Consider the following 54,710-nt stretch of genomic DNA (forward strand, 5'->3'; position numbering starts at 1 on the left):
GACTTTACTTTCAAGTAAAAAGTTCTTCTACTTTTATAGGTCTGACAGGGGCATCTTTTAATTTCATGGCTAGTCACCCTCTGCAGTGATATTGGAGCCCAAGAAAATAAAATAAAAATCTGTGACTGCTTCCATTTCTTCCCTATTTTCCAGGAAATGATGGGACCAGATGCCATGATCTTGGTTTTTTAATGCTGACTTTCAAGCCAACTTTTGCACTCTTTCATTAAAAAAAGAGTGCAAAAGTTGGCTTGAAATTCAACATCAAAAAGACTAAGACCACAAACACCTTCATAGATCATAGCCTTGTTGTGTTGAACAGGTTTGCACCGCTCAATGAAGCTATGAGCTATGCCATGGATAGCCATCCAAGACAGATAGGCCATAGTGGAGTCCTGATAAAACATGGTCGACTGGAGGAAAAAAAAAAAGGCAACTTATTCTAGGATCCTTGCCAAAAGCAGTATGGACAGTATCAAATTTACCTGTTAACAACCCTCACTTAAAACATCCTGTTCTGAAGGAAGTTTTTCAAACTGAACAAATTATATAGTCAATTTAATGACTAGTAAACTCCAGTAGTCTATATAGAAAGTAACTAACTACACTTGATATGTTGCAAGGATTAGATTGGTAACTGCACACAGGCATTTTAGGCAGTTTTCAGCCATTCCCACTGAAAATAATGTTCCAAAAATACAGAAGAATCCAATTCTGAATTTTTGCCATGCAAATGTTGGGCTTCTGTTCCTTCCTTATGTTGTAACAGATCAAGTCAGAGACCTTTCTTCATGTGAGTAGTACATCTTGAAAAGATATACTCTAACAGTAACAATCACACAGCAGGTACAGAGCTCTTTATTTTGATGCATTTTTCTGTCAAGAAATTAGCACAGTTGTCCTCTAGTTACATCATTCTCATGCTGCATGCAAGGCACGCCATTTATCTAAAGGACCCCTGTTAGGTATGTATTTAACTCCACAGCCATCAGGGATGAGGCGCTTCTCAGACACCATGTCCTCAAACATATCAGCATTGAATTTGGTGAAGCCCCATTTCTTAGAAATATGGATCTGGAAAAGGGAGAGAGAGAGAATAAATGAGAATGGCCAGGAATCCAGCAGCCTATATCATTTGTCTTCAAAGAGCTAAGAGTCACGAATGCCTACATTCTGATTCCATCTAGAGGCAGTTACCATAACATATGAACAAGGCAGGGAAGGGAGAACATGTCTCTTGGATTGCTTCCCAACCCCTTCATCAGCAGTGGACATAGGAGGCTTCTATATTTTTTTTCTCTGTGCTGAACTATATTTGTGTTTCCCACATACTTCATCTGCATGCTAGTGTATATGTGTACTGGGAAACAGTCAGCTCTGGATCATGTGAGCAGAAGGGAGAAAAGAGGAATTACACTGGATCAATTGGCAGCCTCTGCTGGTTTGGGAATTCTGGGCATTGAGAGTCCACACATCTTAAATTTGCTGAGGGTGAGAAACATTACCATTCTCCCACATAGATTCCCTGGGGACATTACTTTTCTCTGCACTCCCAAACCAGATTTAGGCCATGTTTGTACTTTTCCCCTAATTTCTGCCCCCCCGCCCCGTTTATTCCTATTGTATTCACTATTCAAATGTATCCTGCTGACAAATAAGAATCCTAAGCCTAGTAGGTGATCTATTTCCAGCACTCAATGGATTTGGAAAGAATAAAAAGAAACTCTTATGGAATTGACAAATCTATTTTGATTATGGTGAGACATAAATGTAACAAATCAGAGATAAGAATAGCAACGCAATGACATGGTCTCCCAAGCAAAATGAGATATTTAACATATTTACAAAACCTACCTTCTGACGTCCAGGAAATTTGAATTTGGCTCTGCGCAGCGCTTCAATAACATGCTCCTTGTTTTGCACCTTGGTGCGGATGGACATGATGACTTGGCCAATGTGCACACGGGCCACAGTGCCCTGAGGCTTGCCAAAAGCACCACGCATTCCAGTCTGGAGCCTAATAAGAAGCCAAAGCATAATTTGCAAGTTGTACATAGAACTGATGCTGGTGCCATCAGCGAACTACCAATCAAGCTCTTTTAGCATAATTTCTCAACACTGAAGTCAACCACTCACATTCTGCTTGTTACTATACTTGACTAATATATGTTCCCAAGGTCCCTTAAGGTGCTCTGTACAACAAACAGAGCACGTACACAACCAAGAGAATTGCTGTGTGCAGACAGTGCACACCAGCCACTGATAGCAACAGTGGTTGGTCGGCTTAATTGACTGCAGGTTCATTCTCATGCTTTCCCACATACCAGACACACCAAAACTGGTTCTGTAACACATTTTTTACCTGTCAGCTCCAGCACATGATAACATTTTGTTGATGCGGATGACATGGAAGGGGTGCAGGCGCACACGGATGTGAAAACCGTCCTTGCCACAACTCTTCACCATGTATTTGTTGGCACAGATACGAGCAGCTTCTAGAGCTAAAGGTAAACACAAGGTATAAATATGGCAGATTTCAAATTAGTAGCATTCAAGCAGATAGGTTGTACTATCTGCTACTTACCTTCTGATGACAATTGCTCATATTCATCTGACACCATGTGCCCACAGAGTGGGAACTCATCAACCTTAGCCTTTTTCCTGCCCAGATCAAATATCCTGATCTTGGGATCTGAAAAAAAAAAGGGGGGGAATAAACATTCTTATACATGGTCATATTGAAATAAATGAGCATCAATTTCTGATATTCTTTATCAATTGTGAAATTATTGATTAAGAATCAACATTTTGATGAGGCAACTGGATCCTCTTAGCCAGAAAAGGATCAGAATCAGTATTACATGGCTCTCCAAAATTACAGCTATGCACATTATTAAATAGATTTTTAAATAACATTTAAACCCAAGAAATGTTAACATCCTACTTACCAGGAACACCCCTGCAGAAGCGGGACTTAGGATAAGGCTTATTCTTGCAGTATCGATAACTAGAGAAAAATAAAAGTTGTGAGAGGGAAATTATAGTTCCTTGATTTAAATAAATTGGTATTACTCTCTTTTGGTGAAATGTTAAGTTGAGAGAGTATTATTTAGTAAGGTGGTCTTAACAATTTCCAATTGGTCAATCTGTTACTGAAATGGAGCAGCGGGGAAGATCAAGAAACTGGCTTTAGAGGTAAACCATATCATATCATCCTTCTAGTACAAAGCCATTTATTAATCTGAAGAAAAATGGCAGAGATGTATAGCAGAGAATTGCTTCCTGCAGCACATACTTGCATTTTTATATTAATTAAAATGGAACAGAACACTCCAGCCCTCTTGGCAATTTGTTCACTTGCCACTGGAAAGTTTATGCTTTATTTCCAGGTGAATTCTTTTTGCCTGTACTTACTCTGTGATGACTTACAATTTAAAGCTGCCCTGCATCATGAACCAAAAGACTAGAAATGTAAAATAATGGACAATCCTGAATTTTGCTATCCAGGACCATCTATTGATACTTTTACATGTCACACTGAATGCTAGAGGGAAACTGTTCATTAATCAATGTTTCTAGTCCTGACAGATGGATAAAACTCGTGGACTTAGCCTTCTCTCAAATGTCATTCAAATATCATTCTATGTTCCTCATTTCACTCCTGCAAGCCTGACAGCTTATTTTGTAGTGTCTGCTCAATTAGATTTCAAGTCAACCACCCTTGGGGGGAGGGGGGAGCAATCCAATTTTAGAACTCCTTTCTCTAAACACCCTCCCATCAGAAAACATCAAGAATGCTGCTTGGTGTAAGCTTTTAACTCGTATGAAAGCATGTCCAAACCCAGTATGTTACAAACAGCTATAAATCAGATCTGCCATTTAAATGATCTCACCTGTTAAACCCATGTTACATATACACATTGCAAAGATAGATTAGACTGTTGCTAAATGTTCGCTCATAAATTCTATGAAGGCAATGCACACAAACACACACACACATATAATTTACATAAATGCCAAGTACTGTTAACATATTAGAATCAGGGATAAGCATTAGAAATAACTATTTCCTTCATATCTTGTTCACAACTAACTACCACTAGGGAGAGATGCAGGGCTTATTATGGACTTTGCATTACAAGCACAGGAAATATTTTTCCAAACCATGGTTACTAATATTATTTAAGCATCCCATGTTGGCTGCAAAAGGATTTTTGTTGCCATTAGTGATTGTCCCGATCACTGCAACCCATATACAGCAGTTATACTAAACTCTCAAAAAAAGTCCAAAAGGAATTTGCTGTTTAAAGGACGACCCAAACAACTGCTGCAGTTTCCTCTAAAACCTGTGTCTCTTAAAAAAGTTTTTTGTTCTCAGAGCTATTTTCCACTTTTAAAATCTACGGAGGAACCCCCCCCGCCCCCCAGAGGGATATATATTGTTTTTGTTCATATGGTGCATATTTGTCAGTACTTATCATATTATAAAATAAAACTGATGCATTTGTAGAATATTTATTGGATCGTGTAAAAAATTGCAAAGTTAAACCTTTCAGATATTATCATTTTTATGAAAAAAAACCTAATTAAAAAAAAATACGAAAATAGTGACACTATTTTTTTTTTTAACCAGCGCAAGTGTGTTCAATATCTGGCAAACAGTTTTGATTTTACCATCCTGAATGGTTGTTGGGGGACCACCCCCCCGGAGTCCTCCGACCACACTTTAAGAAACAGTGTTTTACGAGCCAAGCCTCCCTCCCTCCCTCCTTCCTCCGGAAGAAGCCCATCGCCTCTTCCCAACGAAAAGCCAGCCACGCTCCCTTTGCTCAATCCTGGGGGGGGGTGAAGCGCTTCACCAACTCACCAACGTGCTGGTCGGCGGCCCATGACTGCGGCTCTGAAAGAGAAAGAGGTACAGTATTTCAGTCCCGGCGCTCAAAACGAGACCCGGTCTGAGGCCTAGTTGGTTTCCCCATCCCTGAACCGCGTTACCCGCCATCACACGCGTACATACCTCGCCGAGCGGAAAGAAAGTGGGGCAGCGCCTGCGCACCACTTATAAATGTCACCGCTCTAGGATGTCTCTTAGGGCCATAGAGAAGTCCCCCCCCCCCCCACCAAGGGATCCTGTTGCTGGGAGGGGAGTCCATAAGAGGGCACACCATAGAGAAATGGGATAGACCAACCCCGAATGCTTCTCAAATGGGGGTTGTGTGTGTTATGCTGTTGGGAAGGGGGAGGAGGAGGAATTATGAAGGTGACAACACAATAGGCGTTTCGTTTGATACAGTCGGGATATTTATGTTGTTTTATTCCATGATTTTGAACTTTGATCATAGGAGCGTTAGAAAGAAGGGAACGAGTTCGTTTAAAATCTCATAATATTTCAATAAGATTGAATTTTGGATTTGAGTGCAGGACACCGCTCGACAGGCATTCTATTTCTCCCACAACATTCGAGTGAATGGTTAGTTCCCAAAGTCTCGTTTTAAGTTATTTTTCAGTGCCTCAGTCAGACTATAGTAGGAAGATATAAACTGGGGTTAAATCCTGTAATACGGGATTTCAAGATTGTGTAAATTGGCTTTTAGAAATAATTTGGGTGCGAACAGTTTTATTGTATTGGAATTTTCAGAAACAATTCAAGCTGTTGAGGCTTTTACACGGTCGTGACTAACCCATCTCTCCACTTAACTACAAAAAGACATAACTTCTAGGCATGTTTGCATAAAACCAACGCAACAGTAATAATTTTGCATCCATTGGACATGAGAAACACATTGTATTACAGCAGTTTTATCTCGCCATATTCAAATTATTCCAAGCGATTTCCAATAACAACATATAACGTCAGTGCAATATTCCGGAATACTCTTAATATGAATGAAAAATTCAATTCGTAATTAAAGCTATGGAGGGAAAAATTTTCCTATCTCTATGGTTGCAAAAACCATAGAGTCTCTCCCCCTCCCACATATGGCGCATGAGCTTCGCGCGATCACGCGCGCGCGAATACGGAGACGCGCACGGGATTTTGTCCTAAGTCTCGCGATACCAGGGTCTTGTTATCCACTCCATGCTCGTCTTTCTGAAGGAGACTGAAGGATGGCCGTTTCGGTGGTTTTCAGCACAACTAGGCAGCTTTGGAGACCGACTCTGCTGGTTCCTCGATCGGTGAGAGGGTTATTATATACGGTTTTAACCTCGAGTTTACGGGATGCGAAATGAAATAAGGATACTTTGGTTTGTTCAGGGGGAAATGGGGGAATTTGCTGCGATTTTTCTGATTGGTTGGAGTGAGCCTGGTAGGCGGCGCAAACGGAGAAAGAGGCTTTTGCATTGGTTGGACGTCTTGATAGGGGCGTTTCCCAAATAGGCGATATAGGTGGAGTGGGTGGGATTATTGCTCTTGGATTGGAAAAGTGAAATAAAACAGCTATTTTGCAAAATTGGATGATAAAAATCACACGACGAAGACAACGTATGCACTTCAAGCTTACTGGTTTGCAAGAAACGGATTCAGATTTTTTTTTTCCCGGGTGGAAAAAAATGGTCTTAAATAAAGGAGGTGCTTCTTGAAAAGAGGTTCTGGAACTACAGTAGTGGCCAAAATTGTGGAAACCTTTTGAGAAAAGTGTATTTTTGAGGTTTGATTGCTAATAACACTTTTTTTTTTTGAGTTTCAAGATAATCATATTCCAGTGCTGGAATGGCCAGGGAATAGCCCAGACCTTAACCCAGTTGAAAATCTATGGAGCTGACTAAAGAAACTTGTTAGTCAGAAGCGACCCAGCAATAAAACTCAGTTAATAGAAGCAATCCTTCAATCTTGGTTTCACATTATAACAGCTGCAGAACTAAAAGACTTGGTTCACTCCATGGGAAGCCGTTGTTAAGGCCGTAATTCATGCTAAACCCAACTAAGTATTAACTGACATGGTGATAATTTTTGTATCTCTTGTTTTTTCTATGGTGATCATTTTTGTATATCTCATTTTTTCTATGTGCTTCACTTTTCTTCTTTGTACTGTAACTGCTATTCTAACAGCAAATCCTTCATAAAAGTTATTGCATTACATTCTTGATTAAATTATCTTTCCATTGATATATAATTTTATGGTGGTACTCCATGAAAAAGTGGTGTTATTAGCTAATTTTAGAAAATACACTTTTCCCAAAAGGTTTCCACAATTTTGGCCACTACTGTAGCCAAAAATTTGTAGCCAAAAAAATCCTGTTTGAGAACAGAATTTAACTGCAATTTACCCACAATTTCTTCATTTTTTTCATTTAATTTAATTTAAATGAAAAAAGCAATTTGTTATTGTTAAACACTGGATAGTTGTAGGGAAGGCCTTATGGATTTATTAGAGATAGGTGAAATTGATTCTGGCTATTTTTGCACACAGCTGCTCAAAGTCATTGGGAACTCACTGCTTTTTTTAAATGATACGTTGCTGTAAAACATCCGAACAGTAGCCTACTATTTTATTTTTCATGTTGGAAGCAATGATCTGTTTAATAATCTCATCTAATTAATTTCTCTTTGCTTTGGTTTTGAAAACCTAGAAACAAGTGAGTGGGGAGAAGGGGGAAATTGTAGCTGTTATTGACAAGCATTTTTATACCTTGAGTGCCATCACACAGAATTTAGAATATATTTACCTGTATTTGTATACATTTTGCTGAAGTTTTTCCACATAAACTTTTCTTCTATTCTGTCATACAAAACACAGGATATCCACCCCTTTTCCTACTTCCTGCCTTTTCTGATTGTATAGCAAAAATGTAAAGAAGAGTGTAGAAAATTAGCCCCAAGTGTTTCTCACCATTTGCTCTGTTACATGTGACTGTTGGGTGTAATTACATCCTTAACTTACAACATTTAGTTCATTTAGTGACTTCAAAGTTACAACAGCACTGAAAAATGACTTATGACCATTTTTCACCCTTACAACCATTACAACATAGTCACCTGATTAAACTTCAGGCGCTGGGCGATGCTTGCAGTGTCCCTGGGTCATGTGATTACGTTTTGCAACCTTCTGACAAGTAAAGTCAGTGGGGAAGCCAGGTTCATTTAACAACCGGGTTACTAACTTAATAACTGCAGTCATTCATTGCAGTGATTCACTTTTAACAAAAGAAAAGTTGTAAAATGGGACAAAATTCACTTAACTGTCTTGCTTAGTAAAAAAAAAAAAAAATGGGCTCGATTGTAGTTGTAAATTGAGGACTATCAGTACTCAGCAGGGCTTTTAAAAACCACTAGTTTGCTAGCAATGTTGTTGCAATAGGGAAAGAGAATTCTCTGCAGGCATGGCTGCTCATTTTTTTTTAATTTGATTTATATGCCGCCCTTCTCTGGAGACTCAGGGCAGCTTACAATGCGTTCATTTCACTTCTCACTAATATCAGTGGGGAGAGGTTTCAGCAACAGGCTTAGGGCCAATGTTAAATTATTCCTGTTATAGGAAGCTTGTGGGTAAATCCTATTAATGGAATTATATTCAAGTTTAGAATTGCATCCTTAACGTTTTTGTGCATTTTTATCATTTAATTTGAATTTGAACAAAGTATGTGTGGATTGTTCTGGTTGTCCCAATTTGATTTTCTGTAAATCGCTGATGTGAATATATCCCGATCTTGTTTCCCTCTTAAGAATCACAGACTTCTAGATTCTCAAATGTGTTCTCTTACCTGTCCTGTTATTTCCCTCTGTCTTACAGGTGCAGGCTATAACAGATGGCAATCGCAGAAATATTGCCTCAGTATGTATAATTTATGCATCTTTACTGTAGAAAGATTTTGTTGTGAAAAACCATACTCTGTTCCATATTACAGCATTCCCCAACTTGATGCTGCATATGTTGGTACAAGTTCCATAGCAATTGTTTTAGATGGTCAGGTTGGGATCTGTGTAAATATCATGCTGCATTGGACCATAAGGAATGGGGTTTTCAATATTGAATGTAAATTATCTTTCTCTTCATTCAAAATTAAAGCAATATATATTCAATATATTTAGACATTTTCTGTATCGTTCCAATTTTAGTATATGTGCTGCCGAAGCAAGCACAATATATTTAGACATTTTCAGAACTGTTAGGCATTAGGAATATGTATAATAGGGACCTTTTCCAAATTGCCCAGTCATGTATTTTGATAGCTAATTTAATTAGCAAGAGCAAATAACAATACTGTAAAAGATCAGAGCATGCGATTGCAATAGATTTAAGCCATTGGAAAATGTTTTCCCAATCTTTCATTTTTTAAAAGATGCTTGTTTCATTCTTTTTTCACTTAATCTTTCAATCTTTCATGGTCCCTTTTGTCTTTGAATGAAACTTGGGCATCTCTGCAATCCTGAGTGATATTGCTTCCTGAAGTAAAACCCTGCAGTTTGTTATGGTTTATTTTAGGACATAAAAGTTGTAAATGCTTTGTCTGAATTCAGTATTTTATAAATATATTTTATAATTTCTTTACCTTAGGAGGAGAGAGAGTGTTTTGGAAAAATAATGTAAAAACAGTAGTAACAAAATTATTCACAGATGTTATGATGCTTAATTTTATATTTTCTAAGATTAAAACAGGCATTTTTCTTTTCTCTTTTCCACTGTGCCCTGTTCCTGTCACATCATCTACAGCAACAGAGTATTGTAAGTAATTTTCCTACCTCATTGTTGCATGGAAAAATTAAAGAGCCGGCCAAGGGCTGAAGGCTGTCTCCTGTAGTTTCTGAATATCTAAGAGAATTGTAAATCCCTATTCTGGAAAATCCTGGGCAAAAGATGGTTAATTTTATATTTTTTATTAAAAATATTGTTGCAGGTTCAGAACTGAGGGCAGAGGTCCATTGTCAAAAATCTTTTCCTTTCAGCGACCAGCCAGATCATCCCCAGAATTTCTGAAAAAGCTTTTCTATGCAGTTACTCCCAGGAATCCAAATATAACACAAGAGATTGGGTCTGATTCCTTTTCAAAGCCCAAACCTACCTGCCTCAGACTTTGTCTCCCAAGGATGCCCTATTCTGTCCAGAGTATCAGATAGTGCACAGGCTTCTTTGTCCCATTGAATTGTCCCCCCATCCGCCTTGCAATGGACAGCCACAGGAAAGACTTTCATGATTCTCCCCCCCACCCCCGCCCCCTTTTTTTATGGATTGATGATGTTCAATCATGCAGACTATTTGAGAAGACTATGGACGATAGGATTGTTTGAAATCATCCCTTCTCTCTCTCCTTTTTTTTTTTTTTGTGTGTGTGTAGCCTCCCCCAGCCAAGTATGGAGGTCGCCATACTGTGACCATGATCCCAGGAGATGGGATTGGGCCAGAGCTCATGCTTCATGTCAGAGAATTGTTCCGGTATGGTTTCTTTCTTTTCCACCTTTCTAGAGCTATACCTAAAACAAAGGCAGCCTAACTCTCATCACTCACCCTGGTAATGCTGGAGGTTTCCATTTTCCTTGGACTGTTTGTCCCAGATCTCTCTTTTTCTCTGCCCCAGGCATGCCTATGTACCCGTGGATTTTGAGGAAGTTCTAGTGAGCTCAGAGGCATCCGAAAGTGACATACAAAATGCTCTTATGGCTATCCGCCGTAACCGTGTGGCTCTCAAAGGTAATGATGGTCCTTTGTCCCACATAGATAATCTTGGAGTTGGAAGGGCTAAAACAAAAAATGGACCTTTGACATTATCTGTGCTAATGAAAAAGGCTGGAAAGAGCCAATGTTATATGAACATATGAGCACAGAGATAGAATTGTATTGCTGAGATATGAGAAGTTAATGGAGTTTGGAATGGAGGTGGATTCAGTAATGCCCTGAATCTTACAGTGAGAATAAAGAATCACTGTGGTCTTCAAACCTAATTGGAAGGGTTTTTAAAATGTTTCTTAAAAGGTATAAACAACAAAAAGTGATTCTATAAATACATTTCTTGGAGTACCTTTCTTGGTCACTTTTTGTTTTGCTGCTCAGAAAGCCAGAGCCTTTTATTCATTTTCTTTTCCTGACCTTTATAGGAAACATCGAGACAAACCATAACCTGCCACCTTCCCACAAATCCCGGAACAACATACTGCGGTAAGATAAAGGCTCAACTTAAAATGGCAGGCAGAGCTTTGGAACTATTTAAGCCAGACCTGCACAAATGTTATCTTTGAGGCAAACAGACAGACAGCCATATCTGTTGCTCCAACAGCAACACAAGTCTGTTTGACTGAGGTCTTAATATTAAGAGAACTAGAGGTGGTGGTCCATGTTTGGGAAACACTTTTGCCGATAGGATGTTCAGCTTGTGGTTCAAAGCTGATCAGTTAGATCAGGGGTCTGCAACCTTAAACACTCAAAGAGCCATTTGAACCCATTTCCCACAGAAAACACCAAGAGCCACAAAACCGTTCCCGTGCCTGACTATTTCTTGAGTGGCCACAAGCATATGTAGTTGAATTAAACGTTCTGTTTTCTTCTGAAACTTTTCTTTTCTTGGATTTATCCATGGTTGGCCTACCGGGGGTTGAAAAGCTCAATAAATCGCGTGCTGGCAGGTGTCGCACATTGGTGGTTGTGACGTATATTTTGAGTGACGGAGCCGCAGTAGAGGGGTGAAAGAGCCACATGCGGCTCCAGAGCCGTAGGTTGCTGACTCCTGAGCTAGATTCAAGAAGAGGGATATTGCCTGTTTCTTTGTGGGCTGCATTTCTCCTGGTGCTTTCTTAAGCAGCTGAGAAGCAGTGACTCTCCACTGTGTGAGCTTGCCTTTTCTGTATCTCCACAGTACTAATTTGGATCTCTTTGCTAATGTGATTCATTGCAAGAGCCTTCGAGGTGTGGCAACCAGGCACCATGATATCGACATCCTCATTGTCCGGGAGAACACAGAGGGGGAATACAGCAGCCTAGAACATGAGGTGCTTTTATTCAGGAAACTTATGATGTTCTTTTCTCTTTCCACATTCGCTGCTAGCCTCAACCCCATTTGCATGGCGGGGGGGGGGGGGAGAATCTCTGTCCTACAGGTGTACAGTTGTTTGCTTTGCTGCACTGAGGAAGGTAAGGGAATGGTGATAGCGCTGTATGGAAGACTATAGAACTAAGTGTCTTTACAATGTTGGAGCATCAAAGGTCATGGCCTGCCAAGTCAGAAACTTGTGGACTGAGAGTCCTCTTCATTTAGGAGCTGTCCGTTGGCAGCCCAGAGACTATCCTACTATGTATCTTTTTTTACCTTTAAGGCAAGACAAGGTACTTGCAAAGATTGTATAGGTACAAGGGAAATCACAAGCCAAGAACTGACTTCCTGTATGAAATGGTTCTCTTAAGTCAGGATTTCAGTTTTCTTGCCCTGTAGACACCAGGCCCTGGTGGAACCCAGGAGCACTGATCATGTCCTTTCCACAGAGTGTCTCTGGCGTGGTGGAGAGCCTCAAGATCATCACAAAAACAAAATCGCTGCGCATTGCTGAATATGCTTTCAGGTTGGCACACGAAGCTGGTCGCAAGAAAGTGACAGCTGTCCACAAGGCCAATATTATGTAAGTTGGAAGATAAAAGACTGAGTTCACGTATCACAGCAGTCCTTAATTGGGTGAACTATGATTTGTCGAATAAACCATAGTGGGCTGACTTTATATAACCTACCACAAAAGTTGTGGCTTAGTATGAAGTGCGAATTGTATGTAGAATATTCTGTAGCCTAATAGTAACCAAGCTCTGGGGCAAGTGCTGTCAGATATAGTACCTGTATTTTTCCCATATAGATCCTTTTCAGGTTTAGGATAGTTATTTTCTTGTGCTGTGGGGTGGAGACAGGCCTTTTCTCTGTTTTCTCTTGCTCCACAAATATTCTTAACTCTTCTTCTGAAGCTCTCATTGCCTCTCTTATTTTTGCTGGAGACCCACCATTTGCTGTGGCTCACTTGTTCCTCTTTTCCTCCCCTAAAGGAAACTGGGTGACGGTCTGTTCCTGCAGTGTTGCAAAGAGGTGGCATCTGGCTACCCAAATATCACCTTTGAGAGCATGATTGTTGACAACACCACCATGCAGGTACCGTCATGTTGGTTTAGTTTTAAGTCCAGCTGCGGCTGTAGGAAAGCTGCTTTACACCAAGTAAGGCCCTTGGGCCATGTTGTCCATTAGATTAATATAAGTAACAGGAGCTTTCCGGGCTTCCAGACAGAGTCTGCTTTGAAGTTCACGGGACTGAATTTAGCAATCTCTAATCTTATTTCTTGATTAGGGTTTGTGCTTTTTTTATATGGTGGACAGAAATGATTTTAATTGGAGGTCTTTATGCATACTTTCAGTTTAGATGCAGAGGAATCACCCTGTGTCTCCTTAGAATGGATAAGAGAGAAAAAAAGCATGTTATGAATACTGGGATAACTCACTGCTTTTTTTGAATCTCCAGCTGGTTTCCCGCCCACAGCAGTTTGACGTCATGGTTATGCCTAACCTCTATGGCAATATTGTCAACAATGTCTGCGCTGGATTGGTTGGCGGTCCAGGCCTGGTCCCAGGAGCCAATTATGGTCGTGACTATGCAGTTTTTGAAACGGTAATGTGCGTGAGATGGCTACGTTTTTGAGAGGGATGGATCTCCAAATCACAACTCGGTCATGATAAACAGTAAGGAAACACGGGCAGATATCTTTCCATCCACTATTGCAATATTTCCCAACTATTGGATGCATAACATTGGTGAAATGCAGGAGGAGCCTAAGTGGGATACAGGCTCATCGACATGGTTCAAGCACCTCCTGGTTGGTCAGGCTTGAGGAACTTTCAGCAGTTCCATCTGGAGGTGACAGAGCTTTGCAAGGATCAAAATGCTTTTTTTTTTAGTAGTTTGGTCCTTTGCTGGTTGATGCTGTAAAGAGGAAAAGAACAATAGAATAGTTTTCTTCCTACTGCGGCTGTTAAGAGAATATCACGATCCTCAATCCTTCTCTTTCTTACAATTAAGCGCCCTCTAGGTTTCGCTCACATTTGACTTTGCAAGCTGCTGCCAGAAGCAAGATGTCCACTCTCCCTTTTCTCTCACTTCTCACTGCTGCTTATAAAGCTGTGATGGGGAACCTGTGGCACGCAGTGTCCTCTCTGATGGCATGCGAGCCGTTGCCCCAGTTCAGCTCTGCTGCGCATGTGTCTCCTGCCAGCCAGCTGGTTTTTGAGTCTCTGCCGCACATACGCAGGGGGCGTGTGGGGGGGGCAGTGTGTGCATGCCCAGGGGGGCTCAGGCGTGCGCATGCTCATTCACACGCGCTTTGGACACTCGGTCCGGAAAAGGTTAGTCATCACTCTTATAAAGCAGTAAATGTCTTACAGAGAACAGCTATGCTCTGTTGACTGCCTTTCACCTCAGCTTCTTGCCTTGCCTTTCAGTTAATAATGTCATGACTAGTTTGCGTTTTGAAACCCTAGCAGCAGAACTTATTCCAATTGCTATTGACACAATACTTTTGAATTCTGAAAATTGGCAGTAAATCAGAGTTGGTAATGATTAGTTAAACCATTTGAGTTCCAATTCTTTATCTGTTCAGAACCCAAGTTAACCTGACAGAATGCCTTAAATATGTCTTCCTTGAAAAAAAGTGGTCTGCTTTATTTCTGTCATGGCAGGACCCAGGTTCTTTGATAGATACTTCTCGACTTATAGCCATTTGTTTAGCAATCCTCCAGAGTTAACAATGGTGCTGGAAAAAAAATGACTTGCGCTTATGATTGTTGCAGCATCCCCAGTTGTGATCATTTTTGTGCGCTTGACAGCTGGCATGAATTTATAATGTTGCAGCAATCTGAGGTCATGTAATTGGCAGCCAGCCAGCTTCTGACAAGTGAAGTCAATTGTAGAAGCGGGATTTGCCGTATTTTTCACTCCATAAGACGCTCCTGACCATAAGACGCACCTAGGTTTAGAGGAGGAAAACAAGAAAAAAAAAATCTGCCTCTGCCTCCCAGCTTCATCCGGTATTCATCTGGCTAGTGTCCTTGCAGCAAACAGCCTGGTCAGCTTCAGCATGTTATCACAGCCCCAGTACATGACTCGTCAGGTTGCACCCACCACTGGTCAGCTGAGCAACGGCTGGATCCCGGCTTCCCGTAGCCCTGCTGGCCAACCAGAAACGCTGCCATTGCTGCCTCCTCCATGTCTGCTGCCTCCGCCAGGGAACACTGGAGCCTTCACTGCCAAGCAGCTGATCGGCGGTTGGATTGGCCTCCCGGAATACTGCCGATCAGCTGTTCCAGGTGGCAGGGATCACTGCTGTCATTTGCCGCTGCTCTCACCTATATTCGCTCCATTAAGAGATACAGACATTTCCACCCACTTTTGGGAGAAAAAAAAGTGTGTCTTATGGAGGGAAAAATACAGTAATTAATGATGATTCATTTAACAACTGCAGCAAAAAAATTTTTTGTAAAATCATGCACAATTTCTTCAATCATCTTGATTAGCAACAGAAATTCTTGGTCCTAATTGTGGTTATAAATCAAGAACTACCTCTACAATTATTGTGGGACGTAGCACACAAAAGGTTGAGGATGTCTTGGGGATATTACCGAAATCATCCCTTGGCCTTTCCTTTTCTCCTTTTCCCATTTCTCCATAGGCCACACGCAATACCGGCAAAAGTATTGCAGGCAAGAACATTGCGAACCCCACAGCAATGCTCCTCGCCAGCTGTATGATGCTGGATCACCTTAGGTAGGTGGCCTGAGGGTTAAATGAAGGATCAGACTATACTGATGGGTTCCTAAAAGGGAAAGGTGGGATTGAAATGAATAAATAATCCCTGCCATCATATTGGGGATGGGAGAAGAGAGGCTGGTTTGGGTTGCTGTTCTTAATAAAGATCTGTCATCCATTACAGGTTGCACAGCTACGCGTCTGTGATCCGCAAGGCAGTCCTAACCGCCATGGATGATGCGGAAGTAAGTTGCTCTTATTCTGATCTGGACAGTCCTTGATCAAGATATTGGGAAGTAACAAGTTTTTTTAAAAAAAAAGAAGATCTAGTCACTTGGACTTTAGGGACCAGTAGTGTCCTTAGAATCTCTTGAAAAAGTAGGAATGAGTTTCTTGATACTGGATAGAATCTATTTGGGTCTATTGCCATAATAAGCATTATATTACACAACATGCTGGAGGGAGTAGAAGCAAGATGTTTTCCTATTCCAGAATGGAATAAAGTTGCTCTTAATATTTGCCTAGGGAGAAATTCACAGAAGAGCTCAAGTAAAATAGATGTGTTGTAGATGAAAGCCAGTTTGGTGTAGTGGGTGACCTTGGGCCAATCACTCTCTCCCAGCCCTAAGAAGCAGGCAATGCCTACCCACTTCTGAAATCTTGCCAGGAAAACTGCAGGGACTTGTTCACACAGTTGCCAGAACTTAACACTGACTTGGAGGTGAGCACACATGTACACACACAAAGATGAAAGATGAACCATTTTTCTGAATAGTATTCAGAAATAGTATTCTAGTATTATAGAGCCATCTTTTTTGTGATCTTCTCCAAGAATAGAGTATAAAGTGTCCTCAAAAGCCTTTGATCTGCAACAACGGAAAGACTTGCAACTGGTTCTTCTCTAATAACGGAATTTTGACATTGGAGAGGAATAAAAAAATTCCAGAAAAAGCCATGGGATACACAGGATGTCCCAGTCTCTCTTTCTTGACTTCCTCTGCAAAGTTATGGGGCTGTACATCAAACATCCCAGCTGTCAATGATGTAATTCATACTGATCGCATTGGGTACAGCAAAAAGTCAAAAGAAGAAGAGGATCTTATCAAGTTTAATTTTAAGTAATATCCTCACTTATGCCAGCCCTGCTCAGGAATTGTAGTTGCAAAAGGCCAGATGTTCAGCACTGGTCTTCAACCAATAGTGGGACGTCTATTGCTACAATGCAGTTGAGAGTGAGGCTGGCTTAGTACAGTTCTGTATTTTCTTCTCTTTAGACCCACACGCCAGATATTGGGGGCCAGGGTACCACCTCAGCAGCCGTTCAATCAATCATGAAGCAGATCATCAAGCCTAGGTCTCACCTGGCACAGGTAAGAGAATAGAAGAAAGAAGTTCCTAGATTGGGGATAGAGCTGGTTGCAGTGAATTAATTGCATGTTTGGGCTACAGGGCATGCCAGACACATGAAGACAGCTGCATTTATTTTTAGTAGGAAATAGATGTACAGGCAGTCCTTGACTTATGACCATTTGTTTAACAAACCCAAGTTACGAGGGTGCTCAAAAAAGGTATTTCTGATTCGTCCTCTCATGTCCATTGCAGTGTCCCTGCCATCATCATCAAAATTTGGGCACTTGAAAACTGTTCTGTATTTACAATGGTTGCAGCATCCCAGGGTCACATGATCACTGTTGATGACCTTCCCAGGGAGCTTCCAACAAGCTCTCTCTCTCTCTCTCTGTGTGTGTGTGTGTGTGTGTCAGATTTGCTCAATAATTGTGATAATTTGCTTAATGACCATGGCAGAAAAGATTGTAAAATCAGGCACAACTCACTCAATGACCACACTGTTTAGTAATGGACATTCTGGTCCCAATTGTGGTTGTAAGTCAAGGATTATCTGTAAAGCAAAAGGGGAAAGGGATAATGGGCAGCAGGAATTGTAGCCTACTCCAATATGACATTGGTCACGTAAGTTTTATATCCATCAATTTTCTATGACAGAAAGTTTGGGGAATGACCCAAGTTGGGAGGATACCAGATGGAAAAAATATTCTAGGTTTTCTTTTTAAATTGTTTTACCCATAATAAAAGCCAAGAAGACATTTAGAAGAGGTCACTGTAGGTAAGATCAGGTTGAAATGTAACTTGCCTTGCCCTAGGCTTTTGTCTTTTGCAGTGTAGCAATTTAGCAACATAGCTTGATTCTGTCCTGAAAGACACTATCTAATAATATTACTACATTTGCTTTTTGTTTAATAGTAAATGAAGCTGAAGGCCGAAGCTATTCCAGCTACAGCAGATACCCATTCTTTTTCTTCAGTAAAATCAAAGGAGCAACTCTTATGAATGGTGCAGACCTTTTCATTTTAAACTATTCAAATATCCTTCTTCTGTATATAGTGTGTAAATTAATGTTTCTCACCCAGCTCCCTGAACTGGAGATAATAAATGTAAACAGAGAGGTTTTCTGGACTCTTATTTTTAGCCTGGTTGATAGAAAATCGTAACAATAAAAATAAAATGGAGTGACTTGGAATAAAAATGAATGCTGAAGTATCCTGAAAAATCAAGGTCTGGAGAACAGTAGCCAGATCACCTACTTTGAACCAGGACTGGCTATTCAGTAGAGAATGGGGAATGTTGTGGGCAACATTGCAAAAACGGCATTGCTGCTGTTATCTTTGAATCTATGAATGTTGACCGAGTGCCCTTTGTCGTTTTTATACAAAAATTATAATTATTTTGTTTTAGAAAATAAAAGTGAGCTTTTACTACAATGCATCCCCCCCACCCAACGTATGAATAATATAGATTTTCTAATTTGCCTACCTCTTGTGCTATTGGCAGAATGGAGATTCAAACATGGTTACTCTGAGTCTTACTGTCTCAATGAGCTGTTCTCATTTAAAAGGAAAGTAATATTCCTGCTGCAGAAAGCATGGATTTTTAAAATAGATAGTTGAGCAGGGCCAGTTTGAAAGTGCATCAAAACCGCTAGCTTCAACTTCCATGCAAACTGGCCCGTTTCTGTTCCCATCCCTGTTAAAGCTTGTCCACAAGAAAGGAAGATTCAAAAGTTATTGCAAATATTTTAATGAAAAAAAAATGTTTTTTGAATTCAATCCCTGTAACAGCACAGCATTCAAAACACTTCCACACATACTTCCCGCCCCAACACTGGCACACATGGGACACCTCTAAATCAAGGCCATGGCTTCTCATTGGGGAGATAACAGTGCAAGAAAACAGTTGTCTCGCTTTCATTGGGTTTGGTTCTGTGGCAACACAACTTTGGTATAAACAGTATTTTCACCCAGATGTTCCCCATTCACTGCCCCAGGTTGAGACTGGAGTGTTCAGAAGAATCAGAACCACATCTTTTACTTCCAGCTTCATACCACAGATTCCAGATTCAAGACAGCTGAATCTAGTTTCCACAGAAACAGGAATCCCAACTTAGCTTCAACAGAATGTCTCTAGGAAAAGGAAAGGACATTTGGCTTTACGCCTGGCTCCAGGTCTTTATTTCTTTTGCATTCCTTTCCCAGGACATTTGGGAGTGGAAAAGGGGGGGGGGGAGGCTTTATATGCAACAGTTCTCACTTTTCTTCCCTTCCTTATTCAGTGCATCCAGCAAACAATAGGTAGACTCCATTGTAAAGGCACAAAGTAGCTTGAATAATTTTGCTCAAAAGCTTTTTATGAGCAGCTGTTCTTTCTTTGAAAAAAAACTGCTAAGCACAAGTATTGAAAATCAGAATAGGAGTTGCAACAGCAGCCCAAGATGGCAACAATGTGAACAATCCCAAACATCTGCCAAGAAAACACACTAACCGCACACATACAGCTAGCTTGATTTCCCTCCCCCCCCCAATCCTGCAAATGATAACGGGGATTATTCTCTATTCCTAACCATCTCAAAAGTTGGATAAAAAAATGGGCTAAAGGAAATGAAACAGAACAGAAGTAAAAACAACACTGGACATCACAAGGCATATTAGAAAAATCAGACTGCTTAAAAAATTCTTACTACATATCTTTCAAAAAATTTTCCAACCACAACTTATTTTTTGAATTGAGTTTTTCAAGATATCAAATGATGAGCAGATATGCAACCCCTGATTAGTGAAAAGCATGCATATTGGGGGCTATAGTCTAATAATATGGAAAGGGGCCATAAATGCTCCTGGAAGGAGGAGGGATACTATTACATCCTTCTGTTTATTCAGCTGCTGATCAAACTTTAGAGAATCTTCCCAGAAAATGTCAGAAAACTTTATCGAAGTATTCAGAATCCACTGGAATAAGAATCCTTCCTCTCCCACTTTGCTATTGATGTAGTTCTATTTCTTTTTCCATGAGTTTTCTCATACTGCTACATACTTCCCACTTAAATTTCTACATCAATATCATGTAACGCTACAAAATTTCATTCACCTGTATAAATTGTTGCTCAAAAAAAGGCCACATTTTCTTGGAGTTAAAATAGAAATTTAGGCAGGGGAGGGGATATATTTTCTTCCATCAACAAGAGTTGGCAGCTCTTTCCAGCTTCTTGCTCCAACTCTCAGGTACATCCAATTCACCATCCACCTTGCACATACCCATTCCTCTGAAATTACTTTTCTGTCACACTCATTTGGTTTTTAAGAGTGGGAACCTTTAAACACATACCTTAAAAGGGAGAGAGAGAAAAAAACCAAGAAATCTCAGAACTGGTTAAAAACAGTCAAACAGCATTATCTCAATGGCACCTAGAGACGATGGCCACTGTCAACCAAGAAGGCATATGCTAACAAAAGAAGAAGAAAAAAGGGCAAGAAATCCTGGTCATCTTTCATTTGTGCTTCAGAAGTAGCCATAAATTGATGTGTGGGATCCCAGGCCAGCCATACGAACTCTAGCTTAATCAGCCAGAGTCTCCAATTTTGGAACTAAGAGGAGTAAACATTCTTCCCCACATCCATCACTCCAGCAAAGCGGGCTATACCACAAGCCAGGAAATGCCACGTGGGCCAGAATTCCCTTACTTCACCAATCAGTTTGTTTTAGCAAGGTCTGTCTCTAAGAGTTTAGCCATGGGTGCTCAAGGCACTGGGCAGCTGTAGCACGGTCTTCTGGGATGTATTCCATCATGGGCAACAGGAAATCTGTGAACTGGGCTGCTTGTTCGAGAGGCCACTCATATTTCTCCACCAAGACCTCGTATAGTCCCCAGTGCTTCAGGTTCTTTATGTGACGTAGTTCCCCTAGCAAGACAGGCAAACAAATGGGAAAGTTGGAAAGGTCTCAGCTGATACTGTGATGACAGTGATCAGCAGCAAACCTAACATGTTTAAGTTCATAAGGCCATACGTGTACAAGGTAGATACAAGAGAATATCGATGGAGAATGTGGTTGAATATTAAAGGCACTGACATACAGCCATGATATAAAGGTTTACAAGCTGCTTCTTCATGAAAGCAACTTCATTCTGGATCTCACCACAGTAAACATTGCAACCTTTATTCAATTACTGCAAGCGGGTAAACCACTATTTGCACTGGTTCACCAGAAAGCTTTAAGCGTTTCCAACCTTCACCCTGTGCCTGGTTTTTTGTTCAGGAGAACTTGACCTTTCTCAACTCTCTCTCCTTTAAACAAACTTTGAACACGCCTGCATTGGAGCAACGTTTCCTCTAAAAGGTCCCCCTCCAAAAGTTACATTTTCCAACTCACCTCGCCGGTTGAAGTACTCACGCGAGTACCGCCCCGAAAGAGCAAAGTGCGGGGGGATATCACCAAGTAATTCAACAATGTGGGCAATATGATCTGAAAGAAGGAAAGCATTAGTGCCATGAGCCTCCATCTGGGGCTCTGCTACAAGCTATGAATACAGGGGATTCTGGAATTTATAAGCCCGAGAGATGGGCCTGCTATTTCTACATCTTTGAGTAACTGGCTGGGTATTCAAAACGGAAGAAAAGAATTAATGTCAGGTAAAGAACTTTCTCTTTGGTAGCAATAGGAAGTATTTATTCATTCAATTTGTATAGCCTCTCATCTCAAACCAGTGGGAAGTGAACAATCATAAAAAAAAAATTGGAATGGTTAAAATACAATACAAAAAAAATAAATACAAATAGCAGCCAAGAGATATTATAATCCATCGGTGTCAACATAGCCAGGAAATGGTGCCCTTCACACATTTTGGCTCCCAACCCAGGTACATAGCCAGGTCTTCAAGGCCTTCCAAAAGGCCAGCAGGGTTGGCTGGGGCCATCCTGATCTCAGGAAGGAGGATGTTCCAGAGCAGGGGTCTCCAACCTTGGCAACTTTAAGCCTGGCAGACTTCAACTCCCAGAATTCCCCAGCCAGCAAAGATAGCTGGGGAATTCTGGGAGTTGAAGTCCACCAGGCTTAAAATTGCCAAGGTTGGAGACCCCTGGGATAAGTAATATGGAGTGATCTTGGACTAACGTATCCCTAGAATTCTTTACCTGCCCAATTCAAAGCGATATGGGTTTTCCCTTTCCCTTTCCACATTGAAATTGTTTCCTCAGCATTCCCTGTCATGACCATGATTTCAAAGTCAGTCCAGTCGCTTTCTCAGCATAACCCTCCAGTGTTCCAGCTTGCTTCACAAAAATCTGCAGCATCACCCCACACCGGTGTTTCTCAACTTTAGCAATTTGAAGACGTGTGAATTTCAACTCCCAGAATTCCCCTTTAGTCCATTAAGGACTTGAAAGATGCCACGATCGAGAAACACTACTCCACACTCATCACCCTCCTCAGTTCAACCGGCCAGTGTTCCTTACCTTCGTCCCTTGTATAATCTTCTCCAGAGTGAGGTTCAAAGAGATAGTCTCCAGTTGCCAACTCAAAAGCCTACCGAATAAAAGAGGGAGGGAATTTATCTTGTGAATGGAGATAATAATACAGTGGAGCTAAAAGAAAACTTCCCTTCCCTAGAACCCATGATATTTCAAATGAATCATTTTTCAGGATTCCAATTCTCAACCTATTCTTTGTTGAGCTTAAATGTTTATTTCATCACACCCTAAAAATCCGTTCACAAATCTACAAGGGAAAGGACTGCACTGGCATTATTTGTGGGCTGGATTTTACATATTACTCATCTAAAATTTGCTTCAGCAAATGTGATTACATAGTTAGCTTAAGGCTGGGATCAGCAACATGCTACTCATTGGCAGCAGAAGGTGGTATATCACCCCATCAGATTACTGACAAAAGATTTCAGGTGATTAATCTGGGTTGTGACTCCTAAACATACAGTTCACACACATCATTTAATCATCATTTAAAAGCATCACAAGAAACTTTCAAAATTCTTTACTGTGTGTTTAAGGTTATCTACCTGTCTTTGAAGTATAGGGAAAACCTACCTACTGGTTTTGGGTGGTTAAAATAATTAATGTAGGATTTGGTAAGGGCTTTTGTTCTGTTTTACTGCTTTAAATGCAAAGTTATTACCTTATAAATACAAACAAGCAACAACCTAACATTTACATACTCAGTTTGAAACAAGTTTGCTTATTATCACAACCGCCACAGGGAAGTGAAGAAACTGTGAGCTAGCTGTTTATAGGATAATAAATTAGGTGTCAAAATTACTTGTTGTTGCAAGGGAATTCACAGCAGAACTTGAAAAATATGTCGGTCGATGGTTAGATGCAAATTGCACTAAAAATGTGTTGAAATTAAAAATCTATTCTGCATAAAAGCAACTGTCAGCAGAATTTGGCATAAAAGTTATAAAGAAGCCGAAGAAGAGAACTTACCATACATGCTGTGCTCCAGATATCAGCTGGAGTGCTATAGACAGCACCGATCAGGACCTCCAAAGCCCGATACTGGCGAGTCTGAATGTCTTCTGTAAAATGTTTGTGCTAAAGAAATTACGAAGAGAATGAAGAACCATCCATCCCCTCTGGTGTGTGCCTAGCATATATCCTCGTCTTCAATTCTTTGGACAAACAGTCTTTCAAACAATGACCCAAATATTCTTCCTGCCATGTCTAATTCCTCCTACAAGATTTTTAGCCTACCCACCCTAATGTACACCCACAAAGTAATTCTCCCAGGAACAGAGCCTACCTTGTTCATGGTATTAAATGGCTTTCATGTAATTCTTGCGCTCTGGGCTATCAATGCATTAATATGTTACATCTGCCACCTTCTACCTGAACTTTGAGGGACTGAAGAAAATAGAAACATTTGGGATCTTTTCAGCAAAATAAGGCATGGAATGCTTAAGGTTAGGGGGAAACTGTGATTCGTCATGAAATTTCCTCCACACCATAATGAGAAAAAAACAACAACAACAGACAAATCCCATTTAGTCTCAAAATAGAAGACAGCTCTTTATGTGGAAAAGACAGAGTCTAGTTCCCAATTTGAATTTGACTTGAATGCTGAGGCAGAAAATCTCTCTTTTCAATAAGCTTTTATTCCATCTGCAGGCACTGATCTGCAACAATTCTCTGTCTCCCTGTTCTTTTTAGTAAGATAGACTCAAGGGCTGGGCTGACACAACAATTATTCACAGCTAATTGAACTGCGGTTTACTTAACCCAATTGTCTGGTTTCCAAGATAGCAAGCCATAAATCTATCACCTGGGCTAAGCTCATATAATCAACAAATCACAGATTAGGCTCCAATGTGGTTGGTTACATTGTGGTTTAGTGTATCCTGGCAATATAATTAGAAAGTGGAAGTTAGCAAAACAAACAAACAAACAAAACCACCTTGCAAGGCATTTGTTTTAGAAAATTGGAAATGAAGCTAAAAGCAACGATGCCTCACAGCTTACATTACCTTGGCAAAAGCAGAATTTGTGAAAAGCATTCAGCAAGTTCATGAATGTGAGCCAAAAAACTCTTGGCTCAATTCTGGATCATAAAGTCAACTTTCTTATGTCAATCTTCACCAACCAGGACTCCTCCAGCTATATGACTTAAATTCCCTGAATTTCTCAGACTGCTGAAAATTCTGGGAATCCAAAAAGTGGTCAGATCCACAGATCCACATGACGTAATGAACTACAAACTAGCCAACCACAAACAAACCTACTATGTTGCGTGAAGCCAGCCAACGTGGCTACTTCAATATTTTGAATATTATACAAACTTAGCAAATTAGATAAACAGATTGAACAGTTAACTAGATATAAGGATGGCTTCTGAACTACAACCACTGGGCAACGTTTGCCCCACCTATTTTAAAAGGATTTAAAAAAAAAATCTTAAATGCTGATGGGGTAAAGCAGAAATGTGCAGCTATTAATACCCTGTTTCCCCTAAAATAAGCCCTCCCCAAAAATATTTAACCGCATGCGCAGCTGGTCCCTGCCATTTCCTCTGGTTAGGGTTAGGGAGACAGAGCTGAAAATCAGGTAAGACGGCAAGAGGAGCCCCGTCTTGCTCCATGCACCCCAAAATAATAAGACATCCCCAAAAATAAGGCCAAGCACTTATTTCGGGGTGCAAAAAAATATAAGACAGGGTCTTATTTTTGGGGAAACATAGTGTGTATATATATATATATATATATATATATATATATATATATATATATATAACCTCATTCTCAAGGAATATAAAATCATGATTGTTACTACAATTGGGACCAGGAATTTCTGTTGCTAAGCAATGTGGTCGTAATGTATGTCACATGACCACAATGCTTAGTAATGGTAATCCCTGTAGTCTCCATTGCTGCTTTTAAGCAAGGATAGTGGGTTGTTAAGGAAGCACCCCCTCACAGCTTCCTGCTGGCTTCCAAGAAACAAAGTAAGTGGGAAAACGGGCAGGATATTGCAAGTGCCAGGTGACTCATAAGCAGGCTGGCAGGCAGGGAAATGGCTGTTGCTGAGCGGGAGAAGGAGCAAAGGGGCAGGGTGTATTGTTGGGCAGGTGTGTCACAAATGTGGTGGGGCTGTGGATGGCTGCTGCCAAGTGGGGAGGGTATCAGAATGGATGGGGAGACATGGCACAACTGCAGTGAGTCTCAAGGTGTGCAAGGGTGCATGGGTGGGAAGGGGAGTCTGGGTGCAAGTGCAGATGGGATGAAGGCAGAAAGGGAGGTGCAGTGGGGCTTTGGGTGGCTGCTGCCAGGTTGTGTGCGAATGGCTGTGTATGTGCAAGTGGCTTGAGGGGGGCATGGTGCAAATGAAGAGGAGCTGGGGGAGGGCGGTGTGAGAATGTGCAAGTGGTGATGAAGGAGCAGCATGAGTGCAGTAGGGTTTGAGGCTGCTGATGCCAGGAGGAAGAGGGTACCCGAATGGCCAGGGAGGTGCAATGTGAGCGCAATGAGGCTTGAGTTCAGGTGGCCAGGGAGCACCGGGTTCCAACTGGTGTTACCACCGGTTCTCTTCACGCATGTGCTTTGCGCGTGATCGCCGCGGGCATGCTCGGTCGAAGAGGTTGTAGAAAAAATGCTTTTAAAAGTAAAAAAAAAAAAAGAGCCTCTGATGAGGTAGGCGGGGTAAGCAAGTGGCGACTGGGCCAGGGACCGGTTCAGGAGCGCGGCCAGCCAATCTTATTACCAGTTCTCCGAACTACTACGAATTTTTACTACCGGTTCTTACGAACCGGGAGCTCCCGGTGCGAACTGGGAGCAACCTACCACTGGCGCCAATCTTACGCTCTGCGCAAGCGTGTTAAGTTTCTACCCAGCTGAGGTGTGGCAATCAACTCTGCCACACCTATCAGCTGGACTAAAAAAAAAAAGGAATAAAGGTAAGAATAAAGTGGGGGCGGGCGGGAGGGCCCAGCTCTCAGTCTAAGAGAACCTGTTCGGTGACTTCACATTGTCACCACTACCGGCTTGGCCGAACCGGGAGCAACCCACCACTGCCAGGGAGGTGTGTAGCATGAGTGCAAAAGGGCTGGGGAAAGATGCGTGGGGTGGGGGAGACTTACCCAAGCAATTTGTGACCTTCCTTGCCAGCCTCCCCATTGTCTTTGCTTGTGGGAATTCAGCAGAGATCGCAAGTTGTGATCATGTAATTGTGGGACACTGCAACCATTGCTAAGTGCAAGTTGGTTGCCAAGTGCCCAGCTTACAATCATGTGGTCATGGGGTTGCTGGGACAGTCGGAACTTTGTGAACCAGTCATAACTACCACTCATTCAGCACCATTGGAACTTCAAACTGTCACTGAAGGAGTAGTTGTTAACCAAGGTCTACCTGTATTTTCATATACATCATCCTGATCTTTTTAGAATAAGGGTAGAATATATAGTTAATAAAATCATGAATTTCTGGATTCTGCAAACATGTAACTTTCCACTGTGTTGTTTCTGTTGTATACAGCAATTTATTGACTAGAGAAAAGATAGAAATTCAATTCTATGCCTCCAAGAAACGTATTTTTTGGAGTATAAGACATACTTTTTCCCCCTCTTAAAAGAAGCTGAAAATTTTGGTGCATCTTATACTCCGAATGTAACCTTGCCCACCCGCCAGCCCCCACCCTTTGGTCTTCACGCGTCCTCTTCCTGGCTGCAGATTGCCACAAACAATGGCTCGTTGTGGGGCTCCGTGCATCGCATTTTCAGCCTCCAAACTCTCCGTTTGAGAGCCCTTCAAGGCTGCGGGGATCGCCAAAGCATATTGCCGCCGATCGCTGCTCCAACACGTGACGCATTTGGAGGCTGAAAACGCGATGTGTGGTGCCCAAAATGGTTACCCGGAACAGCTGCTGCCTTTTCTTACCCCTTCTGCACTTTGCCTGCTTTAGTCACTAGAGTTCCCTCCAACAATCAGCTGTCCTTTTAAAGCTGTTTTTCAGCCCCAATATGGCCCTTGCGAGCGAAGCGATCTTCCGCGCTTTGCCTGCTTTTCTAATTCAGACAACCATTTGTCTGAAGTGGTATAGGGTTTCCTGCTTAAGCACGGGGTTGGGACTCCAAGGTCCCTTCCAATTCTGTTATTCCGTTTCCATTTCCCCCCTTCAGTGTAAAAGTTTTCCTTATTCTTCCTATAGGAATTTTCATGACTTTCCGTTTTGTAACTTCCTAAACAAGCCAGATACCCTTTGCAACACAACCCTAATTTTCCATTCCCTACAGGCAGCAACCATTATTGGGGAGGAGAAAAAGATCTGCACGAATTACTCACCACCCAACAAGCATTGCCCAGATCTGCAATCTTCACTCTGATCTTGTCTGCGTTTTGGGGTTCCAAAGGGTTCACCAAGAATTCAGAAGTGCCAAAAGCTGCCCAGACATGGTAGAAAAGAACAGAGTTAACAAACAAGAACCATTGTGAGGAATCGCAATAAAAGCACACGAACCTCCTCTCTAGAATGGAAATGCTGCTCTAGCATCATTTTGGGGGGAGGGTCACCGTGACATGGAAATCAGAGCTAAGGAGGAGTTTTAATTCAGGGATAATGTGCTACCACAACTTTAAGAAAGACTGGTTAAGAAGGGAGGGGATGGAATGTCTGATGGATTGTGGCCTGTAATTTCCAAGGTGGGAAGCTGGGGTGTTTAACAATGCTTGGCTTACTTCTCTTTGCCTCCCCTCAAAGTTGGAGTAAGTACTCACTGCTGGGTGAGAGAAGCCCACCACGCTCCCGCTGGTTAGAAACGCCTGAGAGGGCTGATCCAGAGAAGAGCGATCCTGAGAAGCCGGAGGTGGCAGAGTCAGGGCTGACATGATGGCTGGCGGTTCCAGGTGGGGAATGCCCATTGCAGCTGTCGTAGGCGTTGTGTGTGTAGAAGCCAGAGGATGACGTCAGGCTTTGGGGACTGCAGGCCAGAGATCCCCCCGAGGGTTCTCCCCCTCCAGAGACTGAGATGGGGCAACTGCAATGGCCTTCTGCGGAAGATGATGGAAGGTCAAGTTTTCCCAGCAAGAGGAAGGAAAACATTATTAGCCAAGAGGAAAAGACAGAGACATGCTTTGGAGTAAAGTAAAAGCACATCAAAAAGGGATGTCTGACAAAAAAAAACCTATGTCTTATTCAAAGTCTCAGAAGCAAGGATCCAAAATCAGAATTTTGTTTTTATTTCCCTTTTCATAAAACTTGGATCATCCAACACAAAACAATTCGGACAGAGTAATAACGCTACTGTACTTCTTGGTAGTGTAACTTCATTAAAGTATGGAATTCAGTTCTATAAAGTATGGTAAAGGCCACCAACTTTAAAAGGAAATTAGACAAACTAATTCTGGATTATAAACCCCTAATGACCATTAGTCGCCAGGCAGCTGCCTTTATGTCCAGCTTCAAAGGCAGGATATAACTCAAGGTTAATTGCTAGAGAACAGCAATTAAAGTCCTAGGACCATAGTTTGGAAAACACTGACCTAAAGCATGGTTGCCCAACCTCTTAGCTTGCCTGGACCACAATGAATGAAGAGGAATTGTCTTGGGCCGCATAAAAATATATAGTTAACATATATAAATGCCATAATAGTATTAAAAATATGATCTTGTGGGGTCACATTACTAGCTGTCCAAGGCAACATGTAGCCTGGAGGTTGGACATGCCTGACTTCAGAGTTTCTGCAGTTTTGCTGGTAAATAAATCAAGAACTGCATACATATAATAGCTGTGAAATAATTTATAAACTTCCTTAGTTAGACATTTATTCCTCCCCCCAGGAAAAAAAATACTACTGTTATGTGGCAGGATGCCTGTATTTACAACTTGGGCTTAAATAAATTTTCAGTCCAGACTCTAAGTGATTACTAAACAAAGCGGACAATAATCTGTGGAATATACAAAAACATACAAGAGTAAAACAAGCTGCCTAACGAAGTGTTCTCTCTCTTTCTCTTTCCCTCTCTTTCCCTCTTTCTCTTCCCCTCCCCCCTCTCTCTCTCGTGAAAAGGACCATGTTGTCTAGTAACCATTTAATGGAGATATATATATATATATAATGACCATATGCCCTTTATTATAAAGGACAATCCTTTATTTCAGAAAACTGTCCTTTGGATTTTATTTTTCAAAAACTGACTTTTTCCCTTTATTTTGGTGGTTTTAACTTTACAGTACAAACTGTACTGTAGTGCAATCTTCCACATTCATATGAAAAAAATTGAGGTTTTTTTTTAAAAATTTTTTTTACATATAGTGCTTGATTTTAAGCACTTGTATCAAAATATACATTTTTGTAAAGTTTTCTTGGTTTTCTCTGAATTTTCTTTTGTGTAGCAAAATTATAAACCAAAACCATTTTTAAAATTCTTTTTGTCCTCTGCTTTTTACAAGAAAATACGATCCAGGTGTAAATCTGCCATATATTTCTGTCACGCTTGTGGGAATGATCTCAAGGGCCCTGATTGTACCATAGCATGCCAGTCTGCTCAGCCCATCTTACCTCTGTCCCAAAAGTGCTTTTTCAAGAGTCAACTGGACTTTCTGATTTTTCTTCAGAGCTGAAGAAGCTTCTTGGATGAGAAGCGAAACATCTTCAAAGAAAAACAAGAAAGTCCAGTTGCCTCTTGAAAGAGCACCTTTGAGACAACCATGACCTGGATGACCGAGAATCTCCATAGACATCTTACCTGTGGTCTCTGTGGACTTGCTGGTCCCTGCATTTGTAGCTGCCAGGTCCTCCAGCTGCTGAAGGTCCCGAAGTCGTTCAGCCAGGAGCTGACTCTGCCGTTTCTGCTTCCTCTTCAGCTTCTTCCGCTTGTTCTTTGAAAGCTTCCCATTCTGGGAGATGAGAGGGCCCCATGTCACAGCCCCATCACTCATAACTCCAGGGCTGCATAAGAATGGAGCAGACGGGGAAACAGGCAAACAAGATGGACGCCTGCCCATTATGTCTGGGGCAGGCAGGGAAAGGAGGAGAAGAAACAGTCCAGGGAATCATGTGGGCCCTAATACGTTTGTCAGTGGGCAATGTAAGTTGCACTCCCAAACACACCGCATGCAAGAGAAAAGCTGAAGGTGTGTAGAATCAAAAAGACATGACAGTTCTCCAAGGAGCAGATAGGACTGTCACAAGCAAATGACTGAAAAGTAAAGCCAAGTTTAATGGGAAATGGTCAAATTCAGGCTGTTCCACTTCAAACTGCTGGAGGGGATGTTACTTGCATAATTGGAAAAAAAATGTCCTAAGCCCCCAAACTGCTCCAAGGAAGAAACCTAAGCTAAGTCCTACTTTCTGACGTGTAGATTTTTTAATACGATGGAATTCATTTACTCAATCTCGAGGGGGACAATTCGGCAGTACAGTTAACCACCACCTGCAATTTGAAATGGGACAGCCTGAAGAAGGTGGACTTACTACCGCATAGTGCTCTCGGCCTAAATTGCAGACATCCTGCCAGGAGAGGCTGGTGTGAAGCAACAAAGCAAAGAGAGTTCAGAGTGAGAAGAAGGGAGCCATGCATGTGTTGGGCCTATTGAAACTAGCTGAGTCTAAAGGTGGCTCAACTGCAGGAACCAGCAACAATATATTTAACAACGGCAACAAAGCGGTGCATATTCTAACAATGAGCTCTAATGCCCTTTCTGATTCAACAAAGGTTCTGGGGCAACTAAACAAAGCAAAAAGCTGCTGTTGCATGATGTCAAATGGGCCCTCCCTTGCCAAGCCACAGAAAAAAATGGGTCACAGCAACAGACAAAAACCTGACAGACAGAAACAAGGATATAATTGGCACAGAGGTGTGAACTCTGGGGAGCACAAGGCATCAAGAGCGCACAAATGGGAATGAAACAAAAAACAGAAGAGGTGACAAAGAGGGCAATCTTGCATTTACGTGGGCAGGAAGGAATACTGGCATTACATGGGCAGTTACTGAAGATGGAAAGGGAAAGCATAAGAAACGACACAGATGACCCCCTGGGTTTCTGGCAAAATGCAAGAGAAGACTTCACTGCCCACCTCTCATACAAAGGAGCAACAGAGGCAGCAACGGGGGGCATTCATAGCAGGAACTTATGTCTGGGTCCCTAAAAGGAAAGCTGTGTCACTCCAGGATCATATATAACCAGAGCCCATCAAATCCATACAACTTTTAATAGAATAGAAAGAGGAAATATAGGGGAAACGCTTACATTGAATCAAATTCACTTTCTGTCCTGGCCCCATATATTAGTGTGCCCTCCCCAACACCCAGTTTGGCTAAGAGCAAATGAAGATGCACGTCACTTGATCTACGCCCAAGTCAAAAAATCTGGACAGAACTTGCACATAGTTTCACTCTAAACTGTGCATGTGGAAGCCTTTTGTTAAGCAAAAAGGTATCCAGGTAAGACACACCTGCACTTCCCTTGCCATAAATCTAGCAGAATGTGCAATAATTGCTAGAGTGGATTTTTATCAGATTCCGGCACAATTTGCTATTTAGCAGGAATGAGATAAACAAGCTGGTTTTACTTCTAAAAAACATCAGACCCTTAGGTAGCCCTCCTTATTTTTTAAACAAGTGGCTCTGGCCCCAGGGTGCCTGCTGTTGTTTGAAGCCCCGAATGGCAGTTGTAGCCTTCAAGGGCTAGCCTAGATCAAGCAGGTTCAACCTTCCACCAAGTATCCACTTATCTTCAGAAGGGCACATAGGTGACTGTGAGGGCTACATGGTCAGGCACTGTTATCTTAAAGGCCCAAGTATACAAGGGCCGGACTAAGGAAAAATTAAAGGTAAAAATAAAATACAATATAGTACCGGCTCTTCCTATAAAAGGAAGAGAAATCAGACCAGGAAAGACTACAGAATAAAAAAACTCTATGATCCAGAATTGAAAACTGTTAAGATACAGGATCATCAATTTATACATCCCCAACTAAATAAAAGAAACCAATAAAAATAAATAAATAGTTTAATGTAGGACAGGAAGTAGGGATTAGAAAGCAAACAAAAACAGATAAAGAACATGTAAAGAAATCTTTATTTTGTAATGTTTCCTCACAACCCTCCCCTTTGCATGGAAGCCTTTTCTCTCCCAGTCTTGGTACCACCATGCAAAGAGAATTCACCACAATCTCTTTTATTCTCAATACATAGTACCAAAAGCTTTCTCCTTTCTAGTTTAGTGCCTGTCCTTACAGCCATTGGATCTAAACTCACCATGACTGCTTTTTACGGTAAGGAAAAAAGTAAACCAATGAAACAACAACATACCCAAGAGCGTATTTCCAAGAGCCACTGGAAAGCAACAGATAATGACTATACACCTTCAATTCAGAAAAGGAGGGAAAATCCCAGGAGCCTAGATAAGAAGGATGTTCCTGACAATGGGAATCACCTGCTCCCCACCTACAGATGCAAAGCAACACATTTATCTTTGCTGTTTCCTTTGAGCAATTGCTGAGCCAATTAACATCTTACTGAGACACCCACAAATGTGTGAAAATATGGAGGGCACTGCAGACTTCCAATTGGCACAACCTTTATAGGTGAAAAGACCCTTAGGATTACTGAGAGAAAAAAGCTTGGGTCAGAAGAAGTGGGAATGAATTTCTGGGTCACAGGAATGTGAACTCAGCTCTGGGATTGAAAACAAATTCCTTGGCTAACTAATTCTAAAAATATACTGACTCTTAGTCTTGAGCCACCATTTCAGCCTTGGTTCTGGTTAGAGGATTTGGGTTTCTAGTAAAAATAATAATAATAAGGATCTTGTCTACCCACCTCTGGCTTTATAGAAGAGATGTGGTTAACGGAAAGCATAAAAGGGAGTGTTTCATTTTTCTAGCTTTACCGAAACATGTTCCAAGGTTGTAGGAATGTTGCTGCAACTAGAAATGACAAATTGCAGGAGAGCTCAGTAAGATGGTTTCAGAAGGGTGACCCACAATGGAATTTTCAACTATAGATCTCCCTTGCAAGAAATTACAGAGTTCTTGACCTCATAATCATGGAGTTTAGCTTGACAAGGCTTTAGTTGGCCAGACACGTTCTCATACAAACTGCTCATTGTACAAAGTTGGTGACCACACACTTTAGCTATGTGGTTAAAAACTAAGTTACAAGTTTAAGCTAAAAGCAACCAAGAGGTCAAGTATAGCCCAGAATTGCCACTAGGGGGAGGAAAGAGTACTGGCCAGTGCTTGGCCTGACCCAAAGCAGTGGTCAGAAGCCAGAATTCACATCATGGCTTTAGTTTAAGAGACCAGGCCTCCACTACTGAACCATGGCAAGAAATAGGATACAGAAAGATTAAGTACAGCAGTTCCAAAAGCCAACTTATTCATCACTATAGAGAATTAAGTAACATTCCCAAATCTTCTGCAAAATTGTGGATAACTTCCTTTAGGGCCAAGAATTAGATTTTGGAATGATGGAGTGCTGAGGCCAGAGTGGGTGGGATCTAATATTAAGCACTTCACTTGATTGGTCAGTGGTGGGATTTTCTACTTACTTTCCTTAATATGCCAATTCCACTTTGCTCCAAAAATTGTCGCAAAAGCCTAATATTGTGGTTCATTTGTCTCCGCACAATTTTAGGGCTTCTGATGCAAAAAAAAAAAAAAAAAAAAAGGGGGGGGGCGACACACAGGGCTACATGTATCCCATAAATGGGCCACACTGCAGTAAAGATGGTTAGGTCAGGTTTCTTCAGTACTGTTCCCATTGCTTTTTGGCCTTTCTTCATTCTTTTTTATCACTCCCTCGCATAATATGTGATTAACTGGACTGTGGTTTACTTCATTATCCTATTTTTAGGCTCTGTATAATATGCTAAGCTAAGCTGTGGTTGGCCGGCCTAGTTTGAATCCAGAAGTAAAAAGTCAGTTTCCTCTCAGGAAAGTTGAAATTATATGCAGTACTGTATCTCTGATGGCTGCCTGTTATTAACACTTCTCTTCTGAAAGAGGAAAGTGTGTCTCTGCTCGGCATGTGCTAAGCCATCCAACATAAACTACACATGGACAGGCAAAAAAGGTTTTCCATGCTAAAACAAGCAGCTGGTCCATGTGATCTAGCCCAAGTACAATAGAAGGCTCGGACTAATTACGCTGATTGACACCAATACCTGAAGCAAATTCTAAAACGGGAACCTTTCCGGCTAATTCACACACCTGGTGATACCGTATCATTCATGTCTGAATAAAATATAGATTCCCTGATCTCAGGGGTGAAATCCAGCAGGTTCTGACAGGTTTTGGAGAACCGGTAGCAGAAATTTTGAGTTCAGAGAACCGGCAAATACCACCTCTGGCTGGCACCAGAGTGGGGTGGGAATGGAGATTTTGCAGTATCCTTCCAGGGGTGGGTTCTAATTTTTTTTACTACCGGTTCTGTGGGCGTGGCTTATTTTATGGTGCTGGCTTGGGGGGGGGTAATGTGACTGGGTGGGCGTGGCCAACTTTTTTTTTCTTTTAAAAGCATTTTTTCTACAACCTTAAGACGTTGCAGAAAACAATGCTTTGAAAAGCCTCTGCCGATCAGGCAATTCAGCTGGGATCGTCAGAGGCTTTTCAAAGCATTGTTTTTACCATCTCTTCAGCTGAAGAGGTTGTAGAAAAAATGATTTTAAAAGTTAAAAAAAAAAAGGCCTCTGATGAGGTGGGCGGGGTGAGTGGCGACCGGGCTGGGGACCGGTTCGGGGGCGTAGCCAGCCAATGTTATTACCAGTTCTCGGAACTACTACAAATTTTTACTACCGGTTCTTGTGAACCGGTGCGAACTGGGAGCAACCCACCACTGATCTGCAGGCTTGAGGAATTATGGAGTCTTCAGTCCAAAAAAATATTTGAAAGGTTACAGGCTGCCATTCTTTGGGTCTGGTCTCCAAAGTTTCAGACAAAAGGCACCTGTGGGCGGCTTTAATTATTTATACATTTTATTGGCTGCCTGTCTCACCATAAGATAACTCTGGGCGGCTAACAATCATAAAAAATATATATCTACATTAAAACATAAATAAATGCTTCTTGGATATTCTGCAGGCAAGCCAAGGATTTTACAGCAGACTTCACACAGACATGATCAACACAGGGCAGATCAGGTATTGATTTTCTGCAATTCCACTTAAGGCAGAAGGGCCAGTTCATAGGACCAAATCCTATTCCATACAAAAAAACCCTCCAAAGATTCAAAGAACTAACACGAAAAGGAGAAAGTAAGACCACAGCCTTTTCCTGATATGCCTGTTTCCTTTGAGTAGTTTATTTCTTTTCTGAAATTGGAATTTACTGAACAGAATCCAATATAAAGTGGCCTAACCCTAACCAAGGAAAACAAGGAACTTGGCCTTCCTTCCAGGCATCAGAAGAGGGATATTCTAGGTATTTCCCCACTTCTAGTATACCCTTTGGATCCTATTCAGAGAACAAATGAACCATGGTGGTTTTCACCAGCAAATTCAAAACAGATTGTATTTCAAAATCAAGGCAGGGTAGAAAATCAACTCCGGAGTTATGCCTATAGCATAGACACAAAAGCATAGGTCATGGTTAAGAGATCACAACAGTTAACCTAAAATCAAACCAATTATCCCATATCTTTATGGATACCATTATCTCCTTGGCTGTTGGGAGTTGTACATGTATGTGTTTATGTATGTTTTAGGTGTGGAAAATACACAAAGCAGGCTTCTATAGCACAGCCTTTTCTCTTTCGCACCTACAAGGTGTGCCAGAAGTACAATGGTAACTCCCAACCAGTATGTCCTTCAATAGTATTGTCTAAATGTTATAGCACCTTATTTACGAGGCATCTAGTTCTTAAGAAACTGGATCCTAGGACAACATGGTACACAGCTTCTAATTTTTTGTTAACAGACCCAAAATGACAACCACCTCTCTGGGCTTGTACTCAGCCATGTATACTCCGGGCACTGCTCCCACCGCTTCTTCAGCCCTAGTATTCAATCAACATCACATCAGTTAAGACGAGATGGGTGGCAAACAAGTTTAATAAATAAACAAATAAAAACATTTCTACCATTCAAATAAGCAATCCAGGTGGAGTTCTCCCAAGTGCATAATGTCCAGGATTCCTCTTATCTATCCTTACCCATTTTTAATATGGTTAGGTAGGTTCAAAAAGGGGCTTTTTCCCTCTCCTTTCAAGTGATACAATTTAAGCCACACAAACACTGCTATTAAACCCAGGAATCCATCAGCTTAGGCTTTTTATCCACAGGGCCCAATCAGAAAGAAGTGAGGAGGGCTTCGTTTTCTTTATGCAAGCTTGCCAACTGATCCTCTTCAACTAGAGATGTTAGAGGCAGAAACTGTGGAGGTCTTGAATGTAAAGCAGCACCAAGTGATGCTCCCCTTCCCTCCGAGGCCTGCACCAATGTTTTCAGATCACAAGTTGCAATAAATCAGCTATTCCGCTTGAGAAACTTGTAAAGAAACAGGCATACAGAGAAAAATATGGGGAAAGATAAATGGGAATTTATAAAAACATAACACACCTAGTGTATTATTGGCATCTCAGTAAAGAACACAAGGGCCGTGCGCATGTTATAAAATCCAGCACCTTGGGCTAGTTCAGATATAAAGCTGTCAGTTTCTTTACCATAATTTTAAAACTGGGAGCAGGAACAAGACTGTTAATGTTTCTTCTATTATGCACAAATTTAATTACCTCAGCCCCAGGTATTAATATTATTATTATTATTAATAATAATAATAATTAATAATTTACTAACCAACTAATTCTTAGCCAGGATGTTCTGGTTCTGATTAAGCAAATTTTAATATCCATGATAATTAATGCATTTAGAAAAGAGCCTTGGTAGTACAGTGGTCTAAAGCATCCTGTTATTAAGACCAGCTGCCTGCAATTACTGCAGGTTCGAATCCCGCCAGGCTCAAGGTTGACTCAGCCTTCCATTCTTTCTAAGGTAGGTAAATTGAGGACCCAATTGTGGGGGCAATAAGCTGACTTTGTATAAATATACAAAAGGATGAAGGCTATTGCTTAGTGCATTGTGAGCGCATTGTAAGCCGCCCTGAGTCTCCGGAGAAGGGCGGCATATAAATCAAATTAAAAAAAAAAATGCATTTGAACCAATGCAATAACTTATCAGAGAGAAGGGTGAGGCAATGCCCATAAACTTGCTGATGGTGTCATGGGGTCCACTTTTAAGGGACAGCTATCACTCCATTTAAGACAGCATTTTTTACACACAACCTTAAGAAGCAAAAACATTCAGTGCATACAAAAACCTGGTAAAACAAACTAAGAGCCAGATTTAAAGTGGAAGAAACAAACAATGCTCCATGAGCTGTAGCATCCTTGCTGCCTGTCCAATCCAGAAACACCCAACTCTGGGTGAGCACTCTATAGCCCACCAGATATTGATGAACAGCAACTTCCAGCAGTCCAAGTCAGCACATCCAATAGTGGGAAAGCTGTAGTTCAACAACATCTGGAGGTTCACAAGTTGCTCCAAGTGATGGAAAGCATTCATGGAGAAAGCCTTGGATACTTCACAAAGTGGCAACAACTCTCTTCTGGTCCCTGTGCTTCCCATTGCAAACGCTTTCACTTCCCTTTGCTATTTCTGATCCTTAACAGAACATTCCAGTCAAATTACAACAAAGTTCGTAAGTCAGTGAAATGACACAATTATTATCTACAATAATAAACATATATTCAGAGGCACAAACTGAGGATTCTAATCTTAAAAACAGCCATTCTCTTTTCTCTCTCTCCTGCTTCAAGAGACCAGCCACACAACAGGAAAAGGAGAAGGCTCAACTGAGCCATGGATTTTAAGTTTAGTTGCCAGATGCAGACCAAATACAGAATTTGACCCATGGGGAAGAATCAACCAGTAAACTCTCCAGCATGAGACAGCCTTACTGAAGTGAATGGGAATGACAGCACAAGGTTGTTGAGTCATAAGAAGGAGCTCTATACCCAAATTAGACTCATGTTTCTTGGGATATCCCTGGCCTTAAGGGGATGAGCTCTTAGCCCTCTTTGAGCATAGAGAGAAATAACTTCAGGCGTCTCCTGTTACATGGGTGATAAGAAGGAGTCTCTGTGCCACAAGACTGCAGTCACAAACCAGAGAAGACATAAACTAGCCTAGATGGCAACGGTCCAACCTAGTATATTTTCCCCCCTTTTCTTTGACTGCCAAAATGGCTAAAGCATACAACCTCTCCTGGAGCTAACAAAGACTGCAAATATCATCTCATTATATGCAAAATGTGTCCATGGTAACATTGACAGACAAATTACAGATGCAACATGAGCCTTAGATGCAACTTGCCAAACACGGAGGAGCCATCCACACAAGGGCAATGGAGATGGTGGGTATCAAAAGTCCATGAGTTTCACAGAGCAAGTGAGATCCAAAGCAGGCACTCTAAAACTTCATTCCTTCCCCCCATCACAGCCCTGGACAGGGTGGGGGACTTACCAGGCTTTCCTGGGGTGCAGAGCTGACTGAGGGAAGAGGTGCACAGGTGGAGTGAGGCGAGAAAAGGGGGAGAGAGAAAGAGACAGAAATGATTCCCAGAATCAGCCAGGAAATCCAAAGCAAACAAACATCAATCAGTACAGTAATGCTGTAAAGGAGGATGAGGAGGATGAGGATGTGGAAGGCCAGAGTCTCCCACACCATTAGGATCATTCCGCCCTAAAGCTAGGATTAATGTTATAAAACCAGGGTGAGGCAGAATCTGGTTCCCCCATCACTTTAGCCCTCAGTTCTATTCTTATGGCCATTCTGAATGCAGAACTCCAGTCTGAAAATTCTAAATGGAATTTGAGCCTGGTCAATGGCAGAGTCCTGGATTTGCTACCAAATCTCAACTGTACACATGTCCAATAACAGTGATTCCCTAGGAGCCATATCCAGTGTCTAGTTTTTTTTCCCTGCTGGGCTTTTTTATAGGCTCTTAGCTTTTGATCTAAAAATAGGCCAGGTTCCTAGCCCTTAGGCTTAGAGTTAGGCTTGTGTCGTGATTTCTGAAGCCAGAGCTGGAGAGGGAGGAAGGTAATAAGATTCCCAATAATTGTTAGAAAAGGATTTCATGACTCATACCTAGTGTTTTATCATTCCCAATGATGAACTGAAAGAGAACCAGATACAAAAAATAGAAAAATGGAAATCTATTTCCATTGGAGGCATAAGGTGCGGAGCTATTATTTTGCTGAAGTGGCGTTTGGAAAGGGAAGCCTGTGTTTGTCTGGGTACAAGGCTTTCACGGCCTTTGCTTTAATTTGGAGCCACACCTCTCCATTAGTGAATTTCTCCATTTCTAAAGGCAAACAATTGTTCTGAGATTAGGAAGGAATTCACCTTAAAAAATAAAGAAGTGTTGCTGGGATATGGCAGTGACACAGAACAGCACTGAAAGGGGAAGGAATGAAGTCTGCAAAGAGCGTGTGCACTTCATTAAAAAAACCCACAGCATTCCCATTTTTAGATTATTTGATGAATGATGAGCAAAAGCACTCATATGGCTAAATTTTGGGAATACGGTTATGGAGGCTCAGAGGGGAAGGGGCAAAATGAAGCAGCCACTCCTGTCCTAGTTGTTAAGGCCTTATACTAATCTTCTGTAACCTGATATTTTCCAGAAGTGTTGGGACCAAAACCCTTAATCTGCAGACAGCCAGTTTGGCCAGTGTAAGGGTCAGATTGGGACCAAGTTCTAATTCAACCACTCAACCATTTGGTTGGCTGGTAACTAGAAGCCAGTCACTCGCTGCCTTTCTACCCATCCTACGTTGCCCATTTGTGGCAGAGGGGATAAAATGAGAGAAGGCTCTCTTGTATGCTGTCTGGAGTTCCCAGAGAAATTATGGGAAAAAACCCCATAAATAATAGTAATAACTCCTCTGGAAGGCATCCAGTTGGGAAAGGCACTCTTATACTGACTATCCCAGATCATAGACACACACACACACACACGCACACACAACAGATTAGAAAGAGAAGTATCCTTGAATTCTGACAGTGGCAGGGAAAACTGCTTTGCTGTATCCATGAATGGAAGAAAGACAGATAGTCTTAACTTTTCTTCTTCTTCCTCCATTTTAGTGTCTTCCTTCATGTTGATTAAACCAGCCTACCGCTTGCTAATGGGGAAGCCTGTTCTCCTAATGAGTTGAAGCCTTCTGATTATTACCTGGAATCCCCAAGGCCAAATCACTCTCTTCGACAGGTGCCAAATGGGCTTTTGGTTTGCCAAGGAAATGACCAAGCATATGAAAAAATAATGGCTATCCAGGGGATCCACTTTAAAAAGTTCAACTTGCTCACTTTCATTACCCAATCTTACTTTATTAAACAGATTTTCTTTTTTGTTTTACTCTGTGCACTTAAGCTCCGTCATGGATTCTTTGGGATGAAGTTGCAGTTTTCTAGTTATCACTGTATTGGAGTGATTTATCTGCTGAAAAAAAACTCCACATTGGCGACAGGAAGGGCATCCGGCCAGTAAACACTCAGCTCTATTCAGCTGCCCAGATGATGACTATATTGGAGTGATTTGGTTTCAGTTCCTGCCCTTTTCAATTTCTATTCCATTCATATATGGATACATAAATATGGTCCCTATGGCTTGGGCCTTTCTGGAATTTTTTTAAATCAATCAATCAACCAATTTTTATTACGGTCAGAGACCAGCAAAGCTTGTGCCTTTCACTGCCACTGCCTAGTACTTTTGGATCCAATGAATGTTGAACATTGGCATTTAAGAATGTTGCTGTTGCTCCCTTAATTATGTTTGCATCAATCTAATGAAGGTCTTCATTTGCTAGAGGCAAATTTTATCGTGCCCCTTTAGCATTCTTGGGAGAAAGGAGACCATCATCAACCCTCTTGCTTACAAACAGGATGGTATACTTACCTGCAGAACCAGAGGGAGGAGGACCTCCAGTCTGCTGCCAGAGAGTAGCTTCAGCTGCCAGCCGTCGTATGTAACTCTCGTCTACACACAGCAGGATGTTCTCCGGCTTGATGTCTGTATGGATTATTTTGCACTTTGTGTGGAGGTAATCAAGACCCTGCAGCACCTGAAAAAGGAAGCAATTGTGCCAAGGATAAGAACCAGGGGTGGGTTCTAAATTTTTTTACTACCGGTTCTGTAGGCGTGGCTTATTTTGTGGGCGTGGCTTGATGGGGGTAATGTGACTGGGTGGGCGTGGCCCCCCCTTTTTTTACTTTTAAAAGCATTTTTTCTACAACTTTAAGTGGTTGCAGAAAAAAATGCTTTTAGGAGCCTCTGATGATCAGGCAACTCAGCTGGGATCGCCAGAGGCTTTTAAAGGCATTTTTTTTTCTACAACCTCTTCTGAAGAGGTTGCAGAAAAAAATGCTTTCAGAAGCCTCTGACGATCCCAGCTGAGCCGTGCGATCATCAGAGGCTTTTTTTTTTTTTATTTTACTTTTACTTTTAAAAGCATTTTTTTGGCCGAAGAGGTTGTAGAAAAAAATGCTTTTAAAAGTAAAAAAAAAAAAAAGCCTCTGATGAGATGGGCAGGGTAAGCGAGCGGCGACCGGGCCGGGGACTGGTTCGGGGGCGTGGCCAGCCAATGTTATTACCGGTTCTCCGAACTACTACAAATTTTTACTACTAGTTCTTGCGAACCGGTGCGAACCAGGAGCAACCCATCACTAATAAGAACCTCTTTGTGATTCAGGTCAAGAGGCTGCAAGGCCCTGGAGTCTTGATCTTATTAACAACTATAGCAGAGCAGGTAGTTCTCGACTTACAACCACAATTTAGCCCCAAATTTATGTTACTGAGATATTTGTTTAGTGAGTTTTGCCCCATTTTACAACTTTTCCTGCCAGTTAGCAATAGCAATAGGATTTAGACTTATATACCGCTTCACAGTGCTTTATAGCCCTCTCTAAGCAGTTTACAGAGTCAGCATATTGCCCCCAACAATCTGGGTCCTCATTTTACCCACCTCGGAAGGATGGAAGGCTGAGTCAACCTTGAGCCTGGTGAGATTCAATCTGCCAAACTGCTGGCAGCTGGTGATCAGCAGAAGTAGCCTGCAGTACTGCACTCTAAGCTCTGCGCCACGGTGGCTCTTAAGTTCTTAAGTGAATCACTGCCGTTGTTAAGTCAGTAACCCAGTGGTTAAGTGAATCTGGCTTCCTCATTGATTTTGCTGGTCAGAAGGATGCAAAAGCGGATTGCATGACTCCGGGATACTGCAACCATCACAAATATGAATCCATTACCAAGCATTCAAATTTTGATGTGACTATGGGGGTCACTGCAATGGTTGTAAGTGTGAAAAATGGTCATAAATCATTTTTTCCAGTGCCATTGTAATTTTGAACTATCACTAAACTAACTGTTGTAAGTTGAGGACTACCCGTATTCAAGTCCCAGAAAAACAGGTGTTCAAATTAAGCCCATCTGCTTGGCATAATAAAACGGTCATGAATGACCCTGACTGTAAAAACACTCAAATTTGTTTGCAAAGAAATCCACCTTTACCTGGCATAAGATGCTCTTGACACAAGGTATGGGAAGCCCTTGGTAGTTGGATTTGATAATCCACTTCAACAGCTGGTGCCCTAAAACCTCAAGGACCATACAAACATCTGGGCAAAAACCAAGTCAAGGAGATAAAACAGGCATCAGAATGAGGGATCTGGTTGTTTAAAAAAGCACCAGTAAATAGATCCCTCCTTTCTTTATGGTACATACGAAGAACTTATAAAACAACCTAACTCAGATATAGAGCAAAGACAGAAAGAAAGCTGGTGTAAAACAGAATCTGCAGGCATCCAGCTGTGGTCTCCCAGATAACACAAAAACCAAGCAATTTTTGAGAAAATTAAACTCTCCTGGAATCTTCTTTCAAAAGTAACATTTGGCAGAACAGCCTTTTTGGGGAAAACTTATTGGCCATTTGTTCCTTTCTAGATTTGATTTTATTATAAGGAGTGGATGAATCCAGGATCAGTAGAAAGTTATTTTTATCTACATAGCAAATATTTGTTGCAGACAATTAGGAGTCTTCTTGGTCATTATTAGATAAAGAAAACATGTGTGGGTGTGCATTTGTTTATTAAGAGGCCAAGCAGGAAGCTGGTGATAGAATGGAAAAGCACAAAGCACAGCAACCCAGAAATATTTCCCCAAAGCCCACGGATTAACAGACTTCTTTGAAACTGCATTGCCCCAATAAACAAAATGTGGATGTGCTAACTAAACAAAAGTACAATTGCTCTACTAGAGGGACCTAAAATTACTATAGCCCAGCAACATTTCTTGTATTCACCTACCATTTAAAAGGGACTGCAGCCATTTATGCTTACCACAAAGACCTGATGCAGCTAAAAAGCTCAGTCCTTTGTTATTTCACTCTAGGGAATGGGAGGTAGGCAAAAAGATTGATTGCTTTCCCAGACGATTTTATATATATAAGGTTAGCCGTCACTCAGCATACCAATTTTTATGTACAAGACAAGTTTGGAACAATTTCTGTTTCTCCTGCAGACATTTTTACCAAAACTGTAACAGAAACTGGTTTTACAGCCAAAGCTCAGGCACTTTGGAGGAAAAAAGTAGAACCAACTTTTTGAGCAGAAACAGTTTGTGGACCTTTTAAGGAAGGATACGGACACCATTGATCCCTGAGATCTTGAAATCATCAATCAGCTGGACAATATTCTCCCGTTTTAGATCATTAGGATCAGAATCTCGCACCTAGAAGAAGGGAGAGGTACCAGGTAAAAATGGATAAGCATTCTAGATATGGATCAGTAACTAGAAACTTCTATGCCCAAACAACCTTCTCCATAAGGATAGCTCATAGTTCTGGGGAAACAAAGGCCAAGTAGCTACATTGACACAGAAAGGTAAACCAGAATTTTCTTCTAGATCCAAATGTTCCCATGGTTCTCCTTGCCAGCGGGCACATCTAACAAACCTAGGTGACAAATTCAGCCTGAATTTGTAGTAATGGCTAAAATATCCTTAAAGGTGACTCCTGATACTTCAAGAAATGTTTCTTGGAAACATTGGAGATTTGTGTTTTAACCTTTCGGTTACACAATGGTCTCCCATCTGGTATTAATCCATTTCAATGCTGCTTAGCTGTTTTAGAATCTATTTTGTAGATTGGCATTGAAATAGACCTGTGGGACAAAAAGACGTTTGGGTCATAGAAGAAGTAGTCTTCAATTTATGACCATTTGTTTAGCACTTGTTCGAAGTTACAAAGGCACTGAGAAAAGTGACTTATGATTGGTTCTGTCAGGCTCAAGCCCAGAGGCAACACAATGAAATCCAATCCAATCCAATCCTTTATTGTAGGTAAATAAAGGATTGGATTGGATTGAATCTCATACAGTAGCTTAAAAATAATGATATATACCGTATTTTTCGCACTATAAGACGCACCAGACCATAAGAAGCACATTAGCTTTAGAGGAGGAAAACAAGGGGAAAAAAAATCTGCCTCTGCCTCCCAGCATCCATCTGGTATTCATCTGGCTAGCGTCCTTGCAGCAAACAGCAAACAGTCCAGTCAGCTTCAGCACGTTATCGCAGCCCCAGCATGTGGCTCATCAGGGCTCTGTTCCATTGCATCCACTACCAGTCAACTAAGGTGAGCTGCTGCCGCCGGCACACAACACTGGAGCCTTCGCTGCTGATCAGCTGATTGGAGGTTCGATTGGCTTCCCGGAATACCGCTGATCAGCTGTTCTAGGCAGCGGGAATTGCCAGATTGCCACCAGCGGCAATGGCGTTGGGGATTGCTGGCAGCAGCAATCCCCGCCGCCTAGAACAGCTGATCGGTGGTATTTCGGGAGGCCGATCCAATCGCCGGTCGGCAGTGAAGGCTCCAGCGTTCCCCAGCGGTGGCGAACAGTGGCAGTGGTGACAGGCGGCAATGGGAGTGACAGGTGGCCACCCACCCACCCTCGGTAATATTTGCTCTATAAGACGCACAGACATCTCCACCCACTTTTTTGGGTGGGTGGGGGGAAAGTGTGTCTTATAGTGCGAAAAGTGTATCCAAAATATTATAACTGTTGACTTATAATTATATACTTTGTTTCTTTTTTCTGTTTTACTTCTTTTCAAATATGCATTTTTTTTCTTTGAGAATGCATGGATTTTTATCATAATTTTCTTTGTAATTCCTGGATTTTGCTACTTCATGTTTTAAGGCCTAAGTATGTTAACTATTCCTTCATGAGGAATAGTTCACTCAGAATTGGAGCGGTCAGAGAAGCATCAAACTTACACATTTCAGTAGCTTGATTTCATCCACAGCCGTTTCTGTATAATGTACAGCACTTTTCACCACTTTGAGGGCCACAAAGCGCTTCCGCCTGGAGTGATGGGAGGAGAGAACGACAGAGTTAGTTAATCCTGGCTTCCTTCATTTCACAACATTATCTCCTTGAAAGTCTCAGCATTACCTTCAAAACTGATGTAAGAAAACAAAGCTAGGGTTATACATTTTTTAAAAATGGAGTTCATAGGAAGCATAACAAAGGGATTTCAGGGATTTCAAAGGTGCTTTTTTTTCTTTAAAAGGAAACTGGGTTGTTTTTTCCTTCAGAAGGAAGAAGAAAACATTTTGCTCCTCTTCTTCTCCTTCTCCTTCCTCCTCCTCTTCTAAAAGAAGCTGTCTTTTGAAGAAAAAAGCACCTTTGAGACAACTATGACCTGGATGACTGAGAATCTGTGCAGACAAAGCCTTAGGGATTCATTCATTCAACAATTATAAGGTTGTCTCTAGTGATCCTGGGCAGCGTACAAGGGCTAAAACATCAGCAACAATAGTTTAATTAGGCAAAAATAGAGTACTTCTTTGACTAAATGCACTTGGACTATCTTTGTCTCCATCCTCCAGGACATCCTTTGAATTTAGCAAGCATTTTGCATTTCAATCAGAAGGTGATCAGAAAATGACCCATTTCCCCATATTTGGTATTCTTAAAATTTTGCCTCAGACTAGGAGGCATTGGCTCTTTGGCGAGTAATCAAGGATAGCAATTCTGTAATTACACCCTGATGTCCGTTTTCCAATTATATCTATCCCTCAAGAATGTGTGCTGTCTCTACTTTTTTTCATTTTAGTTCTTGAGGCACAGATATATGATGAGAGAATTATGGAAGTTAAGATTTTAAAAAGAATTATAAGTTAAGGGTATTTGTGGATGACTTGGTGTTTATTTTAGATGATCCACTTGAAGGACTAGAAACATTAATGGGAAAATTAAAGGACCTTGGTATATTAGCCAGTTTTAAAATTAATAAAATGAGTTTTAAGCTTAATAAAGAAAAAGATGTTAATAAAAATATAAAATTAGAAGATCAAATAAAAGTGATGGAGAAAATTGGTTTTAAAACTAAGAAAAAAATAAAATACTTCAGAATTACTATGACAAATTGTATGTTATTTCAAAATAACATAATTCAAAATAACATAAAATAATTATGTTAAGACATAGGATGAAATTAAGGTCATTTTAAGATGGGAGAAATTAGAAATGTCAGAGTTAAGGAGACTCTCTTGTAACAATGTTTTGCCAAGAATGTTGTTTTTGTTTTAGACAATACCTGTTTTCCAACTGATGATGTGTTTATACAATGACAAAATATATATCTAAATATACATGGTAATGGGGGAAAACAAGTTAAATATAAAGTGCTATAAAATGCAAAGGAAGAGGAGGACTGCATTTACCGGATTTAAAATTGTATTTTGCTGCTTGTTGTTTGATCTTGATGAAAGAATGGATGTCGCTGAGAAACATGAGACTTTTAGAGTCAGAAGGTGACAACCTGAACTTTGAACAGCATGGATATATATGATATAAAAAAGTTAATGTGGATTTTAAAACTCACTTTATCAGACATGCCATATTGAGAATATGGAATTAAATACCATATACGGCTGTGGCCAAAACACTCTTATGGCTCCCAACTCAAGCTTATCATAGAAGAGAAACAGCAGACAAGAACAAATGGTTGATATATTGGGGATTATTGGAAAACCATCAATGGAAATTTAAAAGTAAGTCAAGTGAGAAATTAATAGATGAAGGATATAGCTGTCAATGGTTTTCCCATTTACAGTTACCAGAAAGATTCACAATGGATGAAAAGATTTATGGTATGGAGCAAAGTATGTAAGAATTTGAAGTACAAATGTGCACTGATGATGAACATGTAATTGCTAAAATGTACAAGCTTTTGTTGAAATTTGAAACAGGAAGAACAGGTTGAAGAATGTATGGGTTAAGAATTCTGGCTATAATATACAAATGGACCAATGATCAAAAGGATTGAAATTTAGTTATGACCTTAAAGAGGTTTTTTAAAATAAAATGTGTGTGACACCAGAGAAATTACATAGAATGTATAAAAGCACTTCAAATGTATGTTGGAAATATGACCATAAAGGGATATTTTATCATGCTTGGCAGACATATACAAAAGCTAAAAAATTGATTCAAATACATATTTTGATAAAGAGAAATTTAAAAATTAATATGCAGCTGAAACCAGAACTTTTCTTTTTAGAAATAATGATAAACAGGCAAAAACCACGGAATATTATTTCAATATATGATTACTATAGTGAGATTATTACATGCACAGAGATGGAAACATCTACTATGGAGGAATGGTTGGTGAAATTGACAGATTTTGCCAAAATGGCTGAAGTAACTTGATTAGAGAAAAGGCACCATCTACATTTATTGGTGACTGGAATCTGGACTGGACCTTTTGCATAAAAATGGAGCGGGGGATGAATTTTTAGAGTTATTTGTTATTTACAGCTTTGATGATTAGGCGGGCAGATTGTAGAAAAAAAGAGTATTGTGATACCACTTTAAAAAGAGAAGTTAAAATATAATTGTATTTATAATTGCTGTAAAGAACATTGAAAGCCACTACTTTGAATTTTTTTCCTTCTTTTCTATTTTTCTGCATTGTTTGCTTTCTCCTTTCTCTTATTTTATATTAATTTTAATATTTAATCTTCTTTTTAAGTTTCAGTATCATACAACACCCCCCCCCCCAAATCTATTCCTGTGACAAGATGCTACTTCACATCTCAAAGGGAGGATACACCTTTCCTGTTTCTTACTCTGGATTTAGGCAGGATATAAAGAACTTTTATGTACTTCTAGTTCTCTTCCTTTTTAACGCTCCTTATAAATTTGTTCCCTTGAATTGAGCTCCTAAAGACTTCATGGACATATCCATGTATTTTCCTTGGAAATGTATGGCTTAACCATTCTTTTCGTCTGGGATATTTTTTCAACTCTCCAGTTTAGTCTAGTTTCCCATCTAAGTCCAAACAATATCCAATCTCATTTTCGTATTAACCAAGCCCACCAGACACTACCATCTAGCTTGGCAATACATGGCAACCTGATCACTTTTAAAATGAATATGTATTACTCTTTTTTAGGGGCATTCCTTGTATATTTAATATAGGGGAAAAAAATAAGTGTGTCATTCACTGCTGTACTTACTGAATGTCCCAACAAAGCCAGACCGTTGAAAAGTGCCCCCATCCAAGTTTCCGTACCACATGATAACGCCCATTGAAGAGGTCCCCAATTTTTACTGGGTAATACCCACCTAATATAGAGCAAAGAAGAGGCCAGTTAATATACTAGCTGCCAGTGTCATAGTATATGAGGCAAATATGGGCAGACACACAAATTGCCTTCCTGATTAGTCTCAAGTTCTATCTTATGCTTAAAACAAATGCTCATATATTTCATTTGTTGTTATTCCTCAGGAATGTAAAAGTGAAAGCCCAAACAGATCAGACAAAAACAGCTTCTTAAATTAGCATCTTGTTCCAGCAAAGGAGAATCTGACTGCATCCAGGACTCAAAACGACGCTGCCAGCAACAGAGAGAGCCCCTCCCCTTCACTTAAGAGACCCCAGGCCATTCCCTGCATTACTCAGATACCTCGGCAGTAATCTCGGGGGTCCTCTTGTTCCTCATCATCAGATCCCAAAAGCCCACCTCCAACTGCAGCAGGAAGAGGCAGGGGGGGCACGGAAGGCGGGCGGGCAGGGTCATCCGCGCAGGAGGGACTAAGTGGCCTAATAATGAAGAGATTGAGGGGAAGGGGGGTAGGCAGATATGGGCAAAAAAGAGACATCAGAAGGCACTCCAAATTTCAAAGTTATTTATTTCACAAACAGCTGAGAAACATTCCTTGCCTGCTTCTAATTGAAAGCCGCCAACTGCTCCCATAAATTACTACAGCAAACTGTTCCTGACTGGTTGGACTACACCTTAAATGGTTAACAAGCTGGGAAAAACCGTATTACGGAATAACAGCTTTCGAAAGTGTAATTTCATTTGTTCATATTCTTCTCATTTCCTCAAATTCCTTTAATTTCAGCCCTCAGAGTATAGGGTGGACGCTAACATTTTGTTGCCATTATTCTATCAAATAATAATAAGGCTATCAAATAATTCCGATTGTTCACCTTAGGAGATTCTCTGTACATACCTATTGCCTTCTATTTCAATCTGTGCTGTTTTCCCCATCTTGACAGCTTTAAGGGGGGGAAGAGATTCACCGCAGCCAACTTGAAAGGGGGAATTAACTGGCAGCAAGAAAATGAATAACTCGACTACTCCTGTGGATTTTCAGTTCCTGACCAAGGAAAGGAAGCTTTCTCCGTCTCTGATGTCTTCCCCAGGGAGAAGATAATATTCCTCAGAGGAAAACTTTCAGATTTGTGAGGGAGCTGCCAATTCTGGCACAAATGAGAGGCCTTGAGACAGTCTCTGTCAAAGCAGAGCAGGCTAGTGGCTGGTACTTTATCTGTCCCACATGCTCCCTCCATTAGTAAAAGAGGCATTAATACCTTGTGAGCTCAGAAACTTCCTCTCTCTGTCAGAGCCCAAATGTGCACAGAGACAAGAGATAGACGAGGCGTTAAAAATAACCTAGCAGCTTCCAGCAGCTGCCACCCAGGATGGAATTGGAATTTGGAGTGGGGAGGATGGGACACGCAAGAGAAAGCAACCAACCCCATGTTTCTTAGGGCCACTGAGGTGGTGGTAAGTGTGGATTCCAAGAACAATGCTCTTCCCTTAAAAAACAAAACAAAACCTCTAGCTGTCATGGACATGTTGTGGCACAGCTTCTCATTATTCTGTGAAGAACTGGGGTTGGCATAAATGGTACAATTCACATAGCAAAAGCAAGGGAGGGTCTTATGGCACCTTGTAGATTAACCTACTTATTACTGCAAATAAAGTTGGTGGGCCAAGTATCTACTTCATCACCTAATTTGTAAGGTGACACAAGACACTGCTGGTTTTTCTAAACAGACTAACCCAGTTGCACATCTCCTTGTCTCAAGCAGGTTCTCTGTAAGGAGAGAGGGGTTTGCTTCACTACCCAGCAATAAGAGGACTCCCCAAAACTCTTCCCTCTCCACATGAAGGGCTTTTGCTTTTTTTAAATTGCAAGTAATTCCTCAGGAGAGCGGAGGCAAGCAAGAAGTAGGATAGAGGGATAAGGTAAAGGTAAAGGAAGGAAGTAGCATCAACTTCACCATCCTAAACCCTGATTAAAGGCTGGCATCTACAAGAAGCTAGAAAATCTCCAGGGAAGCAAGAAGGCTGTTGCTTCACAAATCCATTTATCTCTAAGGAAAAGGTAAACAAGTCTAGGCAGAAAGGATTTCTTTTGCTCTGATACACGTGTATACATTAAAACATAACATTTTGCGTCTGGAATTTATTTTCTCTGTACTAGCTCTGCATGTGTCTTCTGCTACTTGAAATTTCTGTACAGCAGAGGTTTCTCAGAATAGGAGTAGACAGCATCATCTTGTTATCTACTTTGAAGTCTTATATTTTCCTTTATGGTTTTCTATTTGAGGTTCTCTTAGAACGCTGTCTGTGATTTGACTGACATTTTACCTCTTCAAGTGGTGAATGCTTTGAATGCTACTACTTAACAAGTTTTAAATAAACTTTTATATACTTTTTCATTTCCTCATTTTTAATGAAGTTTGATTTTGCTTATCACTTGTGAAAGTGATGCACATAAAGAAGGAAAGGCTGACTTCTAGTTATGTGTCTCAATGCTATAGGAGCAGAACCTGACATATAGAATTTGTTTATTTCTCCCCACCCTTCCCCTTTAATTTGCCAGGAAAACAAACAAGTTGTAGGAGCCCTATTTGTCTCACATATCAGGGTTACGAGAAGGCAGGACATGCCCCACAGAAGCTAGGTGATGGCAGCAGTCATTATGAAGCCACCAAACCAAGGCAGCAGGCAGAGTTAGGTTGTATAGACACAAAGGGCTTCTGTGAAAGGAGATTTCAGATTGCCAATTGGAGATTTGAACCCTAGTATAGACTCAGTGTCAGAGTGCGCACAGTGTGACTATTTTGTTGCTACAATTGTGAATGACCTTACATAGCATCTTTTCTGACTAGTTCATGCATCAATGAAGTGATACTGAAAAACTCGAAGTACAAAAAAAGTTACAGCAGTTATTGCTGTAAGAGGCTTAGGCCCACTTAACAAAATCTATACCCACTATTTCATCTTCTCAGCCCTAATAATACAGTATTGGGGCTAATTTCACGAACCCATTGATGTGCATTGTCTCTATTTACATATACATTAAGAGATACATATTTTATGGTGAAAAACATTTCTGGGGGGGGTAAAAAAACCACTTTTCTAAAATTCTCATCTGCATAAAACTCTAAAAAGTTGCTTTTCATCAGCTGTCCTTATGGCGGGGTGTGTGTGTGATGGCCAGTTCGTATACATAAACACCTAACAAGCAGTTTACACGTGTGAGCAAGCCCTGGGCATCTCCCTTCTGCAACCGTTCTGTAAAAAGCCAATTTAACATGCAGGACGACCTGCAACTGATGTGCAAAGCACGTTGCGTTAAGAGCCACAACTTGCAGGGTGAGTTCACACCTACTCACATTCCGCCGAAGACAGGGTTGCTGCCCCCCACCCCACCCCACCCGGGTAACCTCAGAGGCCGCATTCAGCCACCTCTCTCTCTCGATCCCCACCCCCCCAACCCCACCGCTCGTATCGCTCCACACTCACCCCGTGGGGATCCCGCTCTCTGCCGGCGGAGGGGGCGGCGCCTTTTCTTTCTTATGTTTCTTCTTTTTGCCACGGCTGCTCCCCGGGCCTATGGAAGAGGGGAGTAGCGCGAGATCGATCGGCGCGCCGGAGCTGCAGAGACCCACGCGCTGCAAAAGTTTTGCGGGCAAGGCTGCGATCGGCATAAGTGGCAGCAGACGGTCCGCCCAAGTGGAAACCCCCACCTCCTCTCTTGCACCTGCTGCGGCCCCCTCCTCCGTGCAACCACTAGCAGTTCCCCGCAACCCCCGAGCGCCCGCGCGCACGCCCTTCTACTTTCCAAGGCAGCCCCGCCCGCCGCCCCCCCACTCACCTTTTTGGCTGCTCATCGGCCCCCCTGCCCCGGTGAGCTCCATACAAGCAGAGGATTACTCTGCTGCGCCTGCGCAATCCGGCCCCTTCCCAACCGCAAGAGCGGCTTTTACCCCACCACGTGAGGCCGGAGGGGAGGAGCCTGGAGCTGCTTTGCTGCTCCGCCCACTCCCAGCTTTGGCCCGGTCCAAAAGAGGGAGAAGAGGTCTGAGAAGACTTTATAACGGCGTACCCATCGCCATTGTAACTGAAACCATCCACCATTCTCAGCATTTAGAGCCTTCTCCAAAGAGTTAAGTTTTTGCATATTGTTTCCAAGTGTGATCATATGAGCCAGGTCGTCTGCCACGAGTAAGGATCGATTCCTTAAATGATCTGTCGATTTGCTTTCTTGGCGATCCATGGTATTCTCCAACATCATGGTTCAAAGGTATTAATACTTTTCCTACCCTGCCCCCTGAAAGTCAACTTTTGCTTCCGTAGGGAGTTACAGGGACTATCATGGCTTGCATGATCTAGACGCATCCCAGCCTCTAAATACCTTTTCCAAGATTTTCATTACTGCTCTGCCAAATGCTAGTCTGTGGGGTATTCCTTGACTGCTTGTTCCTTTGCAATTGATGGTTGATCTCAAAAGGCAGAAGCAGTCTTCAGTATCTTCACTGTCAATTCTAAAGCTGGTTTTTAATTAAATGCAAATATTTTTAAAAGTGTTGGAAAAAATTACTTAACTTTGAAGCCCAAACTATCATTCTGTAGAACAGGCGACATGTTTCAGATATTGAATTCAGCATTCAAGTACTGAATTCTTGGCATCCTGGTTTTTGGCACTATATAGCAATAGCAGTTAGACTTATATACTTCTTCATAGTGCAAGGGTCCCCAACCCCTGGGCTGCGGACTACTACCGACCTGCAATCCATTGGGAATCAGGTTGCCGAAGCAGCAGATGAGCTCACAAAGCTTCATTTGCGCATGACCAGGATTTAGGTTGCATGCTCAAAATCATTCCATACCACCACCACAGCTACCGCCACTGGTCCACAGAAACAAAAAGGTTGGAGACTCCCTGCTTTACAGCAGTCTGAGTGGTTTACAGTGTCAGCATATTGCCCTCAACAATCTCATTCCTCAATTTACCGCCTTTTGAAGGATGGAAGGCCAAGCCAATCTTGAGCCCCAGTCTCTAGGCTGTAGGTAAAATTAGCCTGCAGTACTGCATTCTAACCACTGTGTAACCCTGGTTCCTGGGTATGCCCTGGATATCTGGCTTCTACACTTTTCCATCTCTTTTCCATCCTAACTTCACACGGAAAGTCTTTAAGGATGATGCTTTTGGTCTTGTGGGATGCTGTAATTGAATTTGTAATACCTTTTGAATACAAATTCAATCTTGTTACTGAATTTGTAATATGTTTCATTAGTTCATAAGTTCATTATCTTAATTGAAATTACAAGAAGTTAGTGAAGAAATAATACTATATCACTTATGTTTTAGTAGATAGAGGCACTGAAGGACGAGGCTGGCGATAGACCATTCTAAAGAATTTAAGCTATGTAATATTCACTTAGAGTTGACGTTGACGTGAAGACACATATTTGTAGTAGGGCTTCGATCAGCTAAAAGGTGTCACTGCAGATTTTACTCCACCTAGTATTTGCCGACTATAGGGAGCGGTGTTCATCTCCATTTCAA

At 41.3% G+C, this 54,710-nt stretch overlaps 3 protein-coding genes and 1 non-coding gene across 8 annotated transcripts; 1 reads left to right on the top strand and 3 right to left on the bottom strand.

Moving 5' to 3' along the window:
- Nucleotides 1-842: 842 nt before the first annotated feature.
- Nucleotides 843-4,959, bottom strand: RPL10 (ribosomal protein L10). The gene is made up of 6 exons (XM_070938149.1): nucleotides 4,868-4,959; nucleotides 2,949-3,007; nucleotides 2,585-2,692; nucleotides 2,363-2,501; nucleotides 1,855-2,017; nucleotides 843-1,074 (listed from the first exon to the last, which is right to left on the bottom strand). The coding sequence occupies exons 1-6, from the start codon at nucleotides 4,888-4,890 to the stop codon at nucleotides 919-921; spliced, it is 648 nt and encodes a 215-aa protein (XP_070794250.1). The 5' UTR covers nucleotides 4,891-4,959; the 3' UTR covers nucleotides 843-918.
- Nucleotides 2,165-2,298, bottom strand: LOC139313556 (small nucleolar RNA SNORA70). The gene has a single exon (XR_011600149.1). It is a non-coding gene; the product is annotated as a small nucleolar RNA SNORA70 (small nucleolar RNA).
- Nucleotides 4,960-6,063: 1,104 nt separating the features above from the next.
- On the top strand, nucleotides 6,064-18,181 carry IDH3G (isocitrate dehydrogenase (NAD(+)) 3 non-catalytic subunit gamma). 2 transcript variants are annotated; one of them, XM_070938138.1, is made up of 14 exons: nucleotides 6,064-6,177; nucleotides 8,733-8,774; nucleotides 9,600-9,665; nucleotides 10,276-10,373; nucleotides 10,516-10,628; nucleotides 11,033-11,093; nucleotides 11,788-11,920; nucleotides 12,411-12,544; nucleotides 12,954-13,056; nucleotides 13,421-13,567; nucleotides 15,621-15,715; nucleotides 15,882-15,942; nucleotides 16,972-17,067; nucleotides 17,960-18,181. In XM_070938138.1, the coding sequence occupies exons 1-14, from the start codon at nucleotides 6,109-6,111 to the stop codon at nucleotides 17,960-17,962; spliced, it is 1,221 nt and encodes a 406-aa protein (XP_070794239.1). In that variant the 5' UTR covers nucleotides 6,064-6,108; the 3' UTR covers nucleotides 17,963-18,181. The 2 variants fall into 2 exon arrangements, with proteins under 2 accessions (XP_070794239.1, XP_070794240.1); XM_070938139.1 differs by having other exon boundaries at nucleotides 9,654-9,665.
- Nucleotides 18,182-18,783: 602 nt separating this feature from the next.
- Nucleotides 18,784-53,050, bottom strand: SRPK3 (SRSF protein kinase 3). Of its 4 annotated transcripts, XM_070938133.1 has the most exons (16): nucleotides 53,016-53,050; nucleotides 52,664-52,751; nucleotides 49,523-49,659; nucleotides 49,073-49,181; nucleotides 45,820-45,907; nucleotides 44,186-44,273; nucleotides 43,056-43,162; nucleotides 41,448-41,613; nucleotides 39,008-39,029; nucleotides 30,232-30,434; nucleotides 28,260-28,532; nucleotides 27,828-27,925; nucleotides 23,485-23,592; nucleotides 22,501-22,570; nucleotides 21,419-21,511; nucleotides 18,784-20,949 (listed from the first exon to the last, which is right to left on the bottom strand). In XM_070938133.1, the coding sequence occupies exons 1-16, from the start codon at nucleotides 53,029-53,031 to the stop codon at nucleotides 20,765-20,767; spliced, it is 1,851 nt and encodes a 616-aa protein (XP_070794234.1). In that variant the 5' UTR covers nucleotides 53,032-53,050; the 3' UTR covers nucleotides 18,784-20,764. The 4 variants fall into 4 exon arrangements, with proteins under 4 accessions (XP_070794234.1, XP_070794232.1, XP_070794233.1 ...); XM_070938131.1 differs by lacking the exon at nucleotides 53,016-53,050 and having other exon boundaries at nucleotides 52,664-52,858; XM_070938132.1 differs by lacking the exon at nucleotides 53,016-53,050 and having other exon boundaries at nucleotides 30,232-30,382; nucleotides 39,008-39,033; nucleotides 52,664-52,858.
- Between the last annotated feature and the right edge of the window lie 1,660 nt (nucleotides 53,051-54,710).

This window comes from Pituophis catenifer, unplaced genomic scaffold (genome assembly GCF_029215685.1).
Source record: "Pituophis catenifer annectens isolate HBS135680 unplaced genomic scaffold, rPitCat1.0.hap2 SCAF_2, whole genome shotgun sequence".
Lineage (NCBI taxonomy): Eukaryota > Metazoa > Chordata > Lepidosauria > Squamata > Colubridae > Pituophis > Pituophis catenifer.

What these genes read in the sequence shown, in the direction of transcription:
- RPL10 (XM_070938149.1), bottom strand. Translation starts at nt 4,890, where the DNA reads ATGGGCCGCCGACCAGCACGTTG. An exon ending in GGCCGCCGACCAGCACGTTG is followed by an intron (nt 3,008 to 4,867) that starts GTGAGTTGGTGA and finishes ATTTTTCTCTAG; the next exon opens with TTATCGATACTGCAAGAATA. An exon ending in AATTTCCTGGACGTCAGAAG is followed by an intron (nt 1,075 to 1,854) that starts GTAGGTTTTGTA and finishes TCCCTTTTCCAG; the next exon opens with ATCCATATTTCTAAGAAATG.
- IDH3G (XM_070938138.1), top strand. Translation starts at nt 6,109, where the DNA reads ATGGCCGTTTCGGTGGTTTTCAGCACAACTAGGCAGCTTTGGAGACCG. An exon ending in CTCTGCTGGTTCCTCGATCG is followed by an intron (nt 6,178 to 8,732) that starts GTGAGAGGGTTA and finishes TCTGTCTTACAG; the next exon opens with GTGCAGGCTATAACAGATGG. An exon ending in TTGACAACACCACCATGCAG is followed by an intron (nt 13,057 to 13,420) that starts GTACCGTCATGT and finishes TTGAATCTCCAG; the next exon opens with CTGGTTTCCCGCCCACAGCA.
- SRPK3 (XM_070938131.1), bottom strand. Translation starts at nt 52,848, where the DNA reads ATGCCGATCGCAGCCTTGCCCGCAAAACTTTTGCAGCGCGTGGGTCTC. An exon ending in GAGAGCGGGATCCCCACGGG is followed by an intron (nt 49,660 to 52,663) that starts GTGAGTGTGGAG and finishes CTTCATTATTAG; the next exon opens with GCCACTTAGTCCCTCCTGCG. An exon ending in AGATTATACAAGGGACGAAG is followed by an intron (nt 21,512 to 22,500) that starts GTAAGGAACACT and finishes TCCTTCTTTCAG; the next exon opens with ATCATATTGCCCACATTGTT.